Consider the following 72,089-nt stretch of genomic DNA (forward strand, 5'->3'; position numbering starts at 1 on the left):
AGATAGTTGGGCGAGGCGATATAGCCATGCAGAAATAGCATCAGTTGAAAATCCAGCTGATCCATTCACTAAGCCTATGTCACAAGCTCAGCTAGACCGACATTTTGAGAAGATGGGTCTAAGATATTGTAATGAATGGCTCTAGTGCTAGTGGGAGATTATTAGTAGTATGCCCTAGAGCATATCATTTATTAAGTATCTTGTACATGTTTTATTAATAAAAATGTATTTTCACTTTTCTGTTTACATAACATATTTATGTGTAATATAATAGGTCCATTGATATTTTGTTATAAATTCTATTCTTAAGTTGTTAAGAATATGAGTGATAGTATTTCTAGCACAAAGTATCATAAATTAGTTCACAATCAATGATACTTCACAATAAAGACATGACTTATCTAGAAAGATTGTAATCATATTTGTTCTCAAGTTATTTATATAAGAAGTAAATAAGATAGAATGGTGAGTATCATGCCATATAACAAACATAATAGGCACTTATGCATGATAAGTAAGCCGAACCAATGACACTTATGATAAACACGTGGAGTTTACTCTTGACAATGCATTGTCATAAATCATATCAGTGCATATAATCTTTAGACCTGAGATAACACAGTTATCTTGTATATAAATAGTTTGAGTTTGATATTACTTTCATACTTTTACTATGTATGGGTATATGGGCATGTGTTGGCTCCTACTACTTATATATGAAGATAGGTGTTGATCAAGATAGAATCTTTTACCCTAAGTAAATAGGAATAAAATCCTATGTTCATTTAATTGTTCTTGATGTTTCAAGTTCCTAGCTAGGACAGACATCTTTAATCAAAAAAATGTTTCTGATAAGAAAATCTTTTTAATCAATAATTGGAATTAAAAAAGAACATAATATTCATAGCAAATGGGGTTTGACATAAACCATGACTCTAGCTCGAATTGGGATTTTGTAACAGAGAGATTCTAGTGCATGGTAACATATGATTATAGGTTCATTTAAGGTATTCCTTATTACTGATTGGGTGGCCATGGCATGCTATGCTAGGTGTTAACCATGGTCTATGAGGTGCCTAAAATGATTTAGAGAAATCATTTATGGTAAGAAAAAGTTCTGATGATATTAAAAGTTGATATCATATCTCATTACCAATTAGTAATGAGCTTAGTGAGTCACACACATACGCAAGATAATCACCAAGTTAAATGTAATTTAATTGATTAATTAGAGAGTTTAATTAATTAATTAAATAGGTTTGGTTTGCAATAAGATTGCAAAGTCCCTAGCATGGCTTGAAACCAAATCTATGTTATTGAAAATATAGTATAAGTTAAATTTATATTTAAAGCGTTTAAATAAGAATTTAATTATGAGAAATTAATTAATAAAGATTAATTAATTAATTTATATTTAATATAAATTGATTAGAAGAGGAGAAATAATTATTTTGGGTTGAGAACTCAAAATTAAAATACAAGGGTAATTTGGTCATTTCACAGGGTGACATGTGGCACCATGAGATGTTGACACATGGCACCATATAAGCTTGCCATTTGTCTTCCTATCATGCAAGATGATCAAAATCAAGATTAAGTCTAGTTTTGACACTTGACTTAATGTGATTAGGTCAATTAAAATTAAGATGCAATCAGGTGATGGCATGTGGCAAGGGTTTTAAGTAATGACCTAATTATAAAAGGGAAAGAATGAAAGAATAAAACACACATTCTGATTTTTGTCTAAAAGGTGCCGCCACCTCTATGCCTTCTTCCTCTCTTCTTCTTCTTCTTTCATAAATTCAAAGAGAATTGCTCATATTATCTTGAATTAAAATTGCTAGAAATTGTTTCTAGTATCCTATATACATCTACAAACTCTCTAAAGGCAAATCCTTAATTTCTAATTGGTTGGCAAGGCTTGAGAAGCTGATTTAGGGGCTGCTATTGGTAATCTTGGTGTGGACAAGTTAGAGAGAAAACATTTGGGGTCCTAGGTGCTTCCCAAAGGTACCAATCGCATCTACAGTGCATCAAAAGGTTAGTGCATATACTCTTGTATTAATCTAGGGTTCTAATGAATTAATTTGTTAATTCAAAAATCTTAAATGACAAATGTAGATCCTAATACATATTAAAAGAGTATTAATATGCAATTGAACATTGAAATCAATTAGGTACATAATGGATATGATGCGATGCATGAAACCCTAGAATAAATTTTTGAATTCAATGTTCTAATCTAACAATTTTCATACTTTCGCTCATTCAGGGAAAATATAAGTAAATGGATATTAAGTTAATAATGTACATGATAAGACAAGATAAAGTATTCCAGCACCGAATGTGATATACCTTGCTCGGCTATACTGTAGCCGAGTAAAGGGGTGTCACATATAGTCATCTATAGTGCAATTAGAATGGTAGGTACTGGACTACAAGAGCTAGTACCTGAGGTAGAAGTGCTAGTACTGATTGAGGTATTTGCATAGCAAACACTATAGTTCCTTTGAAGGTATTGCCTCCCAAGCTAAAAGAGCCAAAGGTCACCTGGGGCATTTGAACCTGCTGCAACTGGAGAGCTGGTACCACCTGAGGACCTATAACTACTTCTGCATCATAAACACTAGGGCAAGTAACTGGCTTAGTATTACTGATGACTTGGGTGGAAATAATAATTTTTCCACTGGGGCGATTAGGTTGGATTGATGTTTTTGTTTGGCTAGCCACTTGTTCTTTTCTCTTTGTGGGGTGACCAGTATTTTTCCTCGCTACTGGCATGGCTTTCCTCAGCACTACTTTGAGGAGTTTGGGACTGGACTTACCACTTGGGCTTCCTAGCACCTCTGGGTACCGCGTCAAATTCTTCTGGCCTAGAGACCTAGCCATCAGAAGGTAACAAAATAGGTATATTAAACTTTTCAGCCAATGACTGAATCAACAAAATAATCCTATTTGTATTTGCGTTAATTTTTCGAGAGCTATATCCATTCGCCTTCCTATGCCTTTCGCTAGGACATCAGTGTTGGTTAATGAGAGGTTTCTTTCATTAATAATAAAAACTACCCCACCTTGTTCCTGGTTTGGAGCGTTAGTCAAGGTATAGTTTCTAATAAATATGGATTTTGCATTTCTTCTTCATGAGTAGCTAGTCCTTTCTCAAACCGTTCCACCATGAGAGAAACATGAAGATTTGGCCCAACTGCTATAAGACTCCCCTTTGTGTCCTAAGACCCGGTGGTTTTTTGGTCAAAAGCACTTTTAGTTTTTAGAGGCACGATGTTGCCTGCAAAAACATAAAGAAAATAGTAATATCAACTGAAATGAGACCTTAGTGCCATTAGTGTGCCAAAAATTGTTTCTTTTAAAAACAATTTTGGTTGGTTAATAGTTTAGGAATTGCGGGCATGCCAGATACTGAGTATATGAATTGTGTGTTTTTTTGACTTCTCTTAAATGATTGTAAGAACCTGACTAGACTAAATACAATTTTGTTAAAATTTCAGTTTAAATTGAATAATTAAAGTAATTAAAAATTATATTGATTGCTGAAAATTTAAGTACAAAGCTGAAAAATAAATGTGAAGCTGGAAAAATAAAAAGAGAGATAAAATTAAAGATAAGTAGATTACTCGAATATGTTATTGTTGATTAATTGATTGAATGAGTCTTTTCACGTTGCAATATATTTTATTTTTATAATTTTGCTTGCAAGTATCTGAAAGACTTTAGAACACATTTTACCACGTTATGTGATTATCTGTAGTTATCTGCCCACTTCTTGGAGCTGCTTGGAACTTTTATAAACTACTGTCAAATTCCTTATATCAGATAATTATCTAGTAACCACCGTTAATTCAATTAGTAAAAGGGCCATGTTACTTTTATAAATACAATTAGAACATAATAGATGTGTCTCTTCAGTGTTTTTTATAATTTTGAGTTTTAGTTTTGTTGTATTATTATTATATTTGCTCTAATAAAAATTTTATATTTATTTTAATTTAAAGTTATTATTTAATTAACATAGAAATTTTTATAAAATTGTATGTAAAGAAAATTGGAAATAAATATGTATAATAATAAAGACAACATGCAATGCAAGTTTACATCTATAATTTATAATAATTAATATATGTTTGCCATAAATACCTTTAACGATCTATATTATTTTAAAAAAAATTAAAAAGTATTTATTTATAATATTTATAAAATTTTATTATAATAATAAAATTTTCATAATAAATTTTACAATCTATCATATTAACTCACAAATTTATAATTTTTTATTTTTATTAATATATATATTTTTTATTAATTTAAATTAAAATAATAAAATACAATAAAATACATATGTCATAAAAATAAAAATTATTATATTATCATAATAATTAATTTATTAGTATAATATCATATAAAAATAAATAAAAATTATATATAAAAATTTTAAATAATATTAAAAAACGTACTGTATTAAATAGATCTAATTTTGTATTTACAATTTTTTAATTAAATTTGCCACGTAAAAAAATTCAATTGTCTTTAGAAAATTGCGAGAACTAAAATATTATTAAGTGCTTTAACATTTGAAAAAATTATATTATAAAATTAAATAAATTAAGATATAATAATATTTTTTAAAGAAAATATAATTACATTCTAATTAAAAATTATAAATTTATAAAAATAATCATCCATCAATGATATCAAAAGAAGTTTTCAACTTCAAAAACTAATAATTAAAAGAAAAGAACACACCAATGGGAGGACACTCATGCGAGTATGCGGTCTCTCTCTTCTCTGGTAACACGGCGGGAAACTGATAATTTTGGGGAAAAACCCTCCAAAACCATCCGAAATCTAAATTCCTTAACTTTAAACCCTAACCCTCTCTTCCCTTTTCCAATTTCCCCAAATCCCCAATTGTCAGTTTCACTGCTGAAATCCACACTCTGAGGAGAGCGAGAGAGCAAAAGAACCTACCAACTCTTTTGCTCTCCCTCTCTCTTCCGCACCCACACCACCTTAATTTTCCCCTTTCCATGGCATTTCTCCATAAACGCAAAGACCACCACCACAAATTCCAACGGCCACCGCTTGGGCGCGAGTACGGCGAAGAAGGTGAAGATATTAACGTCGATACCCACACTGACGCGCCCTTGCGATACGTTTCTTTGGATCGTGTCTACTCTGCTGCTTCTCTCTGCGTTAGTGCCAGTGGATCGTCTAACGTTATGTCCAAGAAGGTTAAAGCCCGGAAACTCATTGTCCATGGTATTGATGATCCTCGTCTTGGTAGGCCCCCGATCCTTTACGTCTACTCTCGTCGATCTAAGAGACCCCGGCATTCTACACCAACGCCGTCTTTTTTTGAGTCGTTGATTCTACGCACTGCTGAATCGGTGCCTAAACTTGCTGTAAAGACTGAAATTTGTGGGTTTGAGGACTCGATTGACAATGATTTGAAGAGGAAGGAGAAGAAGAGAAGGATTGGGCGTAGTGAGTTGGTGAAGTTGGGAGTTGATTCTAGCGTTTTGGGAGGTGTTGAGAGGCCGCGATTGAGGGATTGTCGCAATCATAATGTGAATAGTAATAGTGGAACTTTACGGAGAAAGAATCGTGGTTCTTTACAGATTTCTGACAAGGTTTTATCGCTGCCAGCTTCTACTAAAAGATGGGTCAGGTGGGTTTTTGTTTGTTTATCCTATTATGGAAGGAAGTGAACTACTTAGGTGCTGGGGTTAGTGGCGAACAAACTGATTGCAAAGTTAGTTTTTTTTTTTTTTTTTTTTTTTTTATACTTTGTAGAGCTTTATTATTATTTTTTCCCTTGAAAATCTTCAACTTATATTATATATGCTGCATTTTAAATGCTGAATCAATGTAGTTTGAGGCTTGCCATTGTCATGAGGAATCGAACATCGGTCTGGGTATATTGCAGCTAGTTTTTTCTTAGTTTAGTAGTGCAAGGCGATTTAGATTTGGTATTATCTTTTTTCGCCTTCACTTCTGCTTCAGCAGACAGATAGGGGAAGCTTCCGTTTATTAATGTGTTTATGGTTTCTAAAAGTTTTGGTTTAATGGATGTAAATATTTGTTTTAATAGGTTGAGTTACGATGATGTTGATCCAAAAAGGTTCATTGGATTATCTTGCAAGGTCAGCAAATATTTCACATCTTTTAATTCTTTAATTTGAAGCTAATTGTTATACCTATTAACTACAGCTTACTTTTTATGCATAATTAAAATGGTTATGTGCAGGTTTATTGGCCATTGGATGCTGATTGGTATTCTGGACGTGTTGTTGGGTACACTTCAGAGACTAAACGGCATCATGTGTGGTTCCGATGCCCAATTTTTTCTTTTTATCATTTTAAAATTTTGAATTACTTGGGGCCTCAAAATGCATGGTGAACTCTTCTGTTAATTAGAAATGAAATACAATGCAGGTTGAATATGAAGATGGAGATAAAGAGGATTTGATTCTTTCAAATGAGAAAATAAAATTTTTTATTTCTCGGGAGGAGATGGAGCGGTTGAACTTGACTTTCAGTATAAAAAATACAGATGGTGATAACTATGATTATGATGAGATGGTTGTGTTAGCTGCCGTTTTGGATGACTGCCAAGATCTTGAGCCTGGGGATATTATATGGGCAAAACTTACTGGTCTGCACTAAGTCTATCTGCTTGTGCCTTTTTATACTTTTGGTTTTTCTTCCCCAGTTTGTATAAAATACTGGCTAATTAAAAACATAAAACATCTCAGAGATGCTATTTTCATAATTTATAGGATATTCAATGTTACAAGATATGACTAGCACTCTTGTATCCTTTTCTTTTTTCTAAATGTTACTATTTTCAGTGCCATATGAATGAATTGGTTCTGTGGTGTATTTATAATCTTTTTGCAAGTGTGCTGTTGCTGGTTTCAATTGCTCATCTTGTAAAAGCCATCCTTCATAAATATGGGGTCAATGAATGCTTGTATATTCTCGCCTCCTTTTGTTGACTGTGTAAGAGAGAAAGCTGATATGAACGTGTATGGGTGCATTCAGAGACATTGACTCAGATATGAAAAAGAAAAAGAAAACCTATGGCTTTCCTGAACATACTCACATTATAGTTTATATTTGTCTAACATAAGTGTTTACACCTGCACCATCTTAACAAACGAACTTATGGTGCAACTAGTAAACTAATAAACTATGCTGGTCACTGACACATGTAGTTTCCTATTAGGTTTTTCAAATTTTAATGATATCATATTATTTTATTTTTCACTTTTTTGGTTTTACACCAACTATGTCTTTTCATTGCTTTAGTGCAGGTCATGCTATGTGGCCAGCAATTGTTGTGGATGAATCACTTATTGGTAATCGTAAAGGCTTAAACAAAATTTCTGGAAAAAAATCAGTGTTTGTGCAATTCTTTGGCACCCATGATTTTGCCAGGTTTGTGTTTCTTTTGTGCATGAGGGAGAACTGATGTGTGTTGGTGTGTAGTATACTTATTTCTCAGATACTGATAACATTTTTATCTTGTGATTTTTCAGAATTAAACCGAAGCAGGTAATCTCATTTCTTAAAGGACTTCTTTCGTCTTTTCACCTTAAGTGCAGGAAACCTCATTTCGCACGAAGCTTGGAAGAAGCAAAAATGTAAGCTTATTTACCAGGGTTAAGTTTGTCAAACTGACATTGGAATATGATATTTGACACTGAAGTATGTTATAGTTCTTATTATATCACTTTGTTACAAGGTTCATGTTAAATGTATCTCTTAGTTGTGAATAGACTGGGAACTAAGCTGACAATCAATAGATGCTTCTGATCCAACCATCTGGTCACACGACTAGAATTGGTAAAATTTTTGCCTTAAGGCTTAATAATACTCAGGTGTTGAGGTTTGTTGGCTGTCGGTATCAGAAATCTGCAGAATTAGTTTAACATAATATGGATAGATTTCACTGTTCCTGTCCCTGTCCCTGTCCCTGCAATTTGCTGATATTTTTATCATTTCCAATCTGAAGTTCTCTGGATCTTAGTTGTGAATAGACTGGTAACCAAGCTGACCATCAATAGATGCTTCTGATCCAACCATTTGGTCGCACAACTAGAATTGGTAAAATTTTTGCCTTAAGGCTTAATAATACTCTGTTGTTGAGGTTTGTTGGTTGTCAGTATCAGGAATCTACAGAACTATTTTAACATAGTATGCATAGACTTCACTGTCCCTGTCCCTGCACTTTGCTGCTATTTTTATCATTTCTCAATCTGAATTTTCTCTGGATCTGTTCTTTTTATCATAAGAGTTGCAATTGTTGACATTGCTTGTTCTTGCACTATGGGGATGCCAATTTTACAACTGCTTTTATTTGGCTTTTTGACCCAGGTATTTGAGTGAGCAAAAGCTTCCAAGAAGAATGCTACAGCTGCAAAATAGCATGAATGGCGATGCTAACTGTGACAGTGCGAGCAGTGAGGATGAGGGGAGTACAGATTCAGGTGAAGACTGCAGAAGAGATGAAGGCATACAAAGGATATTGAGAGGCCTTGAAACTTCTCCATATGTTATTGGGGATTTACAAATAATAAGCCTTGGTGATTTTTCTGCCATTGAAAGCTGCTCTTGCCTTTTTTTATGGCTGATGACTCAGTTCAAACATTTTTAGACATATAACCACTTTTTCATTTCATTGTTGATGAGTTTGTTATGATTATCTTTTAGAACATTTCAATTTAGATTTCAAAGCTCAGCTGTCTGAGGACATGGTAGTTCCAGTATAACCTTACCCACTCCCCAAAAAATGGAGAAATGGAAATTATGTGCTGTTTGTTTGAGCAAGACAACTTTTATGTGACATTTTTCCTTTGATTTTTGGTTTAACATGTATCTTATTTCACCTAAGGATTAATCTTACTATTAACCAGTAACTGTAAATGTGTGGAAATTGTATTACTAGTTAATTAGTTGATGAGTATTGGGCCATACGCATTTATACTTACTGGCATCACGAACTTCTGTTACAGGAAAGATTGTCAAGGACTCAGAATATTTCCAGGATGATAGATTTATCTGGCCTGAAGGATATACTGCCTTGCGGAAGTTTACGTCAATAACAGGTGGTGGTTTTCTGAAAGAGATTTCAAGGAATTTTGCAGATCTCATTTGTATTGTATAATCTTAAAATTTCAGCCCCCCTTATTTGTTGATCATCTTGGTTTAATGGAATGCTAAGACATATTTTCTTTTGCTTGTGTTTATGGGTTTCAGATCCAAGCGTTTGTACCATATATAAAATGGAAGTGTTGAGGGATGCTGAGTCTAAGATTCGGCCTCTATTTAGAGTGACATTGGATGATGGAGAGCAGGTCAGCTTTGATTAAATTAACCTAAACAACTTTTACTTTGATTGTCTGTGCATTTTGTGCAATTGTCGTCTTACTTTCCCTATTTAACTGGTTGTGAACTTGTGATTCTGTCCTATTTTCAATTTTTTGAGGGACTTATCCTATATGGAAATTGAACCATTTTGCATAAGCTACTAAATCTTAAAATCTTACTTATGGAATAAAGATTGCAATTGAGAATTGAGAAGGTATGAACTCTGTTTAATGTCTATTTTTAATTGTTTTATTTATTTATTTTTTATTGCTATATAGACATGAGTAGAGTGGCGCCTTGTCCCTCAAGTACTGAATTGTGGATGGTCTCGGATGCATTTTAAGTTTGGATTTTACTAATTAAACGTGAACAAAACATTTGGTAGGAAAGTTTTCAGTAGTTAGTTGCATGTTTTACCTTTTCCTCCTTTTGTGATCTTTATATATCTGGCACTGCTGCTTGATAAAGAATGATTATAGAATAGAATGTGTGAAAACAGACTCTTAGAATTATGGCATCCTACTCATCAAATTTTAGATTACAGTGTGCTATTCTATGTTCTGCTTTGTAATTTTATAATGTTGTTGGAATGGTTAATTTGGATCATCTAAAGAACACTTGAGTTCATGGTGCTGTGACAGGCAAAGTGCCTCTTTCTCATAACCACCTGCATTTTCTCTGTAGTTGCACTTTGCATCATAGTTATTGTAACTGCAATGGACTTGTATGTTGGATTGGAAATGCAATTACTTGAATTTTCAATTGGTCTAGGTGAGCACATTGGATGGTTTCCTGTGAAAATTTGTCAAGATGCAGGTGAAATGGGAAGCTTATTGGAGACTTTTGTGATCAGATGGTTTCTACAAAGCTGAATGTGCTTTTGGTTTCTGACTAAATGTTTAAACTGTGGAATTCTCAAATCCTATTGCTTCATTGTCATATCAATTGGCCAAAGTTATTTCTGGTCAAATCATTTTCTTTATATCCATCAAGTCTAAGTTGTAGTTGGTTTTACATCACCTATTTTTTTCTCATTTTACTACTTAGGTTTTGAGTTGCTGAATGCAATATTTGTTCATGATAATATCATTTTCACAGATCAAAGGATCCACTCCATCCACTTGCTGGGATAAAATATACAGAAGAATAAGGAAAGTGCAAGAAAGTACTTCCAATGGTTTTAGTGTTGAAGCTGTAGTAGACAGATTCTATGAATCTGGTTCTGACATGTTTGGTTTCTCTAATCCTGAAGTTATGAAACTTATAAAGGTATGCTTTTCAATATGATTCACCATAAACTCTGAAAAGTTGCACATAGATCACATTCATGCCAATTTTCATCTTCTATTATTGTTGAAGTCTTTTCTGAGTCACTTAACTTGCCCTGTGGATAGATAGCAACAGAGTTGACTTTTTGTTATTTTTTGTGTCTCAAACTTTTATCATAGATCTTAAAGTAGTGTTTTATTTTACTACAAATTTTGAAATTTTAAAGAGCTCAGTTAGTGGAGAATTGTTAGAGAGCTTTTCTTTCACTTTTTGTTTAGTTGGCTGTTCTCGAGTCTTGACATTCACTATCATGTAGATATTGCTTTTCTGAAACTAGATGACTTGCTTGTCACTGAATTGTATTTGTGGCTTTTTTATTCTAGATCATAAAGTACTTGAAGGCCAAATTGGTGATAGAGAAGGAGTTAGTTTGAATGGAGTGGTACTGTCCCAAAGTAATCACTTTAAATATCTAGGCTTAGTCCTTCAAGTAGATGGGGGATGTAAGGAGGATGTTAGTCAGAGGATTAAAGCCGGATGGTTGAAGTGTAGACGTGCCACGGGAGTTTTATGTGATCGTAAGATTCCCAATAAATTGAAAGGAAAATTTTACCGTACAATCATACGACCGGCTATGTTATATGGTAGTGAGTGTTGGGCACTGAAAGAGTCGTATGCATCTAAGATAAGAGTTGCAGAGATGAGAATGTTAAGGTGGATGAGTGGCCATACTAGACTAGATAAAGTCTGTAATGAGAGTATTAGAAAAAAGGTAGGAGTGGTGCTAATTAAAGATAAGTTGAGAGAAGGAAGATTGAGGTGGTTTGGTCATGTGAAGCGTAGACATATGGAGGTTCCAGTTAGACAAGTAGAGCACGTTAAGTTAGATGATAGAAAGAAAAAAAGGGGTAAGCCTAAATTGACTTGGAGGAGAGTAGTACAACATGACCTAGAAGCATTACATATTTCTGAGGATTTAACCCAAAATCGTTCAGAGTGGAGAAAGCGAATCCATATAGCCGACCCCAAATTTTTGGGATAAAGACTTAGTTGAGTTGAGTTGAGTTGTATCATAAAGTAGTGTGTTTTATGATACTATGAATTTTGAAATTTTAAAGAGCTCAGTTAATGGAGAATTGTTAAGAGAGTTGTTCTTTCGCTTTTTGTTTAGTTGGATCTTCTCTTGACATTTGCTGTCATGCAGATATTGCTTTTCTGAAACTAGATAACTTGCTTCTCACTGGATTGTATTTTTGTTTAAAAAATTAGACTTAATTGGTTCTTAAAAACTTGTTTTAAATTGATATTCTTACTCTTTGTTAAAGTTTTTTTATGTTCTCAGACATGCCTTTTGTAATACCATATTGGGGAGCATTAACTAATGGTTCCTCTTAAATTAAATTTACTAGCGATAGGGCTAAAAATAGATTTTATCAATTGGTGGTAATGTTAATCAAAATGCAAATTGATTAGGTGTTGGGACTTTAGGAAATGGTGAATAGGACATTAATGAACCAAAAGAATAAAGTATGTAGAAAGTGATAAATAAACCTTTGAAGCAGAAATCCATAAATTATAGCTGCTTTTGTTTCATTATCACTTTGGCTACAGAAATGTGTTGCATTCAAATGTGAATTCATATTCTTAGGATTTTTATGCTTTGCATTTCATGGAACAAATTTTATAGTAAGCATTGGAGAAATTCAAAATGGTCAATCTTTATGTTTGCTTGGTATTTTATACTGTGCGTTTCATATCTGCTTGTGTAGTTTCATGGATCCCTTCTCAGCAAATACCCTGCACTTTGAGTTTATGCTAGTAACATTTTCCAATGGTACTGACAGGGATTATCAAAATCCAGACTATCTTCTAAAATGTCTTTGTGCAAATTAACCTCTGAAAGGTATCAGGACTTACCTGTTGGTTACAGACCTGTTCGTGTTGACTGGAAAGACCTTGATAAGTGCAGCGTATGCCATATGGATGAGGTGAAAACTAGTGTTCTATCTTAACACAGTTTTTTCAATGCACATTTACTTGTCACTTACATCCTTTCTCCCTTTTCAAGAGAAAAAGGAAAAAAGGAACTTTCTATAAATAGTTTTATGTTCTTGTGTCCCATGATATTTAATTTCTTGCTTTGGTTTCTGCACATCTCTATCTTCAGTTGCATTTTAAAGACTGAACCTTATTGTGATTTTTTGATGTTTGTATTCTAACTGTGGATATCTGCTTTTAGGAATATGAAAACAATCTGTTCCTGCAGTGTGATAAATGCAGAATGATGGTAAGGGTTCCTATACTAGCTTTTCTAGTGTTAGTTTCACAGGATATGCATTTTGGAATGTACAACTGCAGCAGCTTATGAAACGTTAGATATTTTTTTCCATCATGGTTTTCTTTTGGTTGGATGTGTTGATCATTAGCATTGTTGTTCTCCAATTCTTCCTCTATCATATTGGAGTGGAAAAAAAAAACTTTATTTGATTGATTTGATATCTTTTAGTACAGGTGAGCATCGGTCAGTTCGGTCTGAAAAATAAAAAAACCGAAATTTATAGCATGCCAAACCTAATTAGGGAGAAAACCAAATCGAACCAAACCAGTTTGGTTCAATTTATTGTTTTGGGCTTCTTCTTGGACTTTTTTTGGCTTATTTTGGATTCATTTGAGATATAATTTTAGTTATTTTTAATTCTAATTTTAGACCTAATAAAAATTAATTAAAAAAAAAGACTATTCGGCTTGGTTCTACAGTTTTTTTCCCCACAAAAAACTGAACTGAATAAATGGAATCTCTTAAAATTAAAAAAAAAAAAAAAACTGAATCGAACAAATTTAGCAAGAACACTGAACCAAGTTTCCGAAATAAATTGGTTCGCTTGGTTTTCTTGGTTTGAACTGAATTTTGCTCATCCCTAATTTTTAGTAGAATATTCTAGTCTCTTCATTAGTTTCATCAGAAGTAATGTATGCTCAGGTCCATGCCAGATGCTATGGAGAATTAGAACCTGTTGATGGTGTGCTATGGTTGTGCAACTTTTGCCGTCCTGGGGCTCCTGATTCCCCACCACCCTGCTGCCTTTGTCCTGTTATTGGTATGCTAATGTTACAAAGTTTCTTTTTCTATGAAGCAATGGATGCATACATCACTGAGTCTGTAAATTGACTATTCCTTAGGTGGTGCTATGAAGCCTACGACTGATGGGCGCTGGGCTCATTTGGCTTGTGCCATCTGGATACCTGGTTTGTGACTGTAGCACACATTAAATAGTTCATCTGTTATAATGATTTTTGTTGACTCAGTTTATGGTGCAGAAACTTGCTTGTCTGATGTCAAGAGAATGGAGCCTATTGATGGCTTGAATAGGATCAATAAGGTATATCTGTTTGTTACTATTTTCTTCATTGCTAGAGCTATGCAATAATTCCTTTCTGGAGTATTTATTTATTTATTATTTTATTTTTTTTAATTTTTTTTTCAAAACCTTTAATGGTAAGAACTGGGTGTACTGTTGTCAGCTTGTATTGAACAAGAAGCTTTAGTTCAGAGTCATTGATGTCAAATTCTTCAACTTTAAGCATGGGGCATTTCTTTTTTTTTTTCCCTCTAATATTTTTTCGTATTTAAACAGGATCGTTGGAAACTCTTATGTAGCATTTGTGGTGTAGCTTATGGAGCCTGCATTCAAGTAAGCTCATAATTATTCTAATAAGAGTATACCTGATCGATTAATGTTCTTTATAAAGCGTTGTGTAGTAACTTTACATTCTTGTTATATTATTTTGTGTTTTTAAACTTAAGTTGATTGTAAGTTCACTCAATTTGACATAATTTAAAGCCTTTGATAATATGTCAGAACAGCTCATGAGTTCAACTTGTGTTGCTTTTTCTTTGTGTATAACTGTGTATTTTTTGTGACCATTCTTGTGGGGTGATATTAACTTCTCATATAGCCTGTTATTTTGCTAAAGAAATGTATTGAGGAATAAAAAAAATTACATCTAGCACACTGATCACATTGTCTCACCCACTGCAGAACATTAGATTGCATACCAGGCCACTAAAAATGTTTCTTCAACTTCTGGCAGGTGTTATTAATTCTTGAATGACCTCCTCAAGGAGAGTCATGATAAATAGAGATCAATTTCTGCCTTAGTGCTGTATATTTCCCACTATAAAAGACCCTGCTTGTAGTGAAAAGAGGGTATTGCTGTCCCATCTACTGCTAATTGAGTAATTAACTCTTTTGCCCTATCATCTTGCTCATAACTAGCCACTATAGAAGTGATCCAAATAGGAAATGGACTAGAAGTCGCAACATATAATTGCTCATCTTGTGAAAAAGATCTTCTAGACAATGCATGTGCAACTTTATTTTCAACTCCCTTTCTATACAAAATTTTATAGTCAAGGCCAAGTAACTTCGAAATCCCTCTTTGCTAAAGTTTAGTGTGCAACTTTTGCTCCAATAAAAGTTTGATGCTTTCATGATCAGTTTTGATGAAAAAGGTACCTTGCTCTAGATAATGTCTCCATTTAGAAACAGTAAAGGTAATAGCCATTAGTTCTTTCTTTTAGATTAAAAGTGCTTGAGTTCTTGGCCCAAAAGGTTTGGAAATATAAGCTATAAGATGACCCCCTTGCTGTAATATAGCTCCTATGCCCTTGTCATTGGCATCTGTTTCAACCACAAAGGTTGGGAGAAATCTAGCAAACCCAAAGCAGGGGCAGAAGCCATAGCTTCCTTAAGTTGCTCAAAGGCTTGTTGACTTGCATTAGTCCAAGCAAACCCATCCTTCTTCAGCAAATCAATAAGAGGTTTGCTAATTAGCCCATAATGCCTTACAAATTTCCTGTAATATCCTGTAAGACCAAGAAAGGTCCTTAATTCCTTCTCATTTTTAGGAGTAGGCCATAAGACCATGGATTGAAGTTTTGCTGGATTAGTGAAAACTCCCTCAACAGAAATTATGTGGCCCAAATAATCAATAGAAGTCTGCCCAAAAGAGCATTTAGAGATCTTAGCATACAGGTGCTGCTCTTGAAGCACTTTAAAGACTTCTTCCAAATAGGCAAGATGGTCCTTCGTAGTGCTGTTGTAGATCAAAATGTCATAAAAAATACAAGTGCAAATTTTCTTAAATAAGGTTGGAAGATATGATTCATTAGTACTTGGAAAGTGGTTGGGGCATTGGTTAAGCCAAAGGGCATGACCTTAAACTCAAAATGGTCATGATGAGTTCTAAATACAGTCTTATGAATGTTAACAAGTTCCGTTCTTATATGATGGTACCCTCCTCTAAGGTCAATCTTCGAAAAATAATTCGCACCATGCAACTCATCCAACAAATCATCAACGATGGGAATAGGAAACTTGTCCTTGATAGTCAGGTCATTGAGCTTCCCATAATCTATACAAAGTCTCCATGAGCTGTTCTTCTTTTTCACTAACAACACACGTGATGCAAAGGGTCTTCTACTATGCTGAATTATAGAGGAATCAAGCCTCTCAGTCTCCAGCCTTTCTATCTTAGCCTTCTGATAGTGTCGATACCGATATGGTCTCACATTTACTGGTTGAGAACTAGGTAGTAAAGGAGTTGCATGATTGTGAGTCTAAAATGGTAGTAACTCCTTAGGTTCTTCAAATAAACTACTATACTTTTATAGCTGTAATTGTAAAGAGGATAAGGAAGGAGATACACCTGAAGTTGCAGTTATACAATGATTCTTAATTGAATTAAAATTTTGAAATTGAATTAAACTTACCTTTTTACATTAGTTTTAGATGAATTGACGAAACACATACAAGAGAGTATTCCTTAGTGTATGATGTTTGCAGATGATATTGTTTTGATAGATGAGATGCGAGAAGGAGTCAATAGAAAGCTAGAGCTTTGGAGAAGTACTATAGAGTTAAAGGGCTTTAAGTTAAGTAGAATGAAGACAGAATACATGCATTGCAAGTTCAGTGAAGGCCAAACTGGTGATAGGGAAGGGGTTAGTTTGGATGGAGTGGTATTGTTCCAAAGTAACCACTTTAAATATCTCAGCTCAGTCAGTCCTTCAAGTAGATGGGGGATGTGAGGAGGATGCTAGTCATAGGATTAAAGCCGGATGGTTGAAGTGGAGACGTGCCACGGGAGTTTTATGTGAACGCAAGATTCCAAATAAGTTGAAAGGAAAATTTTACCGTATAGCTATACGACCGGCTATGTTATATGGTAGTGAGTGTTGGGCACTGAAGGAGTCATATGCGTTTAAGATAAGAGTTGCGGAGTTGAGAATATTAAGGTGGATGAGTGGCCATACTAGACTAATAAAGTCCGTAATGAGAGTATTAGAGAAAATGTAGGAGTGGTGCCAATTAAGGATAAGTTGAGAGAAGGGAGATTAAGGTGGTTTGGTCATGTGAAGCGTAGACATATGGAAGCTCCAGTTAGACAAGTAGAGCACATTAGGTTAGAGTATAGAAAGAAAAAAAGGATAGACCTAAATTGACTTGGAGGAGACTAGTACAACATGACCTAGAAGTATTACACATTTCTGAGGATTTAACCCAAAATCGTTTAGAGGAGAGAGCGAATCCATTTAGCCGACCTCAAATTTTTGGGATAAAGGTTTAGTTGAGTTGAGTAGAATGCAGAATACTGGTGTAGTAAAATCTGCACCTTTCTTGTGCATTAATTGAGAATAGGAGCTGCAAGACAATAATGAAATTTCTTCAGCAAATTTTTCTTTCCCATAAAGGGTTGATGTTTCATCCAATCCACTCCGAAGATAATGTCAAAGCCTCCAATGTCCAATAATATTCTCATGTCAAAGGAAAGTTTGTTGTTCTGAATTTTGCATGTGAATCCCTGACAAATTAAGGAACTAGAAATCCTCCTACCATTAGCTACCACAACAGAAGTAGTAGGTGCGTCCACTAAAGTTAAAGTTTAACTCTTCAGCAACTCCCTTATCTAGGAAACTATTGGTACTGCCACTGTCAATCAGTGTTATTAAAGGTGTCCGAGGCGCCACTCTAACGCCTCGCTCGACACCGCTTGCCCATTCTTTGATGAGGCGGAGCAAAAAGGCGACAGTGAGGCGATGCCTCGTTGAAGAAACGTCTATTTTTTTTTAATTGTATTTAAACTAAATGTAACCCTACTTGTGGCTCTTTCACACACACAAAAAAAAGAAGATAACCTCCAAAAGAAGTCGATAGCAGCTTCTCCTCTCTCTCTCTCTCTCTCTTTGTCTCTCTCTCTCCTCCTCCTCCTCCTCCTCCTGCTCCTCCTCTTCTTCTTCTTCTTCTTCCTCTTCTTCTTTTCTCTCCTTCTTCTCCTCTATTCTCTTCTTCTCTAAGACAGCAGCAACAGTTTGTCTTGCACACCCTTTTTTTCTCTCCTCCATCTTCTCTCTTCTTGAATGGGTATTGTAAATTTGTTGTTATTTAGTGGTTTAATTTAAATAGGTATTGTTAATTTGTTTAATATAGTTTTTATTCTTGTTAATTGGTTAATATATTTTTGTTTAATTTATATGGATATTGTTAATTAATTGTTATTTAGTTGTTAAATTTATATAGGTATTGTTAATTTATTGTTATTTAGTTGTTTAATTTATGTGGGTGATGTTAATTTGTTTAATTTAGTTTTTATTCTTGTTAATTGATTAATATATTGTTTTTTAATTTGTATGATTATTGTCAATTTTTTGTTATTTAGTTGTTTAATTTATATGGGTAATATTAATTTGTTGTTTATTCTTGTTAATTGGTTAATTTATTATTGTTTAATTCATATGGGTTTTGTTAATTAGTTGTTATTTAATTGTTTTTTTTTTGGGTATTGTTAATTTGTTGTTAATTATAGATATAATGCAAAAAATATGTTTTTTTTTTTTCTTTTTAATATGCATTTTTTTATTTAGCAAACTAATTAAAAGTATGAATTTTTATGTTACAAGTACACACACACACACACACACTCATTCATATAATTTAGGCAATTTAGACTATGGCGCCTTATTTCAAAATGGCCTCTCGCCTCTCGCCTCTCTCCTAAGGTCATAGGCCATACGGTTTTCTGTCTCCTTAGTGTCACCTTTCGCCTTGATAATACTGCTGTCAACAAGAATGACCAACTACCTATTCTTGAAAGTTCCCAACACCTTAATAGTATCAGCTCCCTGACTTCCCTTTGTTGCATGTACTGAAAGTGTCATTTCTTCCATTTGGTTTCCCAAATTCAACTCATTTCCCATATCAAAACATCCTTCCTCAACTGGTTCCTCTTCCTGCTCCTCTACTTGAATTGCCATGGCTGCCTTTGGTTTATAAGTGTGACCGGGGAAATACTTTTCACCACATCTATGGCAAGGTTTGAAGGTTCTTTTTTCAGGTGGTTGTTGGTTTGGAGGGTTGGATTTAATTGAATTTTGGTTGACTGAAGAGTTACTAGTGGCAGGTTGAGAAATGATAGGTATTGTGAAATTAGTGGTATTACTGGTTTGAGGTTTCTAGGGTTGTGGAGTTTCAATATTTGGTGGTTTTGGTGGATAAATGAAGCTTTGACTGGCTGTGGTGGGTTTGTAGGAATTATTGTAATTCTGGTGGATTGAAGTGGATCTATAGGTCACTGGATTAAAGGTATTGGATTTAGTAAAGGGTCTAGATTTTCTAGTATTTTCTACTAACTGTTATTGCAGTCAGCACTTTCAAAGGCTTGGTATAGGGTAGTAGGTTTCAACATTCTAATCATAGGTCTTATATCATCCCCTTAACCGCGGCCCGCCCCCCCCCCCCCCCCCAAATGAATCCAGACAGAAAATAATCTTCTCCGAGCCCTGGCATAAAATTCTCCATTCTAATTCTCAAATCCTCAAATCTATCTTGGTGTTCTTCCACACTACCCTCTTGCCTAATCTTCATAAATTCCTCCACAACATCTTCCAAACCTTGCTTCCCAAATCTAGTATGCAATCCCTTCTCAAACTCTTCCCACATATTAGTCCTTTCTCCTTTAACCTAATTATGAAACCACGCATTTGCCCTTTCCACCAAAAAGAGATTAGCAATACTTACTATTTGTTCTTTAGGTACCTTATAGACTTCAAAATATTTCACAAACTTTCTAATCCACGCCTTAGGATCTTTGCCATCAAAAGTAACTAGTTCAATTTTAGGGAGAATGCTAGAGTTACCTTCAGAATCCGGAGCAATTGCAGATTGAGAGCTGCTGCCTTGATCCCTCTGTTGATTCCTTAGCATGGGCAAAATCCCCTTATCCTTATTTCTTGCCACCACCCTGTCTCCAATATTGGTTCCTTTGCCCTTATTATTCATCAAATTCAACAATAAGGGTTTCAGTTCATCAAGGATTGCATTCTTGATGTTCACAGAACCTGCTTCCATCTCTTCTTTGATATTCATCCTCATATCTGCCTTAATTCCCTTCACCTCAGCTCTCACCTCCTCAAAATCCCTTCGAGAGGTCTCTCTCAAAATTCTGAATTGCTTCTCCAACTCTGCCATCCTCACAGGTTCAACACTCACCACCTGAGATCAAGACATGTTGCGAGTCCCAACAGTAATTTCCAAGTGATGCCACTGGTCAACAGAGCTTTGATGCCAGTTGTTAGGGTTATTGAACCCTAACAAATATTCCTTTCTAAAATAGAATAGAACAGAAGAAGAAAGGGAAGAAATTATAGAAGAAAGAGAGTTGGAAACAGATAGAAAAACATAGGAAGAAATGGAGTTTATTATTGTGTAATGATTCTTCTCTAATTACACTAGGCTGTTATGGCTGTTTTTATACAGCAATAACTGCTACAGGTAACTGTTCCTGCCAAAACTCATCCCTAACAACTCATGCCAGCTGTTCTAACAACTCATGCAAGCTCACTTAACTACACTTGGCTTATTCTTTCTAAATCTAGTTCTCTTGTATGTAACACCATCTTTGGTCTAGATGCAGGTGATCATATCATTTTAAGCATAGAAGTTGTGAGAAGGTGCTCCTAGTTCTTTTTTTTTGCTCTCAAGTCACCAGAGTTAGAGATTCATGTAGACAATTAGGGTTTTGAAGTATCAGTAACTAGGAAGATAAATAGCACAAGAGAGGATAGGTTTCACAGGCTGCATGCAGCTAGACCTGGCCAAGGGCCAGCCTGAACTAGACTGTTTCAGCCAGGAATGGGTCAAAACTGGATGTACCAGAATCACCATTGAATTGGACCAGAACCAGCCGGTTCGGTTCCAAGCCAAAATCAGATTAAAAGAAAAAAAGAAAATTTTGAAAATTTTTTTCAACCGTTAAATTTGATCAAAACTGGAATTGGGGTGGGTGGACGCTGCAGTCTGGTTTCAGTCCCCTTCAACTTGAACCACTGGTTCTGACCCAGAATCAGTCCTTTGGCAGGTCTAAATGCAGCAAAGTTTTGGTGCTATGAACAGTATTGCAAACAGTGTCTTATGGAAAATTTGAAGAAATTAATGCTGTTTGGTTAGGATTTGCTGAAAGTGTAATTGTGGATTAATTGTCCTAAAATTCACTTGTGAAATTGAAGAAAAATGATGAGATTTGAAGCTTGAAGCTTAAACCTTTTATGCTTCTTTGCATCATACCTAGGGCTGAATTGCGTTGCTCTATTAAAGTATAGTTGCTGGAACTTATCTCAAATTTAATAATGATTTTGTTGAAAAATAAAGCATTGCAATATATGAATTTAAATGGTTTTAAATTAACCCTTCCCTACCTTGTCTCAAATTTAATAAATAGTCTGTTGAAAAGTAAAGAATTGCAATATATAAATTTAAACTCTGGGTTTTAGATTGATCCCTCCCTTCCTCTTGATTCTGTTGAAATGAAATCAGTTTTGTAATTTCAAACTAGGCATGATTGTTTCTAGTGCATTCGTTCCATGTTCTAGATTCAAATCAATATCAGTTTTCCATCTTTGAAATGTTTTAGAGTTATCATCTACATTATGAAATGATTTATATGATATTATTATGAATTATAGTATATTGATTACCCTGCATCATTCTCCTAAGAATTTTAAATATTGAAACTTGCATTTGAAAATTTAACAAGTTAGTTGGAGAATGGGCTAGTTATTGTTGTCCCATATCTACTGGGTACAAGGTAAGAGTGCTAAATCTAAAGACTTGGGCAATCCAACCCCCTTGAGCTAACTTTTGCGGTTGAATTAGGCTTGGCCCGGTTTCTCTACGTAATATCAGAGCCAACCATTGTCTTGATGTTGGGTCACTTGCAGATGTTTAGTCCTGTAGGCTTGACGTTCCAGATGTTCATGCTTGGGCATAAAGGGGGTGTGTTGTCCTACATTGACCAAGTATAAGGCAAGAGTGCTAAATATAAAGACTTGGCCAATTTCCCCCCCTTAGCTAGCTTGTGGGGTTGAATTAGGCCTAATTTATTTTCTCTACAGCATATAGGCAAAATCAATTAAAGTTGTTAATAGGTAATTTGGATAGTTTTACGCTCAAATGCTGTCTCAACATTATACTTTACTCCCAGAGGTATTTATACAATGAGAGTTTTATTTTTTTTATTTTTTAAGTTTGTCTGTGGTTAATTATTGTCTTTTATTTTTCTGAAAGAGAATATTGCTTTAAGAAACAGACATAAAGTTAGAGCCATAAAAGTAGCAGGCTGTAGGTAGCTTCTGTGGCATTTAAAGCATGCAGTACACTACTTGGTGATTTCTACACGGATTCACCTTTTATAGGCTATTTTCATGCAGTTTGTCATCTTTGCTTATATTTTCCCCTTCGTCAATTTCAGCCCTTTTCAATGCTCTTGTTTGCAGTGTTCGAATAATACTTGTCGGGTGGCATATCATCCTCTTTGTGCACGGGCAGCTGGCCTTTGTGTTGAGGTATTCTTTCTCCTTTGTTACATGCATTCAGAGTTTTTGGAGTTGTACATATGTTTCAATGTTTCCCCACTTCTTGAGAATGTTACCCCACTTGTTGACAATGTTACTTGTCGATAATTTTGCTTACATGTTGCAGTAATTTATCTTTCTGTATGTTTGCATAGCTTGAGGATGAGGATAGACTCCACCTCCTTGCTGTAGATGACGATGAAGAGGATCAGTGCATTCGCCTTCTTTCCTTCTGCAAGAAGCACAGACAGCCATCTAATGAGCGTCCAGTTATAGATGAACGGATTGGTCGAGTTACTCGCCGATGTTCTGACTATGTCCCTCCATGTAATCCATCTGGCTGTGCTCGTACCGGTATGCTTCTCCATATTCTTGTGTGGTTGCATTTATAATACTATTGCTATCAATCAGTCTGTGGAATATAATTTCATGCCTTCTCTCTCTCCTCTCTCTCTGTGGGGTGTGTGATCCTTAGGCTTGCTGTTCCAGCTTCAAGTCTCAGGCAGATGTGTTAAACTATTGGTTTCACAGTCATTGCATCAAATTTTGTTTTGCTTTTATTTTTTTATCTTTTTTTATGGATGCTTGCAAATTTTGTTGATTTCTTATTATATCGTTATCCTTTTAGTTTGTTGAATCTGTCAAATCTACAAGGCTGATGTTGTTTTGGTTCAAATCTTTCTTTTAATTGTGGTAGAGCCTTACAATTATTTTGGAAGAAGAGGGCGGAAAGAACCAGAAGCCCTTGCTGCTGCATCCTTGAAGCGCTTGTTTGTTGAGAATCAACCTTACTTGGTTGGAGGTTGCTGTCAACATCAATCATCGGGCAGTACACTACCTTCAAATGGAGTCGTAGGCGCCAGATTCTCTTCTAACCTTCAGAAAATAAAAGCCTCACAGCTTGATGCTCCTAACAACATTCTCTCTATGGCTGAAAAGTATAATTACATGTGGCAGACCTTCCGGAAGAGATTAGCTTTTGGTAAGTGGGTATTTTTATTTAATTAAGTGATTCTTTCATGTGTTAATGACTTGATGGCGTCGATATCATGCACCTATCTGATGATTTTGAATTGCTAAAGTATATATTTTTTCTTCTTGGTGAATGTATTACTCTCAAAGTTTTATCATAGAATTTTTTAGCAAGTTTACTTTAAAATTATGATCATTTATAGTAGGTTAAAGGTTTAAAGTCATTATTTGTTATAGAAGAGACTCAGATGAGTGGTACTCATGTTACATGGGCTTGGGTGTATGTGTGCATATGTTCTGGAATCAGACTCAGCTATTTCCACAAATTTTCATTGTTTTTATGTAATGTTTTTAAAGTCAAAACATCATACCTATGTATGAATATCCATATCTACTGCTGGTGTTTTAGGTTAAAACAAGTGAGTTGAATGATTGCGTTTTTATTTCATGTAGATGGTAGGTTATGCTTTTTCATGTGTCAGATTAGAGATAGTTATTTCACGTAGATGGTAGGCTTTTTCCATGCCTCGAACTTGTGACCTCCAGTTCACTAATGAAGTAACTTTATTGTTACACCAAAGCCACCCTCACCTTGCCATAAGTTACAAATTGCAATAATCATTCAAATTTGTATTTGAATTCCTTCTTACACAAAGGAGCATTTGGAACTTTAGTTGCCATTTGATTACTTCTGTCTGATAATTGGGAATATCTGTTGGTCCAGGCAAATCAGGAATTCATGGATTTGGCATCTTTGCAAAGCATCCACATAGGGCAGGGGACATGGTAAATTAATTTGCTAATTAATATGATATATTTCCTATGAAAATTGCATTTGTTGTTGACCTTTATGAACTTTATGATATTTAGGTTATTGAATACACTGGTGAACTTGTCAGGCCTCCTATAGCTGACAGGAGGGAACACTTCATATACAATTCATTGGTGGTATGTTTCTCTTTAAGATTATATCATTGGTGTTTCTCTTGTTACGCATATACTTGTGCTGTAAGCAAGTATAACTTATGTGATTATTTTCAAAAGGTTGAGTTGACGTACTAATTTTTCTGTTAGACATAAAAAAGTAGTAATATTTTATTTTATTTTATTTTTTAAATCCAGGGTGCTGGAACTTACATGTTTCGCATTAATGATGAAAGAGTCATTGATGCAACAAGGGCAGGAAGCATTGCTCATCTGATTAATCACTCATGCGAGGTGCACTTTTTCTTTTTCTTATTTTCTTTTTCTGTTTATAGCAATAATGGAAGTTTTATTTTAGTTATTTAATCTAACAACTGATATTTCGCTTTTGAACTTGTCAGCGATACTATGAAGATAAATGCTCACAATTTTACTTTTGTTGTCGACTGATGCGTAATTATATCAAATGTTAAGGTGTACTTATTTTACTTCTGTTTTGGTGCAGCCCAATTGCTATTCAAGAGTAATAACTGTTAATGGTGATGAACATATAATTATATTTGCAAAGAGAGATATCAAAAGATGGGAAGAACTCACATATGATTATAGGTTCTTTCCAAGCCCTCTTATGCAATTTCTTTTATTTGTTTTCTTTTGATACTGATTTTGTTCCTTTCAGGTTTTTCTCGATTGATGAACAACTTGCATGCTATTGTGGCTTCCCACGATGTCGTGGTGTGGTTAATGACATTGAAGCTGAGGAGCAAGTGGCAAAGCTCTATGCTCCTTGCAGTGAATTGATAGACTGGAACAGAGAATAAAAAAAAGTAAGCATATCTAAGGGCTATTTGGTCCTATATATTTTTTCTTTTGTTGAGCTCACTTTATTAAGGCATGCTATAAGTTGGCAAATCATTTCTTTTATGCTATTGCAAATTGATTTCTTTTAGGCATAACCTACATTAAGAAACATGTAATGAAATCCTAGTGTGGTACTGGCACCCTAAATCCTAACAAAAAAAAGGGGGGGAATAGTAGATACCATATCCAGTATTTGTTTACTCCATATGTTAAAGCCTGGAATATAGCATCTTCATATCTACTAACAAAATTGGTTACTGAGCTGGACTCTCTTTAACCTTTTATTGGATGTGGAGAAAGTGAACTTGGACTAGTTACAACTATTTCAAATTAAGCATAGCTCAGTGTAAAAAAAAAAATGATAAAATTAATCACTTACAAATCAACCTGGCCTTCTATCTCTGATTAATTGCTTAAAGCCTAAAGAGCAATCTCTCCAAATAATGAAGAGAGTAATCTCATCCATAATCAATCTAGGATCTTGATAACATCTCCAACATTAAACTGTTTGATGAACCCTTATATATTCATAGATAATATTCATCCCACCTCTGTACATGAAGGTTTTGGGGCAAATAATGGCTTGCATATCCCATACTATTTCAATTCCCCCACTCCCTATTTGAATACTCTTAGGTAGACTAATTCACATTTAGCATATAAGAAAAACATGTAGATGCTTTGTATCATAACTGTTTTACATTAAATTCCACATAAAATCATTATTAATGGGTATGTAGGTCAAGCTTTAGCTCATAAACGAAACTAATTTGCACATGAGCTCAATTTATAAGCCAATCTGGTTTAAATAAGCCAAATCCAAGCCGTTTATCTTTTTAATTTATTATTATTTTTTTTCTGAAAAAAGATTTTGGTTTACAAAGATGGGGGGCTCAGACTTGGAACCTTGCTCATGTTGAGATATAAACTTACCATTAGGCTAAGCGTGTGGGTGCTCCTCACAATTTATTGAGAACTCAAGTTAGTGCCTCTACAAAAGCCCTTATGATGCCATAGTGTCAAAAAACCAGTCTAAAACTACAGACATCTAAAAAATTATTTAACCTTCTACTGTTTATTGAAATTGATCATTTTGACAATTACTGAAACAGTGCTGATGGGAGCATGTTTAAACTCCTTTGCCTGAAATGTCCCAATAAATGTAAAGTAAATATGGGAAGCATCTCAGAGATATACGTTGGATAAGGGCTAGATATATTTCTTCGATCATGCAGAGTCCAAATACATTTTCATCATTTCCTTCCTCTCAAAAAAGAAGAAGTTTTAGGGCTTGTTTGCAGTACTGGTTTGGCCACTGTGAATAGTACCATTGAACAGAGTTCTAGGGAAATTTACAAAAATGATGATATTTGCTTACAGTTTGACGGAACAGAGTTCTTACATGAATTATATCAAAATTTACTTGTGAAATTGAGGAAAACTGGGTTCAATGCAACTCCAAACCTTTAAGTGATTGGACTCTTTGACTCGTAAAACTAGTCCTAATCCTCTAAGGGTTTAGACTCCCCTAGAAAATCAAAAGGATTAATTTTTTCCCCTAGACCAACAAGGACTAAGAAATAAACCCCAAAGAGGGAAATGACAACAATGGCCCTTCGCAAAATAAAAAAAAAAAACCTGAAAATTCATAAGTTAAAGAAATATCAAAACAATTCAATACTAAACCCTAGTCAAGCTCCCAACCAAACTTCTCACCATTGGATATATATCAGTGTTTGGGCACCACAACTAGATTGGCACACATTTTATATTCATGCTGCCATTCAGGTGTTTGCGTGTAATTTAGAAAAGTACCTCCAATCTCAACACTGGATAGACCCAAGGCTACTTGACAATCAACAGTTTATTGTGATTGTCTTATCATTTATCATGGAAAGTATCTAGTTCTATCAATGCTAGAAGTGGCTGCGCTAGGTTGAAGTGGACAACGTTATCCTTTCCATAGGATCTCGATTGTATCAAGGAGGAAAAGTTCTCCAAAGACTTTATATGTTATTAGGGTCTTGGGTCGATTTTTGATGGCACTTGAATTTATATGGATTTTTATTTTGAAGAGATATTTGGCACTTGAATTTATATGGACTTTTATTTTGAAGAGATTTTTCTTATGCAGTTATGCCCATAGTTGAATGTTTTGGATTGTTATCTTATATTTGAGATGAAGTATTGATGGTTAAAGCAAAAGGAAGACTAGAACAGGTGATAAGGAAGTTTTTTGAGGTGGACAAAGACAAGGATTCTTGGTCTAATGGTTTATTGGTTTTCAATCATTGGTGGGGCGCTACATGAATTATATACTAATGGTTTGGTGAGAAAAGCGTGAGCTGTCTTTGTTAGTCTTGTTTCTAATTCTTAGAAATATTCATGTATCAAGGTGAAAATTAGGGCCTATTAAATTAATGATCAGTGTGAATAAGGCCTGATTATTAGGCTGTACTTCTTCCACAATGCCCTCCATGCTGTGAGGCAAATTTTCAATGTAGCTTTGTGGCTATTTAAGTTTTTTGGCAATGCTAAGAGGACTGCTCAGGTGTTTTATCTAGGTTGGGTTTTGAGAATGCTTAGCGCATTAAAGGTTCCTTGAAAGCTAGGAAGGCTCTAGGATTAGATGAAAGTAATAGTTTTTATTTTATTTTATTTTTTTTAGTATAATCTTTATGGTTTATTTTTCATTGTTATTGGAGAACCTATGTTCCGTTAAATGCTTTTAATACTTGTTAGGATGATCTTCTTGCTCCCTTTGCTTTGCTCTTATAGTGGGTAATTCTTAAATTAATGCTGAAGAGTATTGAGTGGTATTTATCATGCAGTTGGTACTCTTATATTGAATTTAATAATTAGATGGTAAGCAGGAGTATTGAGAGGGGTCTAACTCATCAGGTTTTTCAAGTTGTTTTTGTCTTTTACCTATAGTTTTTGTTGTTATTGTTATTTTCTTTTTGTTACTTCACTTTCTCAGTTTTTAATCTTATTATAGATTTTTGGGGTGGGATTATTGCTTGAGGATCAATGTATATAAAAATGTTTTTGTTGGTAATGCTTCATGAGGTTTGAGATACTTTTCCTTCTTTGGCAATGTTTGATTGAGGATAAGACTCTTAACATATGAGTTGTATTGGGAGGTAATTATAGGTTGATTGCTTGTTGGCATCTCCTATGAATGTGAGCATTTCTTCAAGATTAGATGGGTGGAAAGGCGCCTCTTCTTTTCCCTTGTTTGGTGTCTTATTGAAACTTGTCTATATAATGTTCTGCTTGATTGTCTTTATTTAGTATTCTCATGTAGGTGAATGCTAAGATTGAGAAGTTCATGATGGATGTTCTTTAGAATAGGAGACTTTAAGAGGGGATCATTTGGTCAGCTAGGAAGTGGTTCATGAGCCCTACTATGATATTGTGGAAGGGGTTTGGCTTTTGATTTTTTTTCATCCAAAAACATTGCTCTAATTGGAAAGTGGTTGTGGTAGGTTCCTTCGAAGCTGGATTCCTTTAACTGCGCAGGGTAGGAGTAAATGTGGCTTGTATTAAAATGGTTAGCATGATAAGATAGGAACTAATGCTGCTCATGGAAGCACATAATGGATTATTGCATTGGTATACTATTTTCATTAAATATAAAGTTGGTAATGCTTCTTGAATTTGTCTTTTATGGTGATTTGCGGGTAGGGTAGGGGATGATTCATTTGTTGATACCTTGTCATTTTTATTTTTTGTCTGCTCTTCATCATTCTCAATTCATGTTTTCTGAAGCCAATATCAAAATATTGTTGTGCACGTTTTTCTTTGGTGGGAAATTTTCAACTAATTAGCGATCATGAGTGTAATTTGTTTTTGGTTGATAATGTTCATTACAATGGCAAAGGTCAAAATTTTGCCAAAACTGTCATTACTTCTCAAATTTCAAAAACTTTCTAGAAATTTGCATACCAGTAAGGAGAATTAGTGAAAACTGAGATTTGATCAATGGAATTCAAAGGGGAAGGCATAGTCAAGAAATTTTTACAACCAGTGGTAGGTGGCAGAGGTCATGCAATCCCACATAGGCACATATGTGCACGTAGATCAGCAGTACCATTGCCTTCATGCATGCCTTCTAGCTCATTGTATTGACACTCATTTATCTGTACTCCATTCAGAGTTGGCTTCCACTTCTTGAATGTACCTTTTGAATCTTTTAATTCAATTTTTTTACTCCTTCATTTCTCCTGGTTTTCATCACTCCACTGCTTCATCTTGTTAATATTATTGTTTCTACAGAACTCTCCTGCACATTGTACTGATAATTCTTCCCATTTTCCTTTGTGCAGAAATCTCTCAGGCAGATTGTTTCCTCTCCACAATCTGCTCATCATCATTGCATGCCATTTTGTCAAAGACTAATGGGTTGTGGAGCTCTTGTTTTTGTCATCCCATCTTTTGCTTTTACTCATCTTATTGCCATAATGCAAAATAATTGATTCAGCTTTTTCTCTAGCTAGTTCCTGCACTCTGCCTGAGTATATTAGCTTAAGAAAGTTAATGGAAACAACTTACTAATCAAACTCGTAATTTACAGGACACCCTATTAATTTAGTTTGTATCTCAAATTCTCAGTCTGTTTTACTTTGTAAATCACCTTTAGGTATCCTGATAATTATGTATAAAACCTTTGTAAGGGCCTTTTCAATTTTTCAAATGAAAAGTTAGTCCTCAAGGAATTTTGTGCTTCATTTGTTCCCTGCAATGATCTCTTGAAAAATTTCTCTATTTTAAAATTTGTTTTCTTCAACACTTCTGAGTTGCTTAAATAATAGAGGTCTTATGGTCTAGGGCCTAGTATTGCTAGTGTTTTAAATAACTTTATCTGTTGTGTTGCAGAATCAGACTCTATTAACTTGTATCAGTCAATGATATGTGAATTTTTTGAAAAAAGCAACAAAATGACATAATGAAGAAATCTTAATATCTTAAATAACTATTTACTAAGAAATTCTGATTTTCTTGATGCAGTTGCTTAAGTTTTATTACAACATTATTTTTTTGCTAACATTGTATTAACAATAAACAAGATTGAAATTAAGCTTAATCTAAAATTAAAAAGATAAAACTTGAAATTTAAGAAATTAATATAAGTGACAAAATTTATGTATGTATTTTTGAAATTAAGCGGTACAAATATTATTATCGAATATAAATGGTTACAAGCACCTCTATTAAAAATTTAAATAAAAAAGTGAAAAATATTTAATGGTCCAAATGAAAAAAGAAATAATGATTTTGTTTGAACTCATATTAAGCCTTTGGGTGGTGGCCGATTTTGGTTTGAACCGGCCTGGAGCCACCGTTTCAGTTTTGGTCCGTGTCTAGAACCTTAATCAGTACTCCCCTCAAGGTTCCAGTTCTGGTACTTATCCAGGTCTGATCTAGTCCGGTTCAAATCCAATGGCTTATTATTTTTTTTTTCAAATTTTTTATTTTTTAAATAAATAAATTGGTTTAGAGAATCGAATTGGATGGTTTCGGTTCAATTCCAGTCTGATTCATTCACGGTTTGAGTCAAATACGGGTTTGACTAGTTATGGTCTAGTTTCGGCTCCGAAATGGCCCATAGCTGGGTCTACCTTTGAGTGTGGGTTTGATAAAATCTAATGTTGCTATGTTTGGATGAAATGATTTGAAATAAGAGTTTTGAATTTTATTTATTTATTTATTTTTTATATTGCTTGAATAAAAGTTTGCATTATTTACGTAGTTAGATTCGTGAATAACATGAGATTTATAAATATGGCTTGAAACTCATTTGAATTAGATTTCAAGTGACATCTTTATTCAAATGAAATAATTTCTTTATGTATGAACTTAGTCTAAATTCATGACTATACTTATGCATTATCAAATTCAAATATTGTATTTCAAATTCCTCCATCCAAGTGTTATGAATTTGTTAGATATTTATGTATTTGGATTTTGAGAGGAATCATTGAGAAAATTTGGAGGCTTAAAACATTTTATTTGAATAACTTCTAGACCCATTTCAATTTCAAAATATTCCTTTTTTATTTTAAATTTATGAAATTGAAAATTTGAAATATTCATGAATCCTGAAGAGAATATTTTCTGTGTATTTTCTTGAATGAGATACAAGATATTTATATACAAAGAATCTTATAATTAAGTATTCTAATTGGGAAGAGATTCCAATGATTATGCTAATTAATTAATAAAGAATATTATGTACATAATTATAGGATTGACTTTCTATAACACGCTCCCTCAAGTTGGAGCATTGATATTAATCACACTTAACTTGTTACAAATGTAGTCAACCCGAGCCCTATTCAAAGCTTTTGTGAAGATATCTCCTAATTGCTCTCCGATTTTGATATGCCCTGTTGAGATGATTTTTTGTTGAATCTTTTCTCGAAGGAAATAACAATTAATTTCAATATGCTTAGTACGCTCATGAAACATTGGATTTGAGGTGATATGAAGAGCGGCTTGATTGTCACACCATAGTTTGGCAGGAGATGAGGTCTCAAGACTCACTTCTTCCAATAACTGACGTGTCCACATAACTTCACACACAGCTTGGGCCATAACTCGATATTCTGATTCAGCACTCGAGCGAGAAACTACAGTCTGTTTCTTACTTCTCCAAGATACTAAGTTTCCTCCAACAAAGATACAATATCCTGTAATGGATCTTCTATCAATCTTTGAACCTGCCCAATCCGCATTTGAAAAGCACTCAATATTTAAGTGCCTATGATTATTATATAAGAGATCACGACCTAGAGCACCCTTCAAGTAATATAAAATTGGCCCCAAAGCTTTCCAATGGGTAATAGTAGGAGAGGACATAAATTGACTTACAATATTAATTGAATATGCAATATCTGGATGAGTTGCTGTGAGATAATGAAGTTTGCCAACCAATCTTCTATACATCTTAGGGTCCTCAAATAGTTCACCATCTCTTGCTGTAAGCTGAAGATTGGGAGTCATTGGTGCACTACATGATTTGGCACCTAATTTACCTGTTTCCGCTAATAAATCAAGGACATACTTCCTCTGAGATAAGAAGATGCCTTTCTTACACCTTGAAACTTCAATGCTTAAAAAATATCTCAATAAACCCAAATCTTTTGTTCGAAATTGAGTTTGAAGGAATGACTTGAGTGAAGAAATGCTTGCATAGTCATATCCAGTAATGACAATATCATCAACATATACTATAAGTAGGATTAGTCCAGCTTTAGAATGTTTAAAAAACACTGAATGATCAGACTTGCTCTTTTGCATACCAAACTGCTAAACTACCTAATTGAACCTGCCAAACCAAGCTCGAGGACTTTTGTTTCAGGCCATAAAGGGATTTTCGAAGTCTACAAATTTTGCCTAACTCCCCCTGAGCAACAAATTTTGGTGGTTGCTCCATATAAACTTCCTCCTGGAGATCACCATGAAGGAAAGTGTAGAAAGAGATGATTCTCATTGATTTCAATTAATCTGTACATGGGTATATATATACAATTGATTCCTATAATTGTGTTCTACTAATTAGGAAAAAATCATAAATAAGAAATCCTAAATAGGAATACAGAATACAGAATATACAGAGAAATAATATAGTGATTGACTTTCCATAACATAGTGATTGACTTTCCATAACACTCCTCCTCAAGTTGGAGCATAGATGTTAATCATGCCCAACTTGTTACAAATGTAGTCAATCCTAGCTCCATTCAGAGCTTTTGTGAAAATATCTCCTAACTGCTCTCCAGTTTTGATGTGCCCTGTTGAGATGATCTGTTGTTGAATCTTTTCACGAATAAAGTGACAATCAATCTCAATATGTTTGGTCCGCTCATGAAACACCGGATTAGAAGCAATATGAAGAGCAGCTTGATTATCACACCACAATTTCGCAGGCAGGGAGGTCTTAAAACCTGTCTCATCTAGTAATTGAAGTATCCACATTACCTCACATACTGATTGTGCCATGGCTCTGTATTCGGATTCAGCACTAGATCGAGAAACTACACTCTGCTTCTTGCTTCTCCAAGACACCAAATTTCCTCCAATAAAAACGCAATATCCAGTAGTTGACCTCCTGTCAACCTTAGATCCAGCCCAGTCGGCATCTGGAAAACATTCAACATTCAAATGCCCATGATTGCCATATAGCAAACCTCTTCCTGGAGCGCCCTTTAGATAACACAAGATTTGTTCCAAGGCTTCCCAATGAGCAACAGTTGGGGAAGACATAAACTGACTTACCACACTAACGGCATAAGCAATATCCAGTAGTTGACCTCCTGTATCTCTCTTGATCTTCAAATAACTCACTATCTCCTGCTAACAGTTGTAAAGTTGGAGTCATTGGTGCGCTACAAGGCTTAGCACCTAATTTTCCTGTCTCTGTCAATAGATCGAGGACATATTTTCTTTGAGACAAGAAAATACCCTTCTTACCTCTTATAACTTCGATACCCAACAAATACTTTAACAATCCCAAGTCTTTGGTCTAAAACTGAGTTTGGAGAAAGGTTTTAAGAAATGAAATACCTGCAGAGTCACTCCCAGTGATGACAATGTCATCCACATAGACTACCAAGAGAATTAGGCCAGCCTCAGATTGCCTATAAAATACTGAGTGATCACACTTACTCTTTTGTATATCAAATTCCTGTACTGCTTCACTGAATCTCCCAAACCATGCCCTAGGACTTTGTTTCAAGCCATAAAGAGATTTCCGAAGCCTACAAACTTTACCCAACTCCCCCTGAGCAACAAACTCGGGTGGTTGCTCCATATACACCTCCTCCTGAAGATCACCATGAAGGAAAGCATTCTTGATATCCAATTGATGCAGGGGCCAATCATATGTAGCTGCTAAAGAGATAAACAAGCGAATAGAAGTAAGTTTAGCTACAAGAGAAAAAGTATCAGAGTAATCAACCCCATATGTCTGAGCATATCTTTTTGCTACAAGGCGTGCTTTCAACCTAGCCACAGAACCATCAGGATTTACCTTTACTGTAAATACCCATTTGCAACCAATAGCTTTCTTACCAGTAGGCAAAGGCAATAGTTCCCATGTACCATTAGCATTTAAAGCCTCAATTTCCTCTTTCATAGCATCACACCAGTCAGGATGAGACAGTGCCTCATTAACAGTATTAGGGATAGGAACAGAGTCTAAAGAAGTAACAAAACACCGAGAACAAGAAGACAATTGATTATAAGAAACAAAAGAAGAGATAGGGTAAGTATATGAACGTTTACCTTTACGAAGAGCAATGGGTAAGTCTAGATCAGAATCATGATCAGTATGAGGTACAGGATCGCTCAACGAAGTAGCTGGTGGAGGATCTGAGTCAGGAATCTCCAATCTCCTGGAATAAACATGAACAACGGGAGGTCGAGTAGGTTTAGAGACAGAAGGAACAGGCTGTGGGAGAGGACTAGACATTGGTTGGACAGTATATATTAAGAGATCATCCTCCTCCCCCTGACTCTCATACATAGATGATGGAGGAAAAAATGGAGTGGACTCAAAAAATGTGACATCTGTAGAAACAAAATAACGATTAAGAGTAGGAGAGAAACAACGGTACCCTTTTTGGAGCCGGGAGTACCCAAGGAAGACACATTTGAGAGATTTTGGATCCAATTTAGTAACCTGTGGATGAAAATCATGCACAAAACAGGTACAATTAAAAATACGGGGTTCAATAGGGAACAAAGATTTTGTAGGAAACAAAGTAGTATAAGGAATATCCCCATTAAGGACAGAAGACGGCATACGATTGATAAAAAAACATGCCGTAGAAACTGCATCCGCCCAAAAGTGTTTAGGTACTTTCATATGAAAAAGAAGAGCACGAGTTACCTCAAGAAGATGACGATTTTTTCTTTCGGTCACGCCATTTTGGGATGGGGTATCCGCACAGGAAGACTGATGAAGAATGCCATTTTGTGTCATATAAGACTGAAATTGTGCTGAAAAGTATTCTTTGGCATTATCACTTCTTAATATGCGCACAGAAATATTAAATTGAGTTTTGATTTCATTACAAAAGGCACAAAAGATAGAAAATAACTCAGAACGATTCTTCATTAAATATAACCAGGTAACACGAGAGTAATCATCAACAAAAGTAACAAAATAACGAAATCCAGTTTTAGATGTAATAGAACAAGGACCCCAAACATCAGAATGAACTAACTCAAAAGGGGATGAAGCCCGTTTATTGACTCTAGACACAGAAGGCAAACGATGATGTTTTGCAAACTGACACGACTCACATTCTAGTACTGATAAAGACTGAAATTGAGGACACAGCTTCTTCATGGTAGACAAAGAACAATGACCCAATCTACAATGAGCTTCAAGAGGTGTTAAGGTACTGGAGCAAACAAGCGACCGTGGTACATGATTTTCCAGAATGTAGAGACCACCTGACTCGCGTCCTCTACCAATAATCTGCTTCGTCGTAAGATCCTGAAACAAACACTGGTCAGGAAAAAAGGAAACAGAACAATTTAAGGTACGAGCAAGTTTACTAAAAGAAAGTAGATTAAAAGAGAATTTTGGTAGACACAAAACAGAAGACAGAAATTGACGAAGTCGGGTTCGCAGTTCCACAACCCATGACATAAGAAGTAGAACCATCAGCTAAAGTAACAGTAGAGGAAGTGAGATTAGACTAAAAAGCAGATAGAAGACTAGAATTACCTGTCATGTGATCTGTCGCACCAGAATCAATAACCCATTTGGATGAAGAAGACACAAGGCATGTAGTGGATTTACCTGACTCAGCGATCGCAGTGACATGGGAACTGGTAGGCTTTAGAGATGCCTGATACTGGGAAAATTGTGCAAAATCCTCTGCAGATACCAAAATAGTTTTCTCAGAGGAAGATATCAGAGAATTCTCTGTCACGCCATATTTGCCATCTGTGATCGCTGATTTTTCCTCTGAAGTTGCGGACAATTATATTTTGTATGGCCAGGCTCATGGCAATAATAACAAATGACTCCTCTTGAGTCCTGATTAGAATTAGCCTCTCCATTACGCTGATTACTTCTGTTACCTGTAATTCCTCCTCTACTTCCTCTTCTATTACCCTGTTGTCCATTTGGATTACGGCTAATAAGAGCACTACTGGCAGGCTGTGAAGATTGAGTACTCTCTGTACGAAGGACTCGTGTGAACGTTTCATGCAAAGAAGAAATCTCAGAACTGGAGAGAATCTGAGATTTAGCAGTCTCATACTCTGAAGGAAGGCCTGCAAGAAAACTCATAACAGCCAGTTGCTCCCGTTGGGCCTGCTGAACTTTTACATCAGGACTAAAAGGCAACAATACATTAAGTTCCTCATATACTCGTTTAAAATCCATAAAATAAGCCGTGAGAGATTTATCCTCTTTCTCAGCACGGTAGAATGCCTTACAAACATTATAAATACGAGAGATATTCCCTTTACCAGAATACAGAAAATCTAAGTAATCCATCAATTCCTTAACAAATTCATTACTTCACTATGAATCGAGTTCCGAAGCTGCACAAACAACCGAGCATCCTCCCTTAGCCAAGTTTGTCGTGTATCATCAGTGGGTGGATCTTTAATAAGGTGATCATCCTTATCAATGCTACGCAAATAGACCCTAACAGTCTTACTCCACTCCAGGTAATTCGAACCATTAAGTTTGTGTTCCGTGATCTTAGTCATCACCGGAATCACATCAGAAATAACATTCTTATTGTCTGCCATTTGTTGAGACAAAGAAAACTAACCGAAACGCTAATCCAAAGTGCTTATAGCAGCAAAATAACCCAAAATCACAAATCAAGCAAATACCGAAATAGGATCTGAGAGCCAAACCTCAGAAGTCCTTTAATGGTATACTGGATCAGGCAACAGCACACAGTGGTGTAATGAGGGGGTTGAGGCGACGGCGGCGATGTTGATCGGGGTTGAAACGGCGGCCAGCCAAGGTCTCTCTGGTGGGTAGTGAGAACAAATAGTCACCCTAGATTGATGACCTGCTCTGATACCATGTAGAAAGAGATGATTCTCATTGATTTCAATTAATCTGTACATGAGTATATATATACAATTAATTCCTATAATTGTGTTCTACTAATTAGGAAAAAATCATAAATAAGAAATCCTAAATAGGAATACAGAATACATAATATACAGAGAAATAATATAGTGATTGACTTTTCATAACATAGTGATTGACTTTCCATAACAGAAAGCATTTTTGGTATTCAACTGATATAAAGGCCAATCATAACTAGCTGCCAAGGAAACAAATAAGTGAACAGAAGCTAGTTTAGTAACAGGTGAAAAAGTGTCAGAGTAGTCAGTCCTATAAGTCTAAGCATATCCTTTAGCTACAAGGCGAGCCTTGAGACAAGCCATAGTACCATCAGGGTTCATTTTCACTTTAAAAATCCATTTACATCCAATAATTTTCTTATCTGAAGGCAGATGCATCAATTCTCAAGTACCATTAGTAACTAAAGCCATCATTTCCTCTTCCATTGCGGCACGCTAGTCAGAATGGGACAATGCCTCAGCAACAGTTTTAGGAATGGAAATAGTGTCTAGAGAACTAACAAAATAACGAGATGAAGGAGACAATTGATCATAACAGACAAAGGAAAAGATAGGATAAGTACATTGACGCTTACCTTTGCGAAGAGCAATGGAAAGATCTAAGTCAGACTGAGGAGCAGTGGATGAAATTGGATCTTCTGATGAAGAAACTGGTGGAGGATCTGAGTTAAGAGTCTCTAATCTCCTAAAATAAACATGAACAACAGGTGGGCGATAAGGTCGAGCAGGTGCTGGTGCAGGAGGATTATGAGGACTTGGCTGAGGACTTGACACTGGATGGACAGAATAGACTAAGAGATCATATTCCTCCTCCCGACTCTCATAACTAGGAGAGGGAGGAAAGAATGGAGTAGATTTAAAAATGGTAACATCAGCAGACACAATATAACGATTAAGGGTTGGAGAAAAATATTTGTACTCTTTTTGAAGTCGAGAATAGCCAAGGAAGAGATACTTAAGAGATTTGGGATCCAGTTTAGTAATCTGTGGACGAACATCTCTCATAAAAAAGTACTACCAAAGATACGAGGTTCAACAGGAAACAAAGATTTAGAAGGAAACAAAATGGTATAAGGAATGTCACCATTAAGCACAGATGATGACATACGATTAATCAGGAAACAAGCTGTAGAAATTGCATCATCTCAAAATTGTTTAGGGACCTTTATTTGAAAAAGGAGTGCTCGTGCTACCTCAAGAAGATGTCTATTTTTTCTTTTAGCAACCCCATTCTGGGATGGAGAATCAATACAAGATGTTTGATGAAGAATGTCCTTTTGTGACATATAGGCTTGCCAATTGCCAGAAATATATTCTTTAGCATTATCACTTCTCAATATATGCATAGAAGTATTAAATTGAGTTTGAATCTCAGCACAAAAGGCATAAAAAATAGAAAACAATTTTGAACGATTCTTCATTAATAACAATCAAGTAACACGGGAATAATCATCAACAAATGTAACAAAATACTTGAAACGAGTTTTAGAAGTAATAGAACAAGGACCCCAAATACCAGAATGAACTAACTCAAAAGGGGACGATGCCCGTTTATTGACTTTAGGTGTAGAAGGTAAACGATGGTGCTTAGCAAACTGACATGACTCACACTAAGACGGACAAAGATTGAAATTGAGGACATAATTTCTTCAAGGTAGCCAAGGAGGGATGGCCCAAATGACAATGAATTTTGAGCGGAGTTAAGGTGCTGGAGCAAGTAAGAGATCGCGATACATATTTATTCAGGATGTAGAGAGCACTAGACTCATATCCTCTACCAATAATCTGTTTCGTCGTAAGATCCTGAAAGAAACAATAATCAAGAAAAAAGGAAACCGAACAATGTAAGGCACGAGTAAGTTTACTAACTAAAAGCAAATTAAATGAAAATTTAGGTAGACATAAAAAAGATAAAGAAATAGATGATGTTGGGTTTGCAGTACCAGAACCCATGACACAAGAAGTAGAACTATCAGCTACAGTAACTGTAGAGGAGGTAGGATGAGACTAAAAAGATGATAGAAGACTAGAATTATCTATCATATGATCTGTAGTACCAGAATCAATAACCCATTTGGATGAGAAAGATACAAGGCATGTAGTGGATTTACCTAACTCAGCGATAGCAGTGACAGAGGGAATTAGAGGCTTTTAGAGATGCCTGATATTGGGAAAATTGTGCATATTCCTCTGCAGATATTAAGACAGTTTTCTCAAATGAGGGTGCAACTGTAGACTCATCTCTGAGACTGCTGATTCTTCCCCTGAAGCTTTAGACAATTGTATTTTTTATGACCAGGCTCATGACAAGAATAACAAATAACTCCTTTTGAGTCTAGATTAGAATTGATTTCCCCATTACGCTGATTATTTCTATTGCTTGAATTTCCTCCTTTATTTCTCTGTTGTCCATTCATATTTCGACTAACAAGAGCACCACTAATAGTTTGTGGAAGTTGGGTACTTTCTGTACAAAGGACACGTGTGAATGTATCATGTAGAGAGGAAATTTCAGAACTAGATAGGATTTGAGATTTATCAGTCTCATATTCTAAAGGAAGACCTGCAAGAAAACTCATAACAACCATCTGCTCTCGTTGAGCATGCTGGACTTTCATATCATGGTTAAAAGGCAACAAGACATTAAGTTCTTCATATACTCTCTTAAATTTCATAAAATAAGCCGCAAGAGACTTATCCTGCTTCTCAGCACGATATAATGCTTTGCACACATCATAAATACGAGAAATATTTCATTTACCAGGAAATCTAAGTAATCCATCATTTTCTTAACAAATTCACAATGATTAATTAAACTAATTACCTTACTATGAATCGAATTCCGAAGTTGCTAAAACAACCGAGCATCTTCCCTAAGCCAAGCTTGCTTTGTATCATCAGTGGGTGGATCTTTAGTCAGATGATCATCGTTGTCAATACTTCGTAAATAGACCCTGACGGTCTTACTCCGCTCCAGGTAATTTAAATCATTAAGTTTGTGTTCCGTGATTTTAGTCATCATTGGAATCACATCAGAAGAAATAGCCTTATTGTTCGCCATTAGATGAAATTAACAAAATTCTAACACAGATTAATAACCAGCTCTATCCCAATCTTCAAACAAACTTAATAAAACTTAGAAACAAAAGAATTCCGTGAAAACAGAACCTGAAATTGCTCGACAGTGAACTGCCTGAAGGAGAGAAATATTTGAGATCTAAAAGAAATGCCCCAAGCTGAACAATGAACCACGGAACTAGAATCACAAAGTCGAGGCGACCCTGGGACAAGAGGCGTGACTGTCGGACTTCACCGGAGGAGGGCACACGTGCGTTCACGCGCCGGCGCGTGGAATGGGGATCAGAACTTAAGAATGGCGCGTGAAGGCTACGCGCTTCAAGTCCAGTCACTGGACTTCCAAGGGTGGCTGATCGACACCTGGGCCTTCTCTTGAGATGGGTGGTGAGACACTGTGATAACTCTATTGAGTTCTCCTAGAAGACAACACTTGTTGGAGGAGAAGAACCAGAGAAAAAAAAAATATATATATTTCAAAAAAAAATTTCAGGCTAGGGAACCTAGGCTCTGATACCATGAAGAGAATATTTTCTGTGTATTTTCTTGAATGAGATACTAGGTATTTATATACAAAGAATCCTATAATTAAGTATTCTAATTGGGAAGAGATCCCAATAATTATGCTAACTAATTAATAAAGAATATTATGTATATAATTATAGGATTGACTTTATATAACAAATCCTAACATAACATAAATTAATAATAACTTTTATCTTAAAAGTAAATCATTAAAATTTTAGAAGAAAGCCCATTAGAGTAGGGTTAAGGGGGAAAAAAAGGAAAGCAGCCTAACACTTAGGAAGCGTTTGGTATAAGGTTTAAAAAATTGAAGGTTAAATATTATTCTTATAAATTTTAAAGGAGTAATTGTTAAGGGGGTAAAAATTAATTAACGGTGTTTATTAGGAGGTTAATAAATTAATCCAAATGAAAGTATAATGTTGCTCTATTTGTTAAATTTTGTTAATTATAACATCCAAACAACATTGGTAAGTTAAAAAAGATACAAGGGTAATAATTACCCTTTGTTAACCTTGTACCAAATGCCCCATTAGGTGAATACCCCCTCTCTTCCTTCTTGCATTCATTTTGTTTTTTTCTTCTCCTAAATTGTTTCCTCCACCTTACCTATTCTTCTTTTCTTCTTTTTTTTTTTTTCCTTTAATGTTTTTTGGCTTGTTGCACCCATTATTTCAATTAAAGAACAAACTACATGAACTATTTACAAATGAGGCAAGCTATACAAATTTTGACATTAGGGATTTCCAAAAAGATTATTATATTGTTGCCTTTTGAACTTTTTTTCCAATTGTTATGTTAGTGTTTAATTTTAATTTTAATTTTTTTTTCATAATCAAGGGTTTCAATGTACAACTTTTTCAGTTAGATGCATTTGCCTGATTTTCTTTGTCAAGAGCATTGACATGGACATATGAGCTTATTTCTCACCAATAAATTGGCTAAGCTAGACTTGAGAAATGGAGCTTTGTCAAGGATATCAAACTAATGATATGTTATTATTGTCTCACTTGTGGATTGCTAATGACATTATCTTTACTTAGGAAAATCGTTCAACATTTTTGCAACTTTTTGGATCGATTAGATTTGGAATTAATGCATCTAAATGTTTTGGTGTGTATTAGTTTTTATAATTGTCATTTATACTTTGACCTTTCTAGATGGTGCACAAAATTGGCCTAACTTAGAAGCTCTCTTTTTGTGTTGATTTTTGTTGAAATTTGCAATGATTCAATTTTTAATCATAAACATCTCAAGGAAAAAGGGTTAGGTTGAGTTCTTATTTTATTTGGTGGACATTCATGGCTTGACTATTTAATATTCTCGTTGAATTATGTTCTTTTGTTGTCTATAGAATTCATTGGGAGTTGCTATTATGGTGTAGGTAAGGGATTAACCTTGTTCGTAGGTGGGGGATTGTAAGAGATTGCATGTTTGGCAGAAATTTTGAGCATGAGGAAGAGTTACGTGATGCAATAGGCAAACTATTGCAAACTATTCAATGTTTACATATTTTAGAGGCTTTGTATAATTTATAGTTTTTTTAGGAGTGCACAGGGTTTGAATATTCCTAATTCAGCAGTAGATGGAGAAACTACACTCTACTTCTTACTCCATGATTCCAAATTTCCTCCAACAAAAAATAGAGAGACTATCTTGTAGTTGACCTCCTGTCGTCTTGGAGCTTTTTTTAAGTAACACAAGATTTGTCCTAGCGCTTCCCAATTAGCAATAATTGGAGAAGACGCAAATTGACTTACCACGCTGACGGAATATGCAATGTCAAGACAAGTTACTATAAGATAGTTGAACTTATCTACCAATCTTCTATACATCTTATGATCTTCAAACAACTCCCCATTCTTTTTTGTAAGTTTAAATTTGAAGTCATTGGTGCACTGCAAAGCTTAGTAACTAATTTTCCTGTTTCTACCAATATATCAAGGACATACTTTCATTGAGATAAGAAGATACCTTTTCCTACTTCTTTTAAATTCAATATCTAAAAAATACTTTAACAGGCTCAAGTCTTTTGTTTGAAATTTAGTTTGTAGGAAGAATTTGAGGGATGAAATACTTGCAGAGTCACTCTAAGTGATAATAATATCATCCATATAAACTACTAGTGAGATTAGACTAGCCTCAGAACACTTTTAAAACTCCGAGTAGTCACATTTACTCTGTTGCATTCCAAATTCTAGTACAACCTTACTGAATCTCCCAAACCAAGCTTGAGGGCTCTGTTTCAAACTATAAAGAGATTTTCAAAGCTGCAAACTTTACCCAAATCCCTCTAAGCAACAAACCCAAGTGGTTGCTTTATATACACATCTTCTTGACGATCACTATGAAGAAAAACATTCTTTATTTCCAACTAATGTAAAGGCGAATCATATGTAGTTGCTAGAAAGATAAAGAAACGAATAAAAGAAAGTTTGGCCAAAGGATAGAATGTGTTAGATCAAATAGCTCCATATGTCTGAGCATACCCCTTGGCCAAAAGGCGAGCGTTTAGTCAAGCCATATATTCATTTGGATTCATGTTTATTGTAAACACCCGTTTGCAACCAATAGCTTTATTATCAGCCGTTAGACACCAATTCTCAAGTACCATTATCATAGTAGCACATTAGCTAGGATGGGATAATGCCTCAACAACTATTATATGAATAGAGATAAGAGTATAGAGAAGTAACAAAAACACCAAGAAGAAGACGATAGATGATCATAAGAAACAAAAGAGGAGATAGAGTAAGTATATGTACGTTTACCTTTATGAAGAGCAATGAGAAGATGTAGGTCAAAGTCTTGATTAAGGGTAGTGATTGGATCTTCCAACGAAGAAGCTGCTGGAGGGCCTGAGTTAAGGGTCTCTTATCTCCTAGAATAAACATGAATAATATGAGGTTTAATGGTTGTTGGGGCCGGAGGAGTAGGAGGATTCAAATGATTGGACATTCACTTGATAGTGTATAATAAGAGATCATCTTCTTGTCCGTTGACTTTCTTAAATAGATGATTGAGGAAAGAATGGAGTACTCAAAGAATGTAATATATATATATATATATATATATATATATATATATATATATATATAGATACAAGATAACGGTTAAGAGTTAGAGAGAAATGCTTGTACCATTTTTGGAGTTGATAATATCCAAGGAAGACACACTTAAGAGACTTTGGATTCGATTTAGTAACTTGTGGGTGAATATCACACACAAAGCAAGTACTACCAAAGATGTAGGGTTCAATAGAAAATGGAGATTTAGATAGAAACGAAACAATAGGGAATGCCCCATTAATGACAGAAGATGACATACGATTAATAAAAAATGCCATAGCTAAAAAATGTTTAGGAGCATTCATTTAGAAAAGAAGAGCTCTAGCTACATCAAGGAGATCTCAATTTTTCCTTTTAGCAATACTATTTTGGGATGGTGTATTAGTACATGAGGATTGATGAATAATTCTATTTTGTATCATACAAGTCTAAAAGCTTTCTGAAAAATATTCTTTAACATTATCACTTCTTAATATATGTAAAGAATATTAAACTGAGTTTGAATTTCACTACAAAAGACATAAGAGATAGAAAACAACTTAGAATGATTCTTCATTAAATATAACCATGTAACATGAGAATAATCGTCAACAAAAGTAACAATATTTAAATCTAGTTTTTGAAGTAACAAAAACAAGGGCTCCAGACATCAAAATGAACCAATTAAAAGGGGATAAAGCCCGTTTATTGACTCTAGGAATAAAAGGTAAATGATGATGTTTAGCAAACTGAAGTGACTCACATTCTAGGATGGATATAGATTGAAATTGAGAACAATTTTTTCAGGACAAACAAAGAAGGATATCCCAATCTACAATGAACTTCAAGAAGAGTTAAAACACTGGAGCAAGAGACCTCGATTCATGTCTATCAAGGATGTAGAGACCACCAAACTCATGACCTCTACCAAGAGTCTACTTCATTGTAAGATTTTGAAACAAATAATGGTAAGGGAAAAATGAAACAAAACAATTTAAGATTTGAGTAAGTTTACTAACAGAAAGTAAATTAAAAAACTTAGGCATAAATCAAATAGACAATGTTGGATTCGCAATTTTAGAATCCATGACGCAAGAGGTAGACCCATTAGTTGGATTGACATTAATAGAGGTTGTATGGGACTGAAAATAAGATAAAAGATTAGATTTATCTGTCATATGATCTCTAGTCCTATAATTAATAATCCATTTGGACGATGAAGACATAAGGCATATAATGGATTTAGGTAACTCAACGATGGCATTAATATGGGAATTGGTAGGCTTTAAGGATGCTTGATATTAAAAGAACTGGTGCAAGTTCTTCTGCATATACAAAAATAGTTTTCTTAAGAGTATGAAACCATTGTGGACTCCTCTGTAACTATATTTGCCATATGTGATCGTTGATTCTTTCTTTGAAGTTTCAAACATGATTATTTTATATGGCCAGGCTCATGATAATGATAATGATAATGATAATGATAATGATAATGATAATGATAATAATAATAATAATAATAATAATAATAATAATAATAATAATAATAATAATAATAATAATACATGATTCCTTCCGAGTCTTGGTTAGGTGGTCTCTTCATTACGCGGTTGTTAAATATGAGCACTCTTTGTAAAAGGTACACATGTGAAAAGTGTTATGTGAGGAAATCTTAGAATTAGAGAGAATATAACATTTAGTAAGAAAAGTCATAACATCCATTTGCTCACGCTAAGCTTGTTACACTTTCGCATTAGGATTAAAGGGTAACAAGACATTAAGTGCTTTTTAAACTTGTTTAAAACCATAAAATAAGCTATAAGAGACTTATCTCATTTCTTAGCTCAATAAAATGTCCTGTGAACATCATATATGTGAGAAATATTGCCTTTTTTAGAATATAACAACTCTAAATATTCTATTAATTTCTTAACAAACTCACAATGATTAATTAGACTAATTACCTCATTATGAATTGAGTTACAAAACTTGAAGAACAAACAAGCATCTTTTTTTTTGCCAAGCTTATTTTGTATCATCACTTGATGGATCACACGTGAGATGGTCATCCTTATTAATGCTTCGCAGGTAATTATGAACTGTCTTGCTCCATTCTAGGTAATTCGAGCCATTGAACTTGTGTTCAGTGATTTTAGTCATCATTGGTTTAACGTTTGAAAGCACACAATTTCACCATTATCTTTAGCCACAGCTTCTCAAAATATTTCCTGAAATCCATAAATGGCTCTCAATCAATAGGGGAGTGCTTTTAGGCATCCAAAGCAATAAATATATCATTAAAATAGAGAAGCTAAAATACTTAAAATAAAAAATTACTCATAACCACCAGAAGAATTTTGTCAGGAACAAAAGCCAGCAATTGCATTTGTTGAAACAGAAAAGAGTCAAAACCCCAAATTTCTAGAAAAATCCTAAATGCTTCAAATATCAACCGACAATTCAGTGGATTGCAACAAAGACACCAAGTTAAGGTCGGGGAAGTGACTAGAGGAATAAGCTCTAGTGGACGTGCCTCGATGCGCTGTTGTGTGGGTTAATTGTGCTTTTGGAAAACGAGGGCATGTGGCTTATGTGATTGGAGTCTGGTGACTAGATCAATGTGGAAGGCTGATTAGCAGTTGCTTTCTCTCCTAGGACAAGCGGTGAGACAAGGTGATCTCCCGAAAGTGGTGACTTATGATAATAGTAGTCTCACGAGAGAACCAAAAAAAAAAAAAATCTGGGACAAGAGTAGACAAAAAAGCTTGAAAGTCACCGCTTTGATGCCATGTAGAGGGAATTGAATTTCTTGTATTAATCAAGAATAAGAGATACAAATTTATGTACAATTATCTTTAGTTATTTAGGAAAATACTCCCTATGATTCCCTATGATTGATCTATATATTTAGGAATATGGTAAATTCAAATATACCGGGTTAGTTGACTTTTCATAACAAATTACATATTTTTAGCACACAATTTCTCATGATTGCAATAATCATACAACTAACATTTTAACAATGCCATCATCAGAACAAAATGAAAAACTTGTAATTTTTGCCTACTAAGGTAGCTACTAAATTCTATAGTTTAAGCTCTTGCTAAATTGGTCAAAATTGTTATCAATATTATAAGGTTACGTTACAATTGAGAAAAAAATAACATGAATTGGATAAAATTAAAAAAAAGTTAAAAAGTTTGAAATCTATTTTTTTTCTCCTTTACTTTTTAAATAATTTTTGGATAGACTTGGCCATCGGTTCCAACTATTTGAGGGGATAAGGGTAAGTGAATTGGAATCAAACCGAGTAGGGATAATTCCAGCTGGTTCTGATCCTTCAACGGTTTCGGTCCACTTCAAGGGTGGTTTCGATTTTGTTTTGTGACATTTTTGGTTCCAGTTGTTTCATTAGTCGGATTGGTACTGTTAGGTTCAATTTTGGATTGAGCTGGAAAAATTAATTCAAATCAACTCAACTCAACTAAGCTTTTATCCAAAAAATTTGGGGTCGGCTATATGGATTCGCTTTCTTCACTCTAAACGATTTTGGGTTAAATCCTCACAAATTTGTAATGCTTCTAGGTCATATTGTACTACTTTCCTCCAAGTCAATTTAGGTCTACCCATTTTTTTCTTTCTATCCTCTGACCTAATATGCTCTACTTGTCTAACTGGAGCCTCTGTATGTCTACGCTTCACATGACCAAACCACCTCAATCTCTCTTTTCTCAACTTATCCTCAATTGGTACAATTCCTACCTTTTCTCTAATACTCTCATTACGAACTTTATCTAGTTTAGTATGATCACTCATTCACCTTAACATTTTTATCTCTGCGCATACGACTCCTTCAATGCCCAACACTCACTACCATATAACATAGCCGGTCGTATGGCTGTACGGTAAAATTTTCCTTTCAATTTACTAGGAATTTTGCGATCACATAAAATTAATTAAATTTAAAATTTTTATAATTAAATTATTTTGAATCATAATTTGGCTAAAAAAATGAGAATGAGTTTCATCAAATAAAATTTTCATTCTTAAGAATTAGGCATTGTTAAATGAAAATAATTAAAAAATTACAAAACATAAAAGTATGGAAAATCATACAAGTAAAATATATAATAATGAATTTTATTCATTTTAAAATTTACTACATTGATAAATTTATGATTGATTGGATATATAAAAAATCAAAACATAAAAATTTACAACTATTTTTTCAACACAAGGAGAAAAAATTGAGCTTGATTTTGTTATGTGATAATTAAGCTGTGCATGTATTGTCTTGGGGCTAGAGGCATCAACGCCTTTTTAGTTCACTTACCACAAAAATTATATACCTTAATTACTCTTATTCTTCTTTAGTATCGAAAGTGTCCTGACTTGTGAAGTCATTGGTGCTATTGATTTTATTTTCTTATTCACAATTTTCTGTTTTTATCTAATTGTCCAAACACGTCTTTGCTTCTAGTGATTTGGGGTTCATATGACGCCTATGTTCATTTAATATTCTGTCCTCGATGCTAAAGGCTTGTTCAATTGTAACTGTTCAAACCGAAGCTACTGATAATTCTTTCGTCATCATAGCTAACACTTAAAAATTTGATTCATGCCATTTCTACCATTGAAGTATGAGAAGACAAAATCTTTGTTGTCTTCAAATTCAAAGTTGGATGAATGCAAATCAATTTCAGATAGGTCACCCGTACCTTGTTTATTTTTGCCTTTGCATTAAGTATTGTTACCCTCTTTTTGCTGCATTGGATTGCAATGAAACTATTTCCCTAGTGGCAGTTGCAACTGCTGAGTTAGCTACATAATGACTTATACATGTCTATAATATTTTGCCTTTCCTCCGTTGTGATTTTTAAAGTATCTTGTACAACTCATTAGCATTCATAATAGTCAACCAACAAATCACACATACCATCTAATTTAAACTTAGGATAAAAAAACCAGCAACAAAATAAGCTAAAGGAATTTCTTTAATATAACTTAAATCAATTTTCTTTTATCATTTGTGTGCATTTTTCAAATCAGGGTCCTTTAAAGAAACAATTATATTAACACACTCAATTAAAAATAAAAGAGAAGTTAGCTGAAAAATATGTGGAAGGAATTCAATAGCATCATTAAAAACTTGTAAGACGTATATTTTTTTGCAAATATTCAATTATTTGGATCACAAGTAAACCATGGTTAATGAGATTCAACAAATGTCTATATTCATACAAGTGATTGAATATTTTATTGGTGGAATTTCACTTTTTGGGGTCCTCTTGAAAATTTTACAAGATGCATATTATTTTGTCCTAAAAAATGTCCTACTCTTGATTATATTTGAATGTGACCACAAAAAATTTAAAATATGTTTGATTGGGATAATGTGTGTGTGAACTTTTTGAGTGCATTTTAAACACAAACTACGAGTATGACATGGTATTTAATTGGAAAATATTTACTATGCAAAATAGGTTGACATATTGTTTTTAATTGAGGAATAGAAACAATATTAGTTGTAGAATTATGAAAACCATTTGAAAATATTTGGAAACAAATGTCTTCATTAAAAATTAAAACATAATATTCTATTTTAGAGAAATAAAAAATCTATCCAATGACAAATAATTCCTATGTAAAAATTTACTTGTTAATGCTCGTTCTAAATATCATAACTGTTAAATTTGGAGAGAGTGTTAATCAAATTACAATTTAATTCATTTTAGTTCAGGCTTATATAAGCAATTAGATTATTATACACATCAAAATGATTAGCCTAGTCAATGTTGCAAGCTAAACACTTATATTTATCTTTTTATGTTTATACTTTCTTGATATGGGATTTATAATCCCAACTCTCTTCCCTCAAGTGCAACCACATGGATGTTAGTTGACAATAAGTTTATATTTTTAACCCAATACGAATTCAATTATACAGTCTTATGAACGATTGAAACTTACAACCCAGTCCGGGTTCTGATATCATGTTAAGTTTTTAAAAGGAAAGAAGAAAAGGGAGAGAAAAGGAGAGAATTGGAATGAATCTTAAAGGACTGCATTTTTATTTACTTGTACTTGGCATAATACATAAGAATCCATATTTATAATGGAAGATATAAGATATATGGCATTCCTTAAATCACTCCTTAATACAAGCAATAATTAAGTTAGTAAATCACATGATTTTCTCATAAGCATGTCTCATAAATTAAAGCAAAATCTTATCAATTCCAACACTCCCCCTTAATGAGATTTTTGCTGAAGTTACATATCCATAATCAAGATTGAGAATTTGGGAGAAAAATAGCTTTGGGATTCAAACTCTAGGCTAAAATGAAGAATGAGAATATCGAAGAAAAATAGCTGAGACTCAAACCGTAGGCTCTGATGAAGGAGAAGAAGAGAGTAGGGACTTCACCCCTAGACTCTCAAATCATGAAGAAAGAGAAGAAGAGGAAGATGAATAGCTTGGGACTAAAACCCATAGCTTTAGGACTCAAACCTCGAAGAAGGAAAATAGTTTTTGGGACTGAAATTCGTTTCTTTGTGAAGGAGGAGGACAATAAGAAACATAAAAGGGTAAATATAAGTGGTTGGATTGCAACATTGACTAGGCTAGTCATTTTGATGTGTATAATAATCTAATTACTTATATAAGCCAAATTAAAATGAATAAAATTATAATTTGATCAGCATTCTTTCCAAACTCAATATGATATCAGAGCCCGGATTATATTGTGGGTTTAAGCTGGCCATAAGGTTATATAATTGGATTCGTATTGGGTTAAAAATAAAAACTAATTGTCAAGCGACAACTATATTCTTGCACTTGAAGGGGAGTGTTGAGATTGTAAATCGCATCTGTTAGTAGTATGCCCTAGAGCATATTATTTAGTATGTATCTTGTACATATTTTTATTAATAAAAGGCTTTTTCACTTTTCCGTTTATATAATATATTTATGTGTAATAAAAAAGGTTCATTGATATTTTGTTATAAATATTATTCTTAAGTTGTTAAGAATATGAGTGACATTATTTCTAGCACAAAGTATCATAAATAGGTTCACAATCGAGGATACTTCATAATAAGGACATGACTTATCCAGAAAGATTATATTCATGTTTGTTCCCAAGTTATTTATATGAGATATAAATAAGATAGAATGGTGAGTCTCATGCCATATGACAAACATGATAGGTACTTATAAATGATAAGTAAGCCGAACCAGTGACACTTATGACAAGCACATGGAGTTTACTCTTGTCAATGTTTTGTCATAAATCATATCAGTGCATATAATCTTTAGACCTGAGATAGCACAGTTATCTTGTATATAGATAGTTTGAGTTTGATACTGCTTTCATACTTGTACTGTGTATGGGCATATGGGCATGTGTTGGCTCCTACTAGTTATATATGGAGGTAGGTGTTGATCAAGATGGAATCTGTTCCTCTAAGTAAATAGAGATAAAATCCTATGTTCATTTAATTGTTCTTGATGTTTCAAATTCCTAGTCAGGACAGATAGATTTAATCAGAAAAGAGTTTCTGATGAGAAAATCTTTTTAATCAAGAACTGGAATTAAAAGAGAACATAATATTCATAACAAATGGAGTTTGACATAAACAATGACTCCAGCTTGAGTTGGGATTTTGTAACACAGAGATTCTAGTGCTTGGTAACATATGATTATAGGTTCAGTTAAGGTAAACCTTATTACTAATTGGGTGGCCATGGCATACTATGCTAGGTGTTAACCATGGTCTATGAGTTGCATAAAATGATTTAGAAAAATCATTTATGGCAAGAAAGAGTTCTGATGGTATTAAGAGTTGATATCATATCTCATTGCCAATTAGTGATGAGCCTAGTAAGTCACACACATACACAAGTTATCACCTAATTAAATATGATTTAATTAATTAATTAAAGAGTTTAATTGATTAATTAAATAGGTTTGGTTTGCAATTAGATTGCAAAGTCCCTAGTATGACTTGAAACCAAATCTAGATTATTGGATGTATAGTATAAGTTAAATTTATATTTAAAGTGTTTAAATATGAATTTAATTAATGAGAGATTAATTAATTAATTTATATTTGATATAAATTAATTAGAAGAAGAGAAATAATTATTTTGGGTTAAGAACTCAAAATTAAGATACAGGGGCATTTTGGTCATTTCGCAGTGTGACACGTGGCACCATAAGATGGTGACACATGGCATTACACATAAGCTTGCCAAATGTCTTTTAATCATATCAGATGATTAAAATTAAGATTAAATATAGGTTTGACACTTGGCACAATGTGATTGGGTCACTTAAACCTAGAGCTAATCAAAGGGTGACATGTGGCAAGGGTTTAATGTGTTAACCTAGCTATATAAGTATTGTTATGAGAAAAATAAAAGACAACCAGCAGCCACACTTCTTTGTCACGCCATTTTGAAGCTCTCCCTCTCTTCCTCTTCTTCTCTCATCAATTCAAAGAGATTAGCCATCATTCTCTTGAATTGAAAATACTAGAAATTGTTTCTAGTGTCCTGTTTACATCTCTAATCTTTTAAAAGGCAGAACTTGATTTTCTAATTAATAGAAAAAGCTTTAGAAACTATTCAAGGGCTGCCATAGGTGTTCTTGGTGTGGACAAGCTAGAGGGACAACATTTGGTGTCCTGAAAACGAATCTCAAAGGCGCAAATACGCTGCAGTGCATCAAGAGGTTAGTGTAATCGTTCTTGATTTAATCTAGGGTTCTAAAATTAATCTGATTAATTTTAAAATCTTAAATGGCAAATACAGATCAAAAAACATATTAAAAGAGTTTTAATATGTTGTTTATCATTGAAATCAAATAGATAAAAATAAATCTTGCATGATGCATGTGACCCTAGGTGAAAATTTTTGAATTCAATGGTATAAACTTGTGTTTTTCACGCTTCCGTTCTTTCAGCATCTTGGGAAAATATAAACATAAAATGATAAATATAAGTTGTTAGATTGCAACATTGACATAGCTAATCATTTTGATATATAAAACAACCTAATCACTTATATAAGACTGAATTAAAAATGAATTAAATTGTAATTTGACCAGTTTCTCTCTAAATTTAAAAACAACAAATTGAAAATCTAATTCACTTATTATTATTATTATTATTATTATTATTATTATTATTATTGCTCATAATAAGTTGAAATTAGAGCTTTTCAATGTATTTCTTAGAAACCTCTTAAATTTAGAATTTTGAAAATTTTGGAGAAACAATTGAACTTGGTACTTTTTTCCCAAAAGAAAAAGGTAGCTATTTGACACATTAATTTTATGGTTCTTTTCTCATCTGGTCGTTGGAACATTTGAAGATAGTGGATTATTGATTGCCTCCAAATTGAAATATTTGTGTTTGGCTTGTGTCTCTACCCCCCCTCAAATGGATGTTTGTTTTGCAAATGTCTCCTAAGTGTGTTGTATCAATATTCTACTTAAAATTTGAAGAGGTTCATTATATTTCAATTTAACTTCATTATTTTATTGAAATTTAATGAAATGAACCATGAGCATGTCTTATTTAAGTTATCGAGACGATAAAGGCAGTTAATCCAAGTGGGGTTGTGCAATGGTCAGTTCGATTCCAAGTCGAATTGAAGAAACCAAATTTCTTTATTTTTATGAACCAAACTGAGCCATAATATTAAAGGAACCAAAATTTTGATTTGGTTCAATTTAATTGGTTTTAAGCCAATGTTAAATCTAAGTACTCATTCAAAGCAAACAATAAAAAGAAAGAAAAAAAAGGTGCATTAGAAATCATCCATAAATAATTGAAACCTTATCCATAATAGAAATCAAATCCCATAATACAATCAAAATCAAAAGACAAAGCAAATCGCAACAGAAGAAGCGAACCCCAACAAAGAAGAAACCAAATCCCAACGAAAAGCAAATCACAACAAAAAGAGAATCACAACATAGGGCAATAGATAAGACTTTAGAGGACTTGACATCTTGAGGAGGCATAGGTCTCAGAGTCGGCGTTGTGGATTGGGTGGGAGAGGAGAAACTGAAATGGGGGAGAAGAGAATAGTTGAGATGTATTAGCGCAGATATTGGATGGATAAGAAGAAATTGAAGATTAATAATAGAAGCATAAGAATAATCGATACGCAATTGAAGAGGGAGAAGAAATTGAAGAAGAAGAATGAACAAATTGAAGCAATCAAAGTGACAGAACACCGAAGAAGAAGAAGAGAGGACTGTCATTGTGTTGTCTTTGAGAGAAAAAATGAGTTAGATTAGGGTTTAACAAATGTATATATAAGTTTGGTTCCTTTTTTTGGTTTTTGAAGAAAATAATTGGACCAAATCGAAATTTGAAATTACCTAAAATCTAAAATCAAAACTAAACCGCTTCGATCAAAAAACTGAATCGTCTGAGCCAAATTGGTTTGGTTTAAACCGTTGAATTGGTTCGGTTTTTCGGTTTAAACTAAAGCTGCACAGCCATAGATCCAAGTTGGCACGTTGACTTTATCTTCCAAATTAATGTGCTTGCTTAATTGTGTAGGCTTCAAATAGGAAAATTGGCTATTAAGTAATTTATTGAGATTGTCGGAGCTGAGAGGCTTAAAATTAGGGTCAAAGGAGGCTTGCATAGATGGTGCCACATGGCGTGCATAGAGCGCCACATGGCTTTTTTTGGCAAGCCACTTTTTTTTTTTTTCTTCTTTTTCAATTCTGTTTGAACCATAGTTACCTGGAACGCGAAACATCTTGGATCGTGATATGAGTACGCGATTCGCTATTTAGCTAAATATAGGGTACGCAGGGGGTATATTTAATTGGTACGTTAATTCAGCACCCAATATGTGAATTATATCAATTCAATTCGTGATACATAAACTACAATTAATTAGTATAATTTCTATTCTAAAAACTACCAATAAAATAATTTCTTTTTTTTTTTCATAATTTTTAAATTTTTTATGATGTATATATTTTACAAGATTAATATTAATAAAAGAAATTTTCAAAAATCTAATTTTTTTTATAATATTCTATTATATTTTTTTTTATCAATTATATTTTGAAAATTAATAGCATTTTAAATAGAATGAGCTTTTAATTGACAATTAATGGGCCTTATAATTTAGGGTCTAGTGGTATGTATAACACGTTATAATTATTTAATGGGTCTTATTAGACTTAACAGTATGTGAAACCAACAACTCATATTTACTATCACCTAAGCAAACAAAGATTAAAACGGTAATGCAGAGAGAGAATAAGATATATGAGGTTTTTTCTAGAAAGTTTTTCCTTCCTCTTCTTAAAGCTTCGCGGTTGTTGCTGCTTATTGTTTTTTGTTCTTATTTCTTCTCTTCCTCTTTTTTTTATTTATTTATTTTTTATACACTAACATCCTAGGTACCCTTATTTTATTAAAAAGAAAGAGAAAAAAAAATAAGAAGAAATGAATAGGACATTCTTCTTCTTCCCTTTGATTTTCGTTGCGCATAGTGAAATGGAATCACTTGATTTAGAGACCCAGAATGCGTTCTCAAGCGATTTGGGACACAAATGTCTCGCGTTTTGGAACACAAGATCTGGGTTGCAGAACCCAGGGGGTTAGGAGAATCTATCAATCAAACTTTGAACCAAAGTGGAACTACCGGTTAGGGCCGGTTTCCATTCAGGTTCAAGAGGGGGGACTATAACTAGGCCTTACTAGCTGCTCCTGGTCTGAGCTGGTTCCTGGACCTTTGACTTGGTCCGGTCCCGGGTTTGACTAGGGTCAATTCCATTTTAGTTCACAGTCTAGCTAAGTTACTTCCTTTTGATTTAAGAATCCGAACAAAACATTCATTCCCTTATTGCAATTTTGATCTAACTTCATTTTGCTTTGCTGGTATTGTGAGATTAATAAATCCAACTGATATCTTATGGTGCTGAAATTCGATTTTCTGGATGTGTGTATATATTATGCAGATAAATGAAACGTTATACAACTTGGCAAATTCATTGAACTCGTCACATATTGGCAGGTTGGTGATTTCAAATTAACAATCATTTCAAGTACTTTTATTCTTTTGCTTTTTTTTTTTTCTTAAAAAAAAGTTTACATTCATTTCAAGTGCTTTTATTCTTTTGCTTTTTTTTTTCTTAAAAAAAAGTTTACTTCCTGTGCTTAATGTCGATTATGGTTGCATTTGCAGATTGTTTTTCTACTCAAACAACAAATTGTTTACTTGATCTCAATGCCAGATTGGCCAGTTCTTTTATCCTATAGAGGTGGAGAAACTATGAGCAAGGTCTCATCTAATTACCAATTCTGATTTAGTTAGTAGTTAGTGCAGATGCTACTTCATAAATGCAAGTGCAGGTGAGTTTATATACCTTAAACTCACCGAAAACGATATTTAAAACTCAAGTTTATTTGTTTGTGCAGTAAGTACGGATGATCTGCATTCTGAAAGAAATTGGAAAACTTCAGAAATGTAATTGAGCCTAATTAATTACTCAGAATCACTACTTCTTGCTCACACGTTTTTGATACATCTGAGTGTTAGAACTGTTTAAATTATTTTTGAATAAACAAATATTACTTATTTTGGTTACAGGTGAAATTGCAGAACTTCTTGTTCAAAGGCATTTTTGGGTCATTTTGCTAAGTTAACAGGGATGAGAATATGATGAATATTAGCTTCATTCAACTTTAGCTGGATAAAATTATTTGATGATAGACAGTAAATATATGGATAATTTCATAACTACAAACTGACTACAGAAATAAATTTATTATTATTATTATTATTATTATTATTATTATTATTATATGGCATGTAATATATTTATGTTGCAAGAATTGGAGTGTCTGTAAATGATATGGACATGTGTGTTCCCTTTTGATTCTATTATTCAAAGAAAAGATTTCTATGTTTTTTCAGTTTTCTTTTTTAATTGTTAAAAAAAAATTGTTTCTTTTTATTTGTGATTTTGTTTGACAATATTAAAATTACTAATTTGAGATAGAAGGAATCAAATTTTATTTTAAGATAAATTTTAGTTTTTTGTTTTAGTTTAAGCTTTAATGCCAAATTTATTTTTTATTTATTTTTTATTTTATTTAAGTTTTTCTCCTACTTGGATAATAAACAAACAAGTTCTTCGTAATGGTCTTTATAAAGACTGCTCTTCAATCACATATGGTGGTCCTCTGCGGGTCATCTCATGATTGATGTTAGGATTTACGTATGATCAAGTCTTTTAAATACTGAACAAGCAATTTTTTATTTATTTTTTAAAATACTTTCTTAATAGTTAAAAACTGAAAACACAATTATTATTATTATTATTATTATTATTATTATTATTATTATTATTATACAGTAAAATGATAATTCTAGGGTGTAGTGTAGGGAAAAAAAATGTGCTTGAAAACTAAAATTTCTTGAAAAATTTTGTTTCATAACAATTAGTAGAAGATAATATGTGAAATGGAATAATTATGGAGTGTTATTTAAAAGTTTATGTGATTATGGAATAATATTTTCTAATAAATTTAATTATTTTTTATTACATGGATAAATTCAAACGTTTGCTTTTGTTGTTAATTTTATTGAAATTTTTAATTTTAGACAATTAAATTAAATTTTTCAAAATTTAAAGAATTTCATTCACATGCAAATTAGAATTTGATAAATTATAAAAATTTGATAAATTATAATTTGATTTATGAGATTTGGTGAAACTTTATAATTTAGTCTCTATATTTTAAAATTAAGTAATTTAATCATTGACATTTGGCAAAACATATAACTTAATATCTTTATTTATACTTTTAGTTAAATAGTTTAATAATACATTATTCTTCCTATCATAGAATTTTTTATAATTATTTTGAAATTTTTCTTAAGGTTTTTCAATATATATATTTTTTAGATTTTAATTAATAAATCAAATAAAAATAATTTTTTACACTGGAAAAATAAAGATTCAATTAGGTTGGATTTATGAGATATCTCTCTGTGGCTTAGGTTTTCATGTTTTCAGCAATTATGGGTTTGTCTGGAGATGACTTGCTGGACGGGGTAAGTCTCAACTTGATCATGGTCAGTGACGACTAGATTGGGCTGGGAAACTCATAACTTTTGTTTCTCTCTCTTAGAAAATATATAGATTTAAGAGAATTTTGATCATTTTTTTTATAATTAATAATCAATTGGACAGAATGATTAAATTATAGGTTTTAACATATTTCAGGGATTAAATTACTAATTAGTTTTGAAAATATAAAGATTAAACTATAGATTTTATCAAATTTTATGGACTAAATTATAATTTACCTATTAGAATTTAGGGATAAAATTTGAGTGTTGAATAAAATTTTTTTAATTTTGAAAGGTTTGATTTAATTGCCCAAACTTAAAAAATTTAAATAAAATGAACAATAATAGAGAATGTTTGAATTTTTTTAGCTAATTGACTTTAGTGATGAGGTGAATTAAATTTATTAAAAAAATATTATATGATTGGTCCACTGACTATTCATGCGAAAAAAATCAAAATTTTCAAATTTGATTATGAGTTTTGGATAAAACTTTTTTAATTTTAAAAAATACAATTAAATTATTAAAAATTAAAAAAATAAAATTACAAGAATTTATTTTACTAATTGACTTTTTTTAAAGATAGAATGCTAAATGCCTTTGGGAAGTGTCAATATTATCATTTCCATATTTAATGTGATATTATTTTATTAGTTAATAGTATACACACACAATACAACACCACATCTAAAAATGTAAATTGATTTTTTTTTTTTTTACTCTTCTGTTATATTACATTTTATTAATTATTTTCTTTTGCTAACACTAAAAAAATTAATTAATATTAGAAACAAACTTGAGGAATTCTATTTAGAATAGGATAAAGGAATAATAATATTTGATTATAAGGATAAGTGGAACGTAAGCTCAACTTGTGCAAATCCTTTCATAATAAGGACAAGTATTTCAAGTAGGACTTCACGCAGAGTCAAGAGTTGGCTGGGAAAAAAATTGTACTGAAAGAAAAACAATTTTCTTTGGAGAAAGCTTCACGTGGCCAAGATAAAGTCGAAGAAAAATAGTAACGCAGTGCATAGTTTTTCTTCGGCCAGGAAGAAAATATTTAAAGAATAAATATTATTTTCTTCATTCTACAGTCCTTTGAGCCAAAATTTCTAGCAAGATTCCCTTTAGTTTGGCAAAATATTCCATTGACCAAGGAGTTATAGCAAAAGTTAGTTAGTCTTGGTGCGGATATGCATAGATAGAGTCTTTGTATCATCGAAGAAAAATTAATTTTACATCAGGACTCCCAACCCAACCAAATATTTATACATATTTATTGTTAGAATAAATTTTAAATGCAAATAGATTTTCCGAGGATTGCTAATTAATTGTTTCGTTTTGACCGCTTAACAATTCTTCACTAACCTTCTTTTCAAATTATGTTTTGAATTTAGCCCATTTACCTTAATAATATGCCTCACTAAGTCATCCCTTTGATATTTAGTCTAAAAGTAGATTAATCAAATTATTGATCATCTCGTTCATTTTGTACCGTTATTATGGAGTCTTTTGGTCGTCTGCATAATGTGCGCTACAATTTTCTGTAACACAAAAAATCCAATAATTTATTTATCTATACAAAATAAATAATTTAAAGCAATTATAATTACAAAAAATTAAATAAAAGTAATCAAATATTTTCGTACAAGAATTATTAGATAATTAAATAATTTTTTTTATGAATTTTTAAATAATTATAAAAAATAAAAAATGCCAAAAAAATTAATTTTAAGTCACAAATATTAAATTTTTTGTTTTTTTTGGGATCTCTTAGAAATTTTTTCCATTAAAAAATACACTCTGAAGGTCCCGTTTCAAAGGTTAAAGTAATCTGCCAAGGTACAACCAAATGAAGTGTTGTTTTGGGGCAAAACAACATATCGTTTTATAAAAACGACCTACCGTTTGGCCTAAAGCGCGCGTGCCCAGCTCCTCACGCTGGGACCAGTCTAGGCCCAACAGCTTGCTCCAGGAGGCCACATGCCTCGCATTTGGGCGTTTGACGCGCTGACATTGGCTTGTGGGAGGCCTGTGCCTCTTTCCAAGCATCTTTACATTCGAAATTTGGTTTGGTGGCTAGTTTGTGGGCATTATAAGTTTAATTGGATTGTCAAGTTTAATTTTCAAGACACTTATTGTCGTTTGAGATACACACTCACTAACACTGCTACTCATAAAATTTTGGATAGGTCATCTTCAACCTCTAGATTAGGGTTTCTAATACACCACTGGAATGCTGTGAATCTCTACTTTCTAATGGTAGTATGCTACTAAACACAAATCACATAGAGAGGTTTACATGCCCAAAGTAGAGCTTATGACCACATTTTAAAAAATTCTAGAAATTGAACAAAATATTTTTAGAATATGTATCATTTAACACTCTTAAACATGTTATATACATGTCAGATACAAGAAAACAAAAAATAGGAATCTGATACCAATGAAGAAAATACAAACATATAGATTATAATCTAGGTTTATTCATTCAAACCTAATAGGATAAATTTCAACAACTGTCCTTGAACTTATATAGTTGTAACACTACAATTCTTTAACTTTAAAATGTAACATAAAATCCTCTAAACTTTCAAATTTTGCACAATAAAATTTCTCTGACTTTCAATTACTGATTTTTCAATTAGAAACTGATGTGAATAGCTTCCGCATGACACTTAGTCAATATTTCTCTCTCCTCTCTAATGTAAAGTGTAAAATTATTTTCTTTACGCATGAAAAATTATTCTGTCTATAGAGAGAAAAATGATTCAATTTACACATGGCTTGAGAGAGAAAAGAGAAATATTGACTAAGCTCCATGCTGAAACTGTTCAGGTCAGTATCTAACTAAAAAATTGATAATTGGAGGTTAGAGAGATTTTACTATGCAAAATTTGAAAGTTGAAGGGGTTTTATGTCACAGTTTTAAGTTGAGGGACTGTAATGTTACAACTAGATAAGTTCAAGGATAGTTATCAAAAATTATCCAAACCTAATATCTCTAACATATTTGTTTCACTAGTTTAGAGATAGTCACATATGTTTAACTTGAATTAAAACTATAAGTCACAATCTAAATGTGTAACTTGTCTACAGAATATATATTGCTCAACAAAATTAATTAACGAGAGTCTTTTAAAGAGCCAAAATAAAGTCAATATACAATTACTTGCACACACGTTTCTCTTAGTCTCATTCTAGCACTTTCTAAATTTTTTGTGTAAATTTTTTTTCTTCTTTTTATATATATAATTCTAAGTTATATCTTTATCCTCAGATTAAAGACATGTATATGTGCCTTGGCTTGATATGGCCACCTTTGACCAATGGTTGTCCTTTTGCATGGCTCAACGTAACTGCAATGCAATTACTCTTCTTTTTAATTTTCATTTTATATTGTACAAATATAAAAGAGATGGGTTTGGGTTGACCCACATGGGCGGCCCAAACTCAAAGTCCTTTAGATGGAGAGAGCAATTGGGTCAGAGGGGCTTTGATTTTCTTTTTAAATAGTTGCATGGAGTGTGTGAAAGGGTGTTTGGTGGTTGGGAGATCGGTGGCAGGGGGGTAGATGGCAATTGAGGAGCAACCCAAACCAATATTACAAATGTCAGTTTGGACTTCTGATGTGCAGCTTTTCAAGGTACTGGCAATTTGATTATCAACATTTCTAAAAAGCAAGAATCTCACACAGCCACGGTTCTCTTTTATTGAATTCAAATAGGTTTATCCACAATTAATATGGATCAAAGGGTTTCTAATAATATGAAATACCTTCAATTAATTTTAGAGGCAAAGTGAGAGGTTTCCGCTCCATTGCACTGTCTTTCCTTTTTCTACACTTTCCCTCCATTTTTTTTTATTATTATTACTTTTTTGTTTTTAGAGCAAATGACATCATTATTATGTTTTATCTTTTAAATGAATTCTTGTAAATAAAAAGTTGAAGATCAACATTCTTCGACATGCCTTTTTTCCTTGCACATATTGAAGAGTAACACATCATCCATTTTCTCCTAATATATCCAAAGTCTACTTTCTCCATTCTTCATCAGTGGCGGCTTGAATCTACTAGAGTGGCCAAGGGAATAACATGTTTTCATATTTCAATTATATATAAAAATTTAGGTATAACATTGACTAATTTATTTATTAAAATGATATAATTGCACTTAATTTTAATATTTTTTTTAGGACTAATGTCAAATTGATAAAATAATTTTTTAAAAGTATATAATATATCTGATTTAATAAATAATAATACATTGATAAGATAATCAATACTTATATAGTACTTATAAGTATGTAGTATAGATGATTTAAACTATAATGAAACATTGATAAAGGAATTAAGTCTCATATAGCATTTTATAAATATATAATATATCATGTATTGAAGCCTAATGACACATTGGTAAGATAATTAAAACTTATATAGTACATACAATTGTAAAGTATAGTCGATTTAAACTATAATGATGCATAAAATATTAAAATCTAATAACACATTGATAAGACAATTAAGGCCTACATAGCACTTTATTAAGTGTTATATAGTATTTTAAAAGTATACAAAAAATCTGATTTAAAAAATAATGAGTATATATAGTAATCTAAAAGTATATATTTAATACCTAATAACACGTTACTAGGATTAATGAGGTTTACATTGTGAATATGTATAAAATGTATAATATATAATATTTAAAATATAATGGCATACATATAAGATAAATAATATTTATATAATAATCTATGAGTATATATTTAACACCTATTGACACATTGCTAAGATTAATAATGTTTAGTTTATGAATATGTAATAAGTATATATAATATAGTGTTTAAAACCTAATGATACATATATTATACATACGATAAGTAATGCTTATATAATAATTTATGAGTATATATTTAACACCTAATGACACTTTACTAAGATTAAGAAGGCTTACTTTGTGAGTATGTATAAGTATATAATATATCCAATTTAAAACATAATGATTCATATATAAGATAAATAATGCTTATATAGTAATATGTGCATATGTATTTTAATCTTAAGGCTTATATAATACTTCATGAATATGTAATTATGGGACCCTCGAACCTAGTTTAGCACTATCTTCCCATAACACTACTACGATACTTGGATATCAATATCACAAAGGTAGAGGAAAGGAGTCAGCACTAAGATAATAATCGGGATAAATTTATAAGAAGGAATGCTGATGGCAACTTACTCCTCGCAAAGGTCCACTACCCTTCTTTTATATGAGCTAATGGCCTAGGTTTGGGATAACGGGTAGGAGAGAGGGAAGATGTTAGGCACTCTCTTTGCCTAGACTTATTTTAGAACAAGAGCCAGCCTCTATTATTGATTTCTAAAATCTGTCTTATTGTCTTTTTTATTAGATTCCATAATCTACATTTATGCAAATTAAGGTTACACACATTTAAATTCAACTATAAAAAATAAAATAAAACAAAATAGAAAAAGGCAAACGTTTAAATAAAGAAAACAGAAAAAAAAATAAATAAATAACTAACTAAATAAATAAATAATAAGCAGCAAATGAAAAAAAAAATAAGTCAACTATTTAACTAAAACAAGTCAAAATTGAAATTATAAATTAATTTTAATTAATTTAAATATCATAATCTAATCAAATTAATTAATCCTAGTACGTCTAACATTCCTAAAAAAATCCTAATTAATAAAAAAAGTTGGTTTTAATTTTAAAAAATATAGTCAAATTTTAATTAAACTAGTTAAGTTTTTGAAAAATTTCATATCTATATAAAAATTTTATAAAATCCATAAAAAATACAAAACTTATCAAAAAAACATCTAGAAAAATTACTTGAAGTCCTAAACATACAAACTTTAACATGGAAAAACAAAAATACTCAAAATTTGCTTCCAAAATAAAAATGTAAAAGTGAAAATACTAACTTATATTCAGAAATCCTAAAACTGGGCAGCAATTTTTTAAAATCAAGGAAAAATACTAAAAGATCATGAAAAATCATAAAAATTTACTAGAATCTACCTCTTAACATATCAAACTAAAACATGGCAAAAGAAAATAATTATTTTATCACAAATCAAATAAAGAAAATTAATTGAATTGACCAGCACTAAAATCTAGATAGCATTGCACAATAACATTGCAAAAATTGCTCACATCAATCTAGCAAGGATTTTGCAAATCTAAAAATATGAGAATAAACTAGATTTCTTGATTGATCACCAGAAAAAAAGAATGACTAAAAATAAGCAAAATTTGACCCCTGAACAAATTTTACAAATTCAGGTATCATAAAAATTATCCATAATCATGTCATAAATTCAAAAATTAATATCTAAGCTTACAAAATAACTTTTTAAGTCATTCAAAAGGCTGTTTCATATGGAAAGAACCCATTGAATCTTCTAAATTATTTTCAAGTCCTAAATCTAACAACTATATGATGAAAATGCATGAATAATAAAAGTGATGAAAATAACAATATTGGAGTTGTGGGTGCCCAATTAGAGATGTACCTTTCTTCAAACGATTTCAATGGAATTATAAGGCTTCTTTAGCACCTTGGAGAGCTTAGGAATGATTTGGAACAAATAAAATAAAAGAATTTTGATGCATTGATTAATTAAACTAACTAACTAGGTGATTAGTGTGCGAATGTAGAAAAAAAATTAGTTAGAAAATTGGAAAAGAAAGAAAACTTCTACAGAGAAGCTTTCCTACACACCAACAAATATATAAAAAAGCCTAAATTTTCCTTAATTTCAGCCACCCTAATCGTCTCTGCCCTCCCCAAAAACCCTAACTATAACGATATATTTATAATAGTAGAGTGATAGGATAAACATGATCAAATTAAGTTTTCAAAAATTTTTAAAAAATAAGATAATTAAAATAAAAAAATCTAAACCTAATCTAATCTTCACAGGATGATGTTATAATGTCCAAACCTTTTATTTATTTATTAATTAATCAAATAGTCTTTTAAATAAAGCCTAAAATAAAAATCAAAACCACATCCATTAATAGTTGAAATTAATAGTTAAATAGGATTCATTATTTAATTTGACTCAATTCAATATTTTTTTAGGTTTATTTAAAACCTTGAAAAATATTAAATTATGCCCAATTAAATAATACAGGCTTATGACTCTTAACCTTTTATTTTCAAAATAATGCAATTAATTACTTAAAAAACCCAAAATTATTTTATTTTATTAATATCTAGTCATTCTATAGTCTCCCAAATACTTCGGGGCCCTTATCATCCAATAGTATTTTTATCATAAGGCTTCTTATTACCTCTACAACATGCTCTACAACATGCTTAAAACCGAGGATAAAAAGTTGGTGTCTATAGTAATAAATAAAAAGATGCTCAATTAAAAATAAAAAAGAATGAAAAATTTAATTAAATTCTATAACATATAGTTAAAATTACAAAAACTCTCTCAACTTACAAGGGAGCGGTTGCTTCTTGTTGGTGACAACCCCTACCTCCCTCCGTTAAATCTTTACTTGTTCTTTTATTTTCTTCCTTTTTTTTCTTTTTTTTTTTTCATTGTTTTCTTTCAATAACTCTTAGATTTGTTTCCTTCTAGATAGATATTAAAAATTTGCTCTCAAATCTATTCTCCTTGATAGATCTTCAATTTACTTGTCCAAATTTTTATGGTTGTTCCTTTTACTGTGAGGGTTTAGTTTTTAGTTATTATAAATAAAAGTATAATCAATGGTTTTATTTGGTTGGATAATTTAGATCTTGATTTGTATATTTGAATCTTCTACCAATGGAGCCTAGTAATATGGTTTGTTCCTCCATTGATGCATAGTAGAATGAACTCATCTGTATATGTCATATGCATCAAGTTCATGAAAAACAATCTAGGTATGAAAGATCCAAAGAGGTTATTTTGTCATCCAAATCAAACAAAATATCAGTGGGTACTTGGAAGATTTATATCTTTTGTCAAGATTATCTTTAAGAAGAAAGATCCAATATCATTATATTAAAAGATTAGTGAATTTTATTGTCTATGATAATAAGTTTTATGTCTGATCTATAAGAGTGACATCTTGCCCTCCTATAATTATTTGTAATGCTTAAGTTTTGATATTATCAATGAATTTACGTTTTCATAAAAAAAAAAGTTAAAATTACATTAAAAATTACACAAAAAATTATATTAAAAATTAAAAATAAAATAATTAAAATTTAATTAAATACTATAACATATAGTTAAAATTACTTTAAAAAATTATAAATAAAAATGTACATTAAAAAGTTAAAAATAAAAGAATTAAATAAATGTTGTAGTTGATAAAATAAAAGAAGTTAAAAAGTCAAGTAGAAAAATAAATAAGAGTGGAAGTCTCTACAAGTCTTGAATGGAGAGAATGTAGATTTTCAATTGAGAGAGTGAGAGAGAAAAAGAAGGCAGAGGGATAAAGGGAGAGAAAAATTCTACATTTTTTTTTTGGACGAACTACATATTCTTGACTTTTGAGAGTTCATTCACCATTAGATTGAGCTCAAATTTGATTTGCAAGTTTCTAACATTTGGTTCTTCAGTTTGAATGGTGGAGATCGGATATGAAGACTTTTAGCTTGGTGTTTTCGTCCCCAAATTATACTTTCCATTTTAGTGAAATTTTGCACTTGTTCTCTACATCTGTTGAGATTAATCTCTTTGTTGTTGATATTAATTTATGTATCTATTGTGAGACCTTGGATAAGATATTATGATTACCCATTCTTGCTCCTTCCCTCCTCATCGGAGATAACAATTACCACAGAGAGCGAAGAAGACGATTTTATCCACAAATACATTCCAACATATCAAAGATTGGTAATTTTTTTTAATCTAATTTCTCTTTTCAAAAACTTTATTTTTTGAATTTATTTGTTTGATTAAAAAAACCCTTTTTTTTTTTTCTCTTAATCAATATGTATGCTATTTACATGTATAGATTACTTTTATTGATATTTTTTTTTTACTTTTTTAACAACATATATCAAAGATTGATAATCTTTTTTTTTTTTTTTTTTCATTTTTCTTATTTGGGCTTTAAGTTGTTTTCTCTATCAAAAATTGATAATCTATTTTCATGTTTTTTTTATAGATGTATTTTTCTCCATAAAAATACTATTTGTGCAAACAATTTGTTTCCTATATTAAAGATTGGTACTCTGATTACATGTAAAGCTCTAATTTCTTTCCTCTAAACAAACAGAAAATGCACGCGATAACAAGAGGACAACAACTGGATATTAATAGAGAAATGAAGCATCTAATAAGGAGAATGATAAAGGAATGTGGGAAGAAGATGCTAAGGCCCTTATGTTCCAAGATTATCCATTTTTTAATTAATTTTAGTGCTATTTTTTAAATATTTTTTAAGTTTCTCTAATTGCCTTTGACTATAAGATCCAGGGTAAACATTGATAAAAGTCTAAAAAACCATGTACCTTGGGCACACCAGTATGAGTTTTTAATATCTACATTGAAGCTAAAATAGATAAAACTTACAGGAGTAGCAATAATGCATTTTATATGCACACGTTTCAAAGCTTGAATGGATGCATAAGGCATGCTCCTATAATTTTTAAAGGTCCTATATTTTTTGTAATAAAGATTGAAGTTCTAGAAACTTTTGTTTTGTCTTTTTTCTACTTTTTTTTTGTATTAATGACTGAAATTTCAGAAATTTTCTTTTATATTAGGAGAAATATGATTTTGACTTTGTATATGCAAAGTGTGAGCTCTTTTAGAAGATGCATATGAGCTTCTCATATTAAATTTTGGATATTGTTTAATTGATTATGGATATTTGCATCATATATATATAATTGAGTATTAAATTGTAGGAATGCCTCATTTGTGGAGCTGATTTTAAGTTTAAAGTATTCTTGTGATGTTATCATTTTTACCTATCAATTAATGAAATTTCATTTTTCTTTGAATATTGACCTTTTCCAAACTTATCTTCATTTGTTAGGATTAAATTCAATGTTTAATGAATTCAATATATTGGAAGGGGGAAACTAGAAAGGAAGAAATAAGAAAATTCGTCAAAGTAAAAATATCAAACCATATGCACATTAGTGTAATTAAAATTTACCACTATTCTAAAATACAATATTGAAAGATTAAAGAACATAAATCTAGCCAAAAAAAAAAAACTTACAATTTTTAATCATTACTATGTAGAGACAAACTAATTGTTAGCATAATTATAGCAATTAGCATAATTATAGGAGATTTGTGTAGCATAATTACAACAATTAGTATGATTATAGGAGATTTATAGTAAAATTATAGCAATTATTATTCTTGTCTAAATTAGCTCATATATTCTCATGTATAAATAGATGTAATATCTCTGTAAATAATACACAGACAAATACACAATCATTTCCTTCATTACTTGTATTCTTTCTTCTAACATGGTATCAGAGCCGTAAAGCTTTTATTTCTAGTTTCTAAGGTCTCTCTTCTCTCTCTACAACCTGTTCTGGTTCATTCTTTCATTCCCATTAATTATACCATTTTTTTTCTCCTCATCTTGTTATCAATGGAGAAATCTGATATTTCAAAACCTATTGCAACTGCTCTTGCAACTACTCGATCCTTACATTAGAAATCTGGCAATCAACTCTATAAGAATTGTAATCAAATTGGTCATGCTTTTGCATATTGTCCTACTATAGAATGTAGATATTGTCATAGTTATGGTCATATTCTTGCACATTGTCCCACACGCCCTCTAAGACTAAAAGGAGGGCATTCTAAATTCAAGAATGTCTCAACGCCTGGATCTTCCTCTGTCACTGCTGTTGCTGCTACTGAGGGTTCTACTGCCATCACCATGAGTGATCTTGAGGCACTATTCAAATAGGTTATCTCTTCTAATTCTCCTGCTGCCATGTCTGCCACTCCGGGTAATTCTTATTGGCTTTTTGACTCTGCATGTTGTAATCATATGACCACTAATCTTAAATTCTTGTCTTTTGCAAAACCTGTATCTTCTTTACCACCAATCCATACTGCAAATGGTACTAAAATGAACATCACACATACTAGTCATATGTCTACCTCAAATCTTCATCTCCCTGACACCTATTATATCCCTAATTTGGCACTCAATCTTATTTCTGTTGGTCAGTTGTGTGAAAAAGGACTAAATGTTATTTTTTCTCCCCATGGTGTCCAGGTACAGGATCCACAAATGAGACAGATTCTTGGGGAGGGTCGTAGAGTGGGTCGATTATTTGAGCTTGCATCTTTACATCTTCCTCAGAGATTTGTGTCTGCAGCTACAATCCCTAATTCCTCCATTCACCAATGGCATCTTCGTCTTGGTTATGCTTCTGCCAGTAAAATTCAACCTTTAATTTCTCGTGGATTATTAGGATCTACTAAGTTTGAGTCATTTAATTGTTTAAATTGTCAGCTTACAAAACAACCTGCATTATCTTTTTCTCATAATAATACTACTTTAGACACTCCTTTTGGTTTAATTCATTCTGACATTTGGGGTCTTTCTCCTATTTCTTCAATGAATGGTTTTCGTTATTTTGTGATATTTATTGATGATTATTCTCGGTTTACTTGGATATATTTTTTGAAACATCGATCTGAGTTATCACAAATTTAAATCACATTTGCAAAAATGATTAAAACTCAGTTCTATTGTGACATTAAAATTCTCCGAACAGACAATGCCATGGAATATCGGGATTCTTCTTTACTTCAGTTTCTTAGTCAATAAGGCACCATTGTTCAACGTTCTTGTCCTCACACCTCTCAACAGAATGGGCGAGCCGAACGTAAGCATCGCCATATTCTTGATTCTGTACGTACTCTTCTTCTTTCTGCCTTATGTTCAAAAAATTTTTGGTGAGAAACAGCTCTTCATGCTGTTTATATTATTAACCGTCTTCCTACCTTGGTTCTTCATAATTTATCTCCTTTTGAAAAGTTGTTTGGACAACCTCCTGACTATTCCATACTTAAACCTTTTGGATGTGTTTCTTTTGTTCTTTTACAACCTCATGAACATACCAAATTAGAACCCTGTGCTCGTCTATGTTGTTTTCTTGGTTATGGCATTGAACACAAAGGGTATTGTTGTTGGGATCCTGTTTCTAATGAGTTACGCATCTCTTGTCATGTTACCTTTTGGGACAATACTATGTTTTCTTCTCTTTCTAAATTTCATCACTCTGTCAATACTGACTCTCTATTTTTCATTGACTCCTCCAAAGAGCTGTTTCCAAGTCTTGATCCAGGTGATTGTGATGTGCTCAATATTAGCCCAACTACACCTGCCCCTGTTGAATCTGCACCAGTTATTGATCCAGTACCTGCGCCTGCATCTCATCCTAGCACTACTCTTCGTTGTTCTATCCATGTAAGAGAAACTCCTCATTATCTTTCTGATTTTCACTGTTACTCTACTATTGCAACCCTTCATGAGCCTCGTTCTTATCGTGAGGCAAGTACTGACCCTCTTTAGCAGCAAGCTATGACTGACGAAATTCAGGCTTTTGAGAAAACTCATACTTGGGATTTAGTTAATCTTCCACCAAACAAGACCCCTATTGGTTATAAATGGATTTACAAAATCAAGACCTATTCTGATGGAACTATTGAATGCTACAAAGCTCGCTTAGTAGCCAAAGGGTACACTCAAGAGTATGGTATCGACTATGAAGAAACTTTTGCTCCAGTGGCCCGATTAACATCTATTCGCAGTCTCTTAGCTATTGCTGCAGTTCGTAAATGGAAACTTTTCCAGATGGATGTCAAAAATGCTTTTCTTCATGGTGATTTAACAGAAGAGGTTTATATGCATCCTCCTCCTGGTTATCATTCTCCTTATAAGGTTTGCAAACTTCGGCGAGCCTTATATGAATTAAAATAAGCTCCCAGGGCTTGGTTTGCCAAATTTAGTTCCGCTCTTGCTCAACTTGGTTTTCTCTCTAGTCCACATGATTCTGCATTATTCACTCACCGAACTGATAGTGGTATTGTTATTCTGTTGCTTTATGTTGATGATATGATAATAACAGGAGATGATTCATCTGGTATTTCAGAGTTACAATATTATCTCAATCAGCATTTTGAAATGAAAGACCTGGGTTCTCTCAGCTATTTTTTGGGTCTTGAAGTTTCTCAAAATTCTGATGGCTATTATCTATCTCAAGCCAAGTATGCATCCGACTTACTTTCTCGAGCAGGCATCACTGATAGCAAAACAGTATCAACCCCATTGGAGCTCAATTGCAAACTTACACCTCTTGATGGCACTCCTCTTGATGATCCTACTTTATATCGACAGCTTGTCGGGAGTCTTGTTTATCTCACAGTTACTCGACCTGATATTTCATATGCTGTTTATCTGGTCAGCCAGTTTATGTCTTCTCCTCGCTCAACTCATTTCTCTGCAGTACTTCGAATCCTTCGTTATATCAAAGACACTCTTTTTCATGGTTTGCACTTTTCCGCCACCTCCTCCCTAGTATTATCTGGCTACTCTGATGCTGATTGGGCTAGTGATCTGACAGTTCATCGCTCTACAACTGGTTATTGTTTCTTCTTGGGTAATTCTCTTATCTCTTAGCGTAGCAAAAAGCAAACTGTTGTTGCACATTCTAGCACAGAATCTGAATATCGTGCTCTTGCTGATGCTACATCTGAATTACTTTGGTTACGGTGGTTATTAACTGATTTGGGTGTCACTCATTCTTCTGTCACAATGCTTCATTGCGATAATAGAAGTGTCATACAGATTTCTCATAATGATGCATTTCATGAGCGTACCAAACA

General features: G+C 33.0%; 1 protein-coding gene across 7 annotated transcripts; it reads left to right on the forward strand.

The window, feature by feature from the left end:
- Positions 1-4,742: 4,742 nt before the first annotated feature.
- On the forward strand, positions 4,743-57,060 carry LOC110631775 (histone-lysine N-methyltransferase ATX2). Of its 7 annotated transcripts, none has more exons than XR_009149438.1 (28): positions 4,743-5,683; positions 6,107-6,158; positions 6,263-6,337; positions 6,451-6,670; positions 7,332-7,455; positions 7,557-7,661; positions 8,395-8,603; positions 9,033-9,125; positions 9,277-9,374; positions 10,486-10,656; positions 12,501-12,644; positions 12,896-12,943; positions 13,637-13,754; positions 13,837-13,902; positions 13,975-14,036; positions 14,292-14,348; positions 22,487-22,555; positions 22,720-22,918; positions 23,262-23,546; positions 24,261-24,322; positions 24,407-24,484; positions 24,659-24,754; positions 24,966-25,069; positions 25,140-25,287; positions 56,103-56,158; positions 56,330-56,496; positions 56,563-56,611; positions 56,735-57,060. XR_009149438.1 is itself a non-coding variant. In XM_021779747.2 (25 exons), exons 1-24 carry the CDS (start codon positions 5,043-5,045, stop codon positions 25,279-25,281), a joined length of 3,318 nt encoding a protein of 1,105 aa, XP_021635439.2. In that variant the 5' UTR covers positions 4,743-5,042; the 3' UTR covers positions 25,282-25,287; positions 29,650-30,051. The 7 variants fall into 7 exon arrangements, 1 of the variants encoding a protein (XP_021635439.2); XR_009149440.1 differs by having other exon boundaries at positions 56,330-56,425; XR_002490568.2 differs by lacking the exon at positions 56,563-56,611.
- The last annotated feature ends 15,029 nt before the right edge of the window (positions 57,061-72,089 follow it).

The sequence above is a fragment of the Hevea brasiliensis genome, chromosome 6, assembly GCF_030052815.1.
Source record: "Hevea brasiliensis isolate MT/VB/25A 57/8 chromosome 6, ASM3005281v1, whole genome shotgun sequence".
In the NCBI taxonomy this organism is placed as follows: domain Eukaryota; kingdom Viridiplantae; phylum Streptophyta; class Magnoliopsida; order Malpighiales; family Euphorbiaceae; genus Hevea; species Hevea brasiliensis.

What these genes read in the sequence shown, in the direction of transcription:
- LOC110631775 (XM_021779747.2), top strand. Translation starts at nt 5,043, where the DNA reads ATGGCATTTCTCCATAAACGCAAAGACCACCACCACAAATTCCAACGG. An exon ending in GTGATAAATGCAGAATGATG is followed by an intron (nt 12,944 to 13,636) that starts GTAAGGGTTCCT and finishes ATGTATGCTCAG; the next exon opens with GTCCATGCCAGATGCTATGG. An exon ending in CTGCCTTTGTCCTGTTATTG is followed by an intron (nt 13,755 to 13,836) that starts GTATGCTAATGT and finishes ACTATTCCTTAG; the next exon opens with GTGGTGCTATGAAGCCTACG.